At 34.6% G+C, this 72,089-nt stretch overlaps 1 protein-coding gene and 2 pseudogenes across 1 annotated transcript; 2 read left to right on the plus strand and 1 right to left on the minus strand.

Annotated features, from left to right (window-relative positions):
• Positions 1-421: 421 nt before the first annotated feature.
• On the minus strand, positions 422-19,457 carry LOC125174512 (eukaryotic initiation factor 4A-I-like; annotated as a pseudogene).
• Positions 19,458-32,731: 13,274 nt separating this feature from the next.
• Positions 32,732-33,080, plus strand: LOC125174513 (60S ribosomal protein L34-like; annotated as a pseudogene).
• Positions 33,081-43,950: 10,870 nt separating this feature from the next.
• On the plus strand, positions 43,951-44,605 carry LOC125175288 (ubiquitin-conjugating enzyme E2 variant 1). Its single transcript, XM_047875717.1, has one exon. The coding sequence runs from the start codon at positions 43,959-43,961 to the stop codon at positions 44,400-44,402; it is 444 nt and encodes a 147-aa protein (XP_047731673.1). The 5' UTR covers positions 43,951-43,958; the 3' UTR covers positions 44,403-44,605.
• The last annotated feature ends 27,484 nt before the right edge of the window (positions 44,606-72,089 follow it).

Genomic DNA, 72,089 nt, shown 5'->3' on the forward strand with positions numbered 1-72,089 from the left:
AAATTGTAATCTTCATATCTCATTCTGGGCAAATGAAAACTGCTATGGGTTTCTTTTTAAACTAGATTTTGCAAACACACACCCATGAAAATGGAAAAAAAACCCACGAGGTTATTCTGAGATTACTTGTAATGTCTACAATAGATATACTTCAACCATAGCTCTGTTTTATGATGCCAAACATGCTGTTCTCTTTCAATTTATAAAAAAAAGTATAAATTTGCTTTTTATATTGAAAAGTATAGCCTATATAATAAAATAAAATCAACAGAAGTCTATTTTTGGCCTCAAAAAGTGACATTTATTAAAAAAAAATGACAAGATGTCCATCCCTTGGCTCCCTTCCCTCCCCTCCCCTCTCCTGCTCCTCTTCAGTGCCCCTCCCCCCTTATCCTGCCCAAGGACTGAACTCCAGGTACAGCTAGGTAGCAGGAAGCACCTCAGATGATGGTTTCAGCGACATTGGGGGGTATACATCAATGGAGGTGTTGTAGAGTTCTCATTGTCTTGAGAAATTCTCTTGTTTTCTTCTGTCACCATGTTAATAGCCACACCCTTACAGCCAAATGGTCCATCACAATTGATTCTGTAGGTACGGTTTTCCCTTTTGGTGGGAAGGTCGTAATTGAGGACTAAAGAAACCTGCTGCACATCAATGCCTCTGGCCAACAGGTCAGTGGTAATAAATACTCTGCTAGAGCCAGAGCTGAACTCTCTCATGATAACATCTCATTCCTTTTGGTCCATATCTCCATGTTGGAGGACATGGTAAAGTCTCAAGTGTGAGTCTTCTCAGTGAGCCAATCAACCTTCCTTCAGGTGTTGATGGATATGACTGCCTGTATGATGGTCGGGGTTTCACACAAGTCACACAGTGCATCTGATTCCATTCCTCTTGTTCCATCTTGACGTAAAACTGGTGGATATCTTCCAGGATCAACTCCTCTTTCTTGACCAGAATCCAAATGGGTTCCCTCATGAACTTCTTGGTCACCTCAAGCACATTGGAAGGCATTGTAGCCGACAGCAAAACCACCATTCCAAAAGTGTTGAGCTTTTGGAATATGTCATCGATCTGGTCCTCAAATCCATGGCTTAACATTTTATCAGCTTCCTCCAGTACAAACATCTTGATGTATTTGGGATACAGGTATATCCAGTTAAGCATATCAAACACATGACCTGGGGTATGATGATATGGGGAACTTCCATCTGCAACTTTTGCACCTCAGCACACACATTGGTCCCCTCAATGCAAGCATGGCAGGAGGCACCCACGTAATTTCCTAATTCCATGACTATCTCTGTATCTGCTGATCCAACTCTCTGCTGGGTGCCAGGACCAAGGCCTGTGTAGCCTTTAGTTCCAATTCAATCTGTCACAGAATTGATATGGCAAAAGTGACTGTTTTCCCAGTCTCAGATTGGGCTTCAGTGATCACATTAACCATTGATACAAGAAAGAAGGGCTCACTGCTGGATGGCAGAAGGCTTCTCAAAGCCATAGGCATATGACACGGGAAAGGGAATCAGAGAGGTTCATGTCATCAAAGCTATCAACTGTCTCATTCCAGTTACTCTCAATGAGGCCTTTGGGGTTCTATCACATTGGGGCCATTGTCTCTGGATTGAGAATCCTGACTTGCAGGCGTGAACCTTAGAAACTCAAATCAACATCATTCTTAATTCTCTTTTTATTGAATTTAAGGAAAATAAAAACAGAAGAAATGTTCCTTAGAGGGCAGAGTATTGTTAAACATACTCTTACTTGGAATGCTATCCCAATAATTAATTACACTGTCTCATACCAGCTGAAGGTTGATATATGTATTGCCATTAAATACCAATTTTCACCTCAGTAACATTTTTCTCACATTCTCCATCAATTGTTTATTTTAAAGTGCTTTGCTAATATTGTAGATGACAAGATTGTAGGCAAATCTTATTTCACTGATTGTGAAGATTCAACTCTCCTTATTGTAGGGACATGTGTTTTTCTTCATCAATGAATTATTTTTTTTTTACTAACTTTTCCCAGATGCCCATGTAACATGTAATCATTGACTTGTAAGAACTTTTTAAAAACTGTCATGTTGTAGTAGACATTTTGAATAGGTTTTTTTTTACATAATACATAAACATGGCAAAATTTTAGCATTACAAATGTATATGTAACACATTGTACCAGTTCCTCTCAATAAAGGCAAATGTGTTTATAAAATAATGGTGCCTATTTTCAGAAATGACAAGTTGTTTATGTATGTATATATCTACCTATTTATTGGGTATCTCTCTAGACATAACTATTGATAGAAGTTGAGTAAAATGGTATCTAAAATAACTGTCTTCATATAAATTAATTTTTTCACTTTACAATAAATTTTGAGCATTTTAAATATATGCTGATATGGACAAATCATATCAATATTAATGACAACAAAATATTCCATTCTTGATATGCTATATTTCTATAAATTATTTAATTATCTTACTGGCATTTGAACAATACTATTCAAGAATTTGCTACCAAAAATATGTCTTCAATATATCTAAATCAGTGTTTTAAAATGTGTTTTGGTTAACAAATTAAACTACAACCTAGATGAAAATAATAAGGTTTGTCCTATGATGTGTATGTGTGTGTGTGTGTGTGTGTGTGTGTGTGTGTGTGTGTGTGTGTTTATGGGGAAAGAGGATAAGAAAAAAAGAAGATAAAATTAAATAGGTATTAATGTCCTTGCAGAGAGTAAAACTGATCTTATTAAACTTCAACTTTTATTAGAAAATTTAAATTTAATGTTACCTGTCAAATATGTACATAAAAGTAATCAGAAAATTTGAGAGTAAAATACGTAGTTTTAAATACGTAAACAAAATGAAGCAAACTAAAATCACCAAAGTGGAAAATGGAGTGTATAAAATAAGTGAATAATGACAAGTAAGACCACATAAAACCAAATATGGAATATATTCAAACTCATCAAAAATCGGTATGCATATGAATGGTTTAAGCCTACTGCTTAAAAGATACTATCTTTCTTCTTAAATCTTACTGTCTCCTCTCTAATGCCATATATTTTTGCACAATAGGATTTTAAAACAAAATGATACAAAAAGTTTAAAAATAAACAGAATGGAAAGATCCACTAAGTGTATATACCAAACTTAAAGTGGATATCATATTTTTCATACTGGAAAAACTAATCAAGATTTTGAGATGTATAGCATTGAAAAAAAATTTATATATATACATACACACACACACACACACACACACATATATAATTTTCCACACAAATTGCCAACCCATTTCTGTATCCTTTTGATATGAACACATTAATATTTGATCAGTTTCTTGTGTGCATTTTTCATTTTCTCTATTTTCCCTGTTCTCAGACTTGGAAATAGCTATTTCTTCAAGTCTCACCTCTTCATTATATTGGAGAATGGTTTTTAGAATCAAAGTCTGGTTGTTACATATACACATTACTCTTGGGAGGTCACTGCTTCTAGATTATTTCAGTAGCAAAAACCTAGAGAATATATATACTTTACAAGTTACATTCGTATTTCTAACTCAAATTTAACAAAAAGGTTTTTACCTATTTTATTTAGTACTTTTATGCTATAAAACTATTTTATTTAATGCTTTTATGCTGTAAAAACTGTTTCCAAATAAATTCAATATATTTACATTTTTTTAAAACATATATTAGGGAATAATTATAAATTCATTTATAATACATTTGGTATAGTTTGAAAGAATGTACTTTTTAAAAAAGTGTTTATTTTTGAGAGACAGAGAAAGAGAGAGAAAGTAATTGATCAGGGGAGGGACAGAGAGAAAGGGAGACACAGAATCTGAAGGAGGCTCCAGGCTCTGAGCTGTCAGCGCAGCGCCTGAAGCAGGGCTCGAACTAGTGAACTGTGAGATCATGACCTGAGCCACAAATTCAGACACTCAACTGACTGAGCCAACCAGGGGCCCCAAGAATGTACTTTAATGTAGCTTACAATTACATTGTCAACATTACTAACAATAAACCTATTGTTCATTTTTGATTGAAAATGTACCAAAAGTGTATTTATAGTTCTTTCTGTTTATACATGTATGTGTGTGTGTGTATAAATCTATATAAAGAACTGTGTTAAAATTACTTGAAATATTATTTAGGTCTTATGTCTGTGGGGTTTTTTTGGTGTTTTTTTCCAATTTTATTGAGTTATAATTATAAATAACGTTGTATAAGACATGGATGTGTTACCTATTTAATATAGAGTTGGACTTATTTTCTAATGTTTGTGCCTAATTTTGCATTTATTTTTCCTACTTTTTAAGGTATTTCCCTACAGGTGGATGAATTTCATTTTTGGAAGTGTAAAAGAAATACGGTTCAAAGTCAAAATCATATAAATGTATTTGCTTCTCCCTGTCAATTCCCTTTTTCTAAGTTTTATGTAAAATTGAGTAGTTCATATTTCATTCTTGCTCTCTTTAGAAATTAAAAAAAATATATGTGTTAATCTTATTTACCTTCTTTCTTACAGAGAAGAGCAAGAGCATACTATATTGGCTTTTTCTCCTCCCCTCCACCCCCAGTTGCTCACTCTGATTTCATCACATTCTTCCTTATTCTTTCTCACAAAATGATAGATCTCTTCACAGATGAGTCGACTACAATTTAGATTCTAATGACAGGATCTTTCTCTTATTTCCAATCTCAAAAATACAAAATTAACAGAATAATTAGACCTTGCATTAGTTTACCTACTGTTGAAATACACACACACACACACACACACACACACACACACACGTACGTATATAAAAAGATTCACACATGTATACTATGGGTCTCAATCATTATATACATACTTATATGGAAAAATTCTAAAGGATTTTATGGGTTCCAAATCCATTTTCAGTATTTCGTTCCTTAAAAAATAATGATAGGGGCGCCTGGGTGGCGCAGTCGGTTAAGTGTCCAACTTCAGCCAGGTCACGATCTCGCGGTCCGTGAGTTCGAGCCCTGCGTCAGGCTCTGGGCTGATGGCTCAGAGCCTGGAGCCTGTTTCCGATTCTGTGTCTCCCTCTCTTTCTGTCCCTCCCCCGTTCATACTCTGTCTCTCTCTGTCCCAAAAATAAATAAAAACGTTGAAAAAAAAATTAAAAAAAATAATGATAAAAAGCATGTCTATGTCAATAACATTTTTTCTGGTCTATTCTTGTTTGGTGTCTCACTGTCTGACAAGAGAGAATGTAATTCTTACAGCATTCTCATTTCTTGTTTTTTTTTTTTTATACCTTGACACAAAGCATTTGCTTTTAGTTTTTGTTTTTTTTTCCCTGTGCTCAAAGGGAATGGATGAAGATTCTTTTTCCTTATATAGTCCGCTCTATTTTTTTTTTCCATAGTGATCAGTGTTCTTCTGTTTCTACGGTGTTCTCTGAATATACTAAAGAAATAAGATGGGGTAAAAGAATAATCTTCTAACTTGTGAGTTGTAACTAAAACTAAATCTTCATTTTCCTGTCACATAGTGTTGTACATGATAAGATATTACAAGAACTAATTCTAAAGATGCTTACAAGAATGTGCTCGAGTGCCAGCTCTTGTTCTTACTGGCTGTATTGTCTCAACCATTTTGTTTTACTTCTCTAATCTTTGGCTTTATTGTCTATAAGAGAGAGAGAACATAATATAATGGTTATTGTATTATATTTACATAATTATTTGTGTATTACTTTAACTTATATTTATATAATAGTATGAGTAGTAGATTATTGTTAGAATTAAATGAGATTGGGGGCCTAGGTGGCTCAGTCAGATCAGTAGCCAGCTGGCTCATGTCATGACCTTGTAATTCTCGAGTTTGAGCCCCCACATTGGACTTCAGCACAGAGCCTGCTGGGGATTCTCACTCTCTCCCTCACTCCCTGCTCCTCTCCCCTTGTGTGTGTTCTCTCTCTCTCTCAAAATGAATTAATGAATTTAAAAAAAAAAATTTTTAGAAAGAATTAAATGAGAGAATATATATCACATAGGAAATAGTCTGACCTATAAGAAATGGTCAATGTTAGAACTTATTTGTATAGTTGTTATAATAGTTATAATTAAAGCACTCTGTAAAATCTTCTGTCATTAAAAGCCAGAAAGCTACAGGGCAACTTCATGCTATAATTTAGATAAACATGATTAACATGACAATGTTTATGACATAAGATTTACTGAGATATATTAAGATGCAAATTTTCATACAGTGTTCATTGCAAAAATAAAAGAATACTAAAGGAATATAAAGTATTGCTAAACAACATTGACAATAAAAGTAATTGTGGTATTCTTCATATGTGTACTTTAACACATGTATATATTTTATTTAAACAGGTATTACTATTATAATAAAATAGTAAATAAGTAAATAAAACACAGAAAATCATACCATGTTTTTAAATAATGGGCTTAGGAAATAATTCATCCATTTTCTCCAAAACACAGATGTTTTTAAAAACATAAACTATTACTTATTAAGAGCATGAAAGTGATCTGCAGATGTTACATAACAACTTCACGCAAACCACGATACTTTGAAGGTGCATCTAAAGTCTTCTCAAATGAAATATCAAGGTTACCTGTTTAAGCCATCTAAGCCATCCCCTCTCTTTGCTGACTGCACAATATTTATCTTGACAGATGTCAGCTTTATAATGCTTGTGAGAAGTTTGTGGCTTTCATTACCTGGATTTACAATAGTGTGCAACAGAGGCTTAAATTGCACATGAGCCATGACAGCTGGCAAAAACATGCCAGAGGACAGCTTTGTCAAACCTAGAAAGCTCAAGAGAAGCTTAGTGGAGTGAATGAAAAACATAAAAGTTGGAGAGCCTAGAGACAAAAGAAGAAGAAGAAGAAGAAGAGAAGGATGGCTAAGCCTCCAGATGATTGCATCGGCATTCATTACATGTGCCTATGGACAGACGAGTAGCGTTCGCTGAAATCATTCAGAATACGTGCAGAGGGTGTATTAGTTACATGTGTGTTCAGTGGATTTATGTCTATATTTTATCCTCCTACAGGTTTATAAATTGATTTGATTTGCTTCAATTTGTTTGCTTATCAGCCAATAATAAAAGAAAAACTTCTGTCTCTTAAATAATTCCCATGAAAAAAAAATAGGTGAATAGAAACTTTCAGTTAGTCTTTGCCTCTTAGAAATTTAAGGAAAGGTGAAGATCATCATTTACCTTATTTATATCATTTATAGGAAACTGCAGTTCTTAGAAATAACGAATATTCCATGAAGTAGAGAGGCAAAAGTAAATTATGGAGCAGAGTTTATATCTCTAATTTGAAAACAATCAGAGTATTTTACTGTTGTTGTCACTGAAATATTCTCATTAAAAATAAAGTGGCAGTAAAAGTAAATCTAACCATATTCACTTTGGGGACAAAAGCAACAGTATACTTAAAATAGATATGGCCTTATTCTCTTTAAATTAAATTGAAAACAATCTAAAATATTATGACATGATACTAATCATGATAAACAAAACTGTAATATTTCTTTTAAGAACACTCATGAACAGATATAGGACAAAGATTTCATTTAGTTTTTGGTTCCTTTGAGAGTCATTAGAAGCAACTAATAATGATATCATTCCATTTTTCTTTTCCAACACACACACACACACACACACACACACACACACACAAAGATACATACTTTTTGAGGTTTAATAATATATCAAATGCTTCATATTTATTCACAAGAGTCAGTAGCATAATATAAAGCAATAGGATTAATTTTTAAAATATATATTGGCATTCTACCTGTGTAATTGAAAAATGGACTAGCGGGGCACCTGGGTGGCTCAGTTGCTTAAGTGTCCAACTCCAGCTCAGGTCATGATCTCACAGTTTGTGAGTTCAAGCCCTGCGTCGGGCTCTGTACTGGCAGCTCAGAGCCTGGAGCCTGTTTCGGATTCTGTTCTCTCTTTCTCTCTGGCCCTCCCCCTCTCTGCTCTGTCTCTCTCTCAAAAATAAACAAACATTAAAAAAAATGAGTAAACTATCTCAATAATTAAAAAAGAAAAATGTAGTAGACACAGATATAAAAGTGGTATTATACACTGTCTCAGTTGTAGAGAATTTTATACCCTAATTTGTGATAGAAATCATATGCAAATAAAATAACTGGAATTATAACAATATATAAGAACTACTAGCAAAGGAGGTGAGACATGAACATATGTATTTAGTTAAGGAAAATGAATACAGCCTTTGTATTAGTCAGGATTATCCAGCAAAACAGAACCAATAGGATGTGTGTATATAGAGAAAGAGAGAAGAGAGGGTGAAGGAGAGGAAGAAATGTTAAGGAATTGGCTAACAGTGCAGAGCCCAGTGGGGGGCTTGAGCCCACGAACCTTGAGATCATGACCTGAGCTGAAACCAAGAGTCAGACGCTTACACGACTGGGCCACTCAGGCGCCCTGGTGGGTTGATTTTTTAACTTTTTTGTGAAAGATGTTGCAAGTAAAAGAAATATGGTATACTGCTTTCAGATTGGGTCACTACTCACTATTTCTTACCATCAATGGATATACTCAGTATCCTATTTTGTAAAGTTGAGCTATTTCTCAAGACATAACTAACCAAGTACACAGCACTAATTTTCACACATGCACTTAATGTTGTGACCTTTAGAACATTAATGACAAATAACATAGACATTATTCTAAAAGTTTTACTTCTTTTTAAGTAATGACTTTATACCATAAATCCTAATTACATTATTAGGATGACCCAATAAAAATATACTATTCTTTTTTCCCGTTGATAAAAATACACTATTCTTTTTTCATGTGGAAAATTGTCACTAATTATGAAGGAAGTTTTCCAAGGATGTTTATATGTATTAAAAAATATTGCTCAAAAACTATGAAAACCCATCCAGTTAATCAAAACAATTTGTTGAAAAACTCACTTTAAAAATTTAGGGAAATTCAATAAATAAATTAATGGATAAAGAAGATGTGGGGCATGTGTGTATATACATATATATTTATAAATCTGAATATGAATATAAATATCTATAATGGAATATTACTTAGCCATAAAAGTAATGAGATCTTGTTATTTGCAACAACATGGATGGACATAGAGGGTATTATGCTAAGTGAAATAAGTCACACCAAGATAAATACAATTTCACTTATATGTGGAATCTTAAAAAATAAAATAAACAAAAACAGGAACAGACCCATAAATACAAAGAAAAACTGATGGTTTCCAGAGGGGAAAGTGGGAGGGATGGGCAGAATGGATGATGGGGAGTGGAAGATACAAGCTTTCAGTTAGGGAATGAATAAATCATGGGGATAAATGGTATAGCATAGAGACTATTGCCAATGGTATTGTGATAGCATCATATGGTGACAGATCGTAGCTACACTTGTGAGCCTAACATATACAGACTTGTCAAATCACTATGTTGTACATTTGACACAAACATAACATTGTGTGTTAGCTATACTGAAACTAAAAAATAACTCAGAAAAAGAAGAATGGGGATTTCCATATGTGATTAAAATGGCGAAACTGAATAAAATTAGCAATTAATGTCTCCTAATAGATAACTATAATAACTTTTCAAATACTGCATGATAGGCAAAGTGATGCTGTTATCATGAAAAGAAGGAAAAACTGCCAGATGGCTCTATAACCTCAGTTTTATGCCTGGAGATACTTTCTGGAGTACAGCAAGTCCAAATAGAGCAGAAAATTACACTGAGCTGGAACCACAGAGATCAATGTTATGTTATTGAGGATGCTGGCTTTATGGGCCAAAAACTGAAGAAGATATTGTACAATGAAGGGCCTTCAGGAATATGCACAGGAGTTGCTTGACTTTCTAGATAAATATTAAGCTGAGAAGTTATGAGAGGGGATTTTGCAAGGCTAACCACTCCACAACCAAAGTAAAAAAATAAAAAAGTAAACAAAACAAAACATAGTCCTAAAAGAAATAATCCCAGACTTATCTTGGCACAATCTAGGAAGAAGCTCAAATAAATCAAGCTCATTTGCAAATTCTACCAGAATAAAATGTCACCTTGTTTTAAGACAACAAAATCTACACATTAATAGCATAACACAGCAATATTCAGTACAAAATAGCAAATTAGTGAATTTAAAAAGAGGAGAAAAACCAATCAAAAGACACAAACTCAGAAATGATGAACATGTTGGATTTTGCAGACATAGACTTAAAAGTACTTTTTACAACTATGCTTAAGGATTCAAAGGCAAGGGGAATTGAAGGAGAAAATAGAGGACCTGAAAACAATCGAACAATCAATCCAATGTGTAAGAAAGAGAACTGAATGTAAATTACTGGGCTTGAAACATAAATTCTCTTGAAATCTATTCCTGGAGATTACAACATCCTATCTATCAATAATTGTTAGAAAAAGAAAAAAAATGACATATTTGACAAATTTGAATTTGAACAAATTCTAACCAAATTAATTATTTTTAAACACCTCAAAACAGAATGCATCTGCCATTGAAAGATTCACCACATATAGTGTCTATGGTGGTAATGATCAATATATAGATCAATAAAAAAGAAAAGAGAGTGAAAAAATAATCACAGATTTACAGGGTGTGTTTATTTTTTTTACACAGTGCCAAGTTAGTTAAACGGAAAAAACATGGGGGATGGAAAAATGGAAAAAATGGAAAAAATGGAAAAAAAGATAGTCTTTCTAATAAATGGTGCTTAACATTGAAGACTTCTATGGACAAAACAAAACAAAAAAAACCAAACAAAACCGCTTCCTACAAAAAAAATGGGCAATTGAATAGATCATTTACAAAAGAAGATTGATGAATGGCCCATAGGCATATGGAAATGTGCTCAACATTAGTCACTCAGAAAATTCAAATTCAAACCATAATAACACCACCAAATTACTAGACTGTTAAAATCAAAATGCTTGATGATGCCTTGTGTTGGCAAGGATGTGGAGCAAATAGAACTCTCAGAGATTTCTGATCAAAATGCTCAATGATACACCCATCACAAACTTGTCAGTAAACAAATTGTGACAACCCAATTTCAGAGAATACTACTCAGCAGTAAAAACAGATTTGAACATTGGAAAATGGATGAATTTCAAAAATCATGCTATGTCAAAAAAGTCAAACACAAACACGTAAGCATTATATCATTTATAAGAAATTACAGAAAAGGCAAAACTATAGGGACAAAGAAGAGATCAGTGTTTCCTAGCAGTGAGGAAGGAAAGCCAGAGGAGGCATGAAATGCAAAGGAGCCCAAGAATATATTTTAGTTTTTGGAATTGCTCTGTATCATGATTGATGAGATAATGAATATATACAACTGCCAAAATTCATCAAAAAGTACACCTAAAGGGTGAAATTTATTGTAGTTTAATTTTTATACTGACATTTTTTTCAGCTAAAACAAAGTTCATGCAATTCAGTAGTGAGATTATACCTCTTCTTTTGTAGTATTGAAGCCCATGCTTGTCCGTGCATATTTTTTTCTTATTCCTTATCGCTTGCATGTACAGGGGCTACTGATGTGCTTCTACTCTGAATAGCAATTGAACCTTCTTATCAGAGGTCCTGCCCTTGGGGTGCCTGGAGGGCTCAGTGGGTTAAGTGTCCAACTCTTGGTTTTGGCTTAGGTCATGATCTCACAGTTTGTAGGATCAAGCCCCATACTGGGCTCTATGCCAAGTGTGAAACTTGGCAAGATTTCTAAGATTCTCTCTCTTCCTTTCCCTTTCCCCCTCTCCCATTTATACTCCCTCTTCTCAAAATAAATAAACATTTTAAAAAAGAGAGAACAAAAACAAACATACAAAAGGACTTGCCCTTAAAGCTGCCTGATCACATTTTACCTGTTTTACCAGATGAGTAAGCCAGCATTCCCCTCAGCCTTTTGTAACCCAGTGACTGACAAATATATGTGGGATATAAATATAAACACTTCAGCTCCTCTCTATCTTGTTAGAGCCACTACGAATTGCTACTTACGCTATTTCAAGAGGTCTCTGCAGGATGAACTAAAATTTTCCTACAAAGTACTTTGTCTTTATTGAACTTTGCCCCTATCAAACAATTTCTTTACTCTCCTTCTGATTTTTACTAGAACCCTCTTAATAAATTACTTATACGAAAATGTTTATCCTTGGATCTCCACTGAAATAATCCAACCTAAGAGAAAGAAGATATATTTTGGTGCCACTCATGAGTCTTCCAGTTAAGAGAAGAACATTCACTTAGACTCAGATAAGGTTTAAAATAAAAAGGGACCACGTTGGAGGAAGCACCTCTGGACTGTCCAGTCTCTCAAGATCTCTTATAAGTCTTTTTTCTTTATAGCAACCTAAATTTTCTCCTATTGCGTAGAGTTAGCCCTGCGTAGAGGGAGAATGGCAAGGAGAAGCATGAAATACAAACATGTGTTAGAAGAAAACCAAATTTCACATGAAATATATAAAATATTCTGTTAGTTTTTAGGTTGGTGTCTAAGAGTTAATTTGATCTTCAGAGAGAGCACTCTATTTTCCCTGCATGGTTCAATGACATAAGCTCTACTGACTACAACAGACAAAGACTGCTGGGTATGTGGACACTAATAAAAGAAAAAATGCAGTCTGTGCTCAACACTCTAAACTTCCAAGCTATATACAAAGTTTGAAGATTCTCAGCACCTGGGCATTCTTCCTTAGCAAAAGATTTGCAGTATTCAAGGAAAAAAGAAAAAAGGTAACTCAAACCATTGAGGTATTGATGAACGTATCTAGTAGAACAAGAGACCTAACTGCCCTTGGATTTACACTGAAGATTGTTCAGTCCTTATTAGGAATACTAACAGGTTTGTGTTGAGTCTCCTAATATCTGAATAAGCAAAATGCATGTTCCTGTTTACTTCTTCCAAGTCCTTTCTCTCAGATTCAGTTTATATTCTCAGTGACCTGCTTATTCCCAAGTCTTTTACCTGAAGGATGAGATTTTTCTGTCATTGAACAAATATAAAACTATTAAAACTTAAAACACACATTTAATCGGATGATATCACCAAGTACAAATTTAATTGTACCGCTTAAGACAAACCATTTTTATTCTATATATCTTGAATATTTATATAGACTTGTTTTTTGCTAAGGATGATAGTAATACTTATATGTAACTCATCTGTTTTTCTTTAAATAGTAAGCTAAAAATATACTCAATATCTAATTTTAAATACCATAATAAATTAAAACCTATCAATTGTTTTCTCTTTCTTCTATTTTTTTAAATGTTTCTTTATTTTTGAGAGAGACAGAGACAGAATGTGAGAGGGTTATGGGCAGAGAGAGAGGGAGACACAGAATTGGAAGCAGGCTCTAGGCTCTGAGCGGTCAGCACAGAGCCCGAAGTGGGGCTGGAATCCACGAGCTGTGAGATCATGACCTGAGCTGAAGTCAGACGCTCAACCAACTGAGCCACCCAGGCTCTCTGTTTTGTTTTTTTCTTCTAGAAGATAAAAATATTCTACTTATAGCTTAGAAAAGAAAAATGTGGCATTCTAAATCCAACTCTAGGGGCAGAAAATTACTCAGGAAAGGTTTTAATATCTAGTCTCAAAAATGGAATTGAACCAAAAATTATACAAAATAAAGGACTAATGTGTAGAAAGAATGTGTTTATGTGGAAAAAAATATATAAAACTATAGAGATTCTAAAAGTTGACAAAGGATTCTGCAATTATAAACTCCGATAGTGATTAGACACAAAATCTCTTATCTGATTTTATTTTTTTTTCAATGTTTTTTATTTATTTTTGGGACAGAGAGAGACAGAGCATGAACGGGGGAGGGGCAGAGAGAGAGGGAGACACAGAATCGGAAACAGGCTCCAGGCTCTGAGCCATCAGCCCAGAGCCCGAGGCGGGGCTCGAACTCACGGACCGCGAGATCGTGACCTGGCTGAAGTCGGACGCTTAACTGACTGCGCCACCCAGGCGCCCCTAAAATCTGATTTTTAAAAAGGCATAGAGGGGCGCCTGGGTGGCTCCGTCGGTTAAGTGTCCAACTTCAGCTCAGGTCATGATCTCACGATCTGTGAGTTCGAGCCCTGCATCGGGCTCTGTGCTGACAGCTCAGAGCCTGGAGCCTGCTTCGGATTCTGTGTCTCCCTCTCTCTCTGCCCCTCCCCTGTTCATGCTCTGTCTCTCTCTGTCTCAAAAGTAAATAAACATAAAAAAAAAATTAAAAAAAATAAAATTAAAAAAAATTTAAAAAGGCATAGAGATGATTTTCCAGGTTTATGTAATAAACCTGTATATGCACAGGTTTGCATGCACACACACACACACACACACACACACACACACACACACGAAAATGGTCACACAATATTCTTTTTTCTCTCTCTGTGTTCTCTCTAGAGTAGTATCAGTGTCTTCATTTTTCCTTTAGGTACAAATAATTCTAAGCACCTGAACAGGCTGAACATTTGAGGTATATTTGAAAAAAAAATCCTTTTGAAGAAAAAAATGTTTGCAAAGACATACCAATAATCAGCACGCATCTATAGTGTCCCTCACTAAATATCTTAATGCATTGTCTATTTTGATAAATAGAAATATTTGTGTTTTTTCAATCTGAAATATCATATGTCATAGTTATCAAACATACTTGATTTAAAATTTCATGTGCTAGGGAGGCTTGGGACAGAGGGAGAGAGTATTATTAGACTTTGAGTAGAGTTACTTAGTATCCATAGTTGTCATGATGCAGTAAAAGTCATTATTAAGCTATTAGCTAGGCTGTGAGAGAGAATTACAAATAATGTGGGAAGAAAATTGTTTTGAAGAGAAAATGAATTAATGGTTGGGTCAACAAGATTAAGAATCAGAGAAAGGTTTGGATATCATAGCTTCATAAAGCTCCCATGTGATAGCGTCCCCTCCCTAAGGGGCGGGGGGGAAAGGCAACCTGACTATACCGTATGTGACAACATCCCTCACAACCTTGTAACATGAGACCACTTAATCAGACTACATGTGTGTGTATGTGTGTGTGTAGTTACCATATATGGGAGACAAAAAAGTAAAAAAATATATATATAAAAACTATGCCATGTGGCGTTCCAAGCTCAGTTCGGGTACAAACCCAACTGAGTAGTGCTGGCACAAATAAAGTTGCTTTCTAAAAAAAACAAAAACAAAACAAAACAAAACAAAAAAACAAACTTGGTGTCAATTCTCTGTGTAAGAATCCTGCTACACCAAAGTAGTGAGTCAATAAAGCCAATATTTTAGATTCATAATTTTCTTTTTTTTAATTTTTTTTTTTTTAATTTTTTTTTTCAACGTTTATTTATTTTTGGGACAGAGAGAGACAGAGCATGAACGGGGGAGGGGCAGAGAGAGAGGGAGACACAGAATCGGAAACAGGCTCCAGGCTCTGAGCCATCAGCCCAGAGCCCGACGCGGGGCTCGAACTCACGGACCGCGAGATCGTGACCTGGCTGAAGTCGGACGCTTAACCGACTGCGCCACCCAGGCGCCCCTAGATTCATAATTTTCAAGAATTGTGAGCAAGTATATCACAAGTCTGTAATGAAATAACATAATTTTTAAAACAGTTTTAAGTCATTTATTTTATCTAAGTCCATTATCTTGATATTTGAGATACTTTGCAATATTTTACATTTTGTATTCAAGGCTTTTGGAAGTCTCATTTCTGTAACTTTACTAAAGCCAAATTTACTCATGAGACTAAATATAGAGGAAAAGGAAACCCCGGGCGGTGCCTTGTTTTAATGATCAAACATTCTGGATAATTGAAATGTTTAATTTGAAAGAGAAAGTTGATGGGTAGAAACATTCATGCAGCAGTCACAAATACGTGAATGAATACATGCCAAAGAGTAAAATAAATTCAGCAATTACTGTGCACAGCATTTTGAATACTATGATGTTTAATAAAAGGTAAAAGAAATGTAGAAAACCTATACATTTTTAAAATACACATTCATAATGAAAATACTAATTTTTAAAACGGGGCGCCTGGGTGGCGCAGTCGGTTAAGCGTCCGACTTCAGCCAGGTCACGATCTCCCGGTCCGTGAGTTTGAGCCCCGCGTCGGGCTCTGGGCTGATGGCTCAGAGCCTGGAGCCTGTTTCCGATTCTGTGTCTCCCTCTCTCTCTGCCCCTCCCCCATTCATGCTCTGTCTCTCTCTGTCCCAAAAATAAATAAAAAACGTTGAAAAAAAAATTAAAAAAAAAAACCTAATTTGGCTCTTTCTGAGTTCCATTTTTATGTATTGTCTGTATAAATGGCCTACACACAACTTACTTGCAAAATAGGTTATTAATTTATTATCAGAATGTAATTGATTCATTATTTGCATAAAGCATGCGAGTTGTGCTTATAATCTATACTAACGCAGCTAATGTTAAATAGCTGGTTGTACAATAGCCATACTGCTATTAAAATGTGTTGATATATAAAGAAAATACCCATTAAACTTTCTAACATTTGTGTAAATTAAGTCTACTATATGAGCTATACAAAGGCACAAATTACCATCTAAGTTGTTTTACCAATCAGATTTCTGAGGTAGCATTGCAAAGCAGCTCTGTTACTTGGAAAATTAAATGTAAATGTTCTCCTTCATGAGAACATTCATCTCCTTCATGATCTCCTTTTATGATCGAACAAACAGGGCAGCAGATAGGTCTAAAGATTGGGTCTAAAATATATTTTCTAGAAGTAATAAAAAGTGCAAGTCTCATAATGACACGAACACTTATGCCATCTAGTACATTTTGTGCTTTTGTGCTATGTACTTAACAGTGTTATTTTTATGAAATACAAAGATTTTCTCTATCGTCAGATATATAGTATCATGAAATGCTTTAAAAGATCACATAGAATAATGATTGTTCCTGCGTTTTGCCAAATACTTGGAGAAAAACTTTTAAAGTGCAGTTAATCATGCAACTGTTATTAAGCAGGTGGCAATTTGGTATCATGCAGATAACCATCTGGCTGACTACGATTTCAAACTTTTCACAGGTCTCCATAGCATGTAAATGTGTCAAAGATTCTTAGCAGTTTTGAAAAAATGGCTTTGCTGTCATATTTTAAATACAGTGATACACAAGTTAGAGTGTATGACTCTGTGATAGCTTTATAAAATATTTAATAAATATTTACCAGGTTTCATGGAGACTTTTCTCTTGTTATTTTGCACAAATGATTTCTTAGAAAATGGACAGTTTGTTTTCTGTAATTGTATTCTATGTGTGTTTAATTTCTCTTCACTTCTTGCTTTCGACTTATTCCACATGCATCGGTGGCCACCTTAATGTTAAAATACTTATACAGTTTCAAGGACTGACTACTATCCCCTAAATAATTTATACTTAACATATCATAAAATATTTATCCTTCTATTTCTGGAAAAGACCTTTTATTTCTATCACTTAATGTCTAATTATAAAATAATATATATTCATTATATATTTTATATAATTTATATAATACATGTAACATACATTTTATGAATAGAATATGTATATATGTATACATATAACATTTTTTATATATAATATTTCACATAATATACATTACATGTATAATAATATATTGTACATATGCCATATATGTGTGTATGTGTGTGTGTATAATTTATATGTATGTAAAATCACCACCAAAAATTTGAGAATATAAAAGACAATCAGAGAATATAAGTTAGCAGTAACACTAATGAGAAATAACCACAATTAAGTTTCTGGAAATATACACACAAATAAGGTATTATTTCCACATATATACATGTGTGCACACACAAAAATACATGCATGTCAATTTTGAGCCAATTTAAGCTCATAAAATATATATTGTTTCAGAATGTGTTTTTCAAGTTTTTAACTTCCAGTTAGTTAACATACAGTATAATTTTAGTTTCAGCAGAATGTACTTTTTTACTTAAAATTTTGAGATTATTTTGCAGTAAGAATTCTTTGGAAATATGTTTTATCCACCTTTAAAGGGAAATATACAAGTTACTATTTGTAGGTGGCTATTGAACATTTAGAAATATTTTTTGAGTACTTTTCATATTCTTTACAAGGATATGGAGGCCGAATTTATAATGTCAAAGTAAAATGGACTTTTCACACAATACACGTTTCAATTTAGAAAACGCTTTCCCCCCTTTACTGATTATCTGCATATTTTAAGTATGTGCCATTCTCCTCCAATAAAGTATATATTCTTCCACATGAGAAATGAGTTATGTCTCATTCATCTTTTCATTCCTTTGTGAAGTCTATATTAATTGATGGTTTTATTAAATTAAAAAAAAAAACACCCTGATCTAGTTGTTGAATTTTTGTATATAGAGAGAATCAGATACATCCTATTTTGTTTCCTTATTTCAAGTATCATCCATGAGTACCTGTTTTTGGTTTTTATTATTTCAAGTGTAATCAATGAGTACCTGTTTGTATTTATTGTGAAGCTAACAAAATTGTTTCTGTTCATACTATTTTGCTAATCTTATTGCATCTGTTTTTAAACAGTGAATAGTTGCTATTTTTAACTATTATTATTTTTAAACAGTGGATATTTACTATGTTTGGTAAGAATCAAGGACACTATTATACTAAAACTGAGATAACATTAGGGGTCAAGGAAGATGGCAGAATCAGAGGATCCTGAGGTCACTTTGTCCCACAGACATACTGAGGCTACAGGTATATATAATGTAACTCACTCTGAAAATGATCTAAAGACTAGCTGAACAGCACTTCCACAGCTAAAGATAAAGAGAAAGCCACATTGAGAAGGGGAAGTGGGGAGGAGACATGGTTGGAACCCAACCCCTCTGTGCAGTGACCCACATGCAGGAGAAATATCACAGGAATGGAGGTTCTCCCTGGGGAGCAAGGAAATCAAACCCTACATCAGGCACACCCTACCTTGGGGATCTGCACTTGGAAGACAAGCCCCATAATGTCTTTGAAAATCAATGGGACTTAACTCAAGGAAAGCAAAGATTTACAGGAAACCCAGATTCTGCTCTTAATGGGCCAGCACACTGTATCACTTGATCTGAGACCCAGCACAGAGGCCGAAATTTCAAAGGACCTGGGTTATAAGTGAAGGAGATTTATTGACTAATTTTAAGATGTACTGGAGGGACAGGCAGCTTTCTCCAGGAATGGAAGTCTTGTTGGGCACCATTTTCTTGCCCTCCTTCAGCTAACTGGCACTTTCCATTTACCTTGGGAGTGCTGCTTGCCCACTCCAGTGTTTCTGTGAAAATCCACCCCAATGAGCAAACACACCTTTGCAAAGCGAATACCTCCTGCCACACCCAGTGGCCAGCAACAGTCAGGACCAGTATCCCCTCCATAGTGACTACCACCCCACTACACTGGCAGATAGCCCTGGCCAGAACCAGTGCCACTACAAAACACATTCTGCCTCAGGGAGGGGGTTACAATGCTGCCAACATGCACCCCTGTCAACAGTTGCAGCCAAGGCTCTCCATTAGCTGTACTAGGAGATAATCCACCCACCGGCCACAGGCGGGCCTCTAGCCAGCACACCAAGTCACAATCCATCAATACACCCAGTCAGGCTGGGGGCCGGCCCCGCCCACCAGCAAGCCTACTGCAGGTGCAGCTGGGCCTCCTTGACAGCTGTGCTTGGAGGCCTTCCCTGCCAACCAGTATACACAGTAGTCATAACCATTCACTGCAGCCCACTAGGCTGGGGCCAGCCCCACATGTCGGCATACTTCACACGTGTGCAGCAGTCACAGCCCAGTCACAGCAGGAGGGTATGCAAGCCTACACAGAAGGCACTCCTGGAGCACCTGATTCTGTACTACTGGGCCCCACAGGATGCCTTATATCTAAGTGCACTATCTTGAAGACCAGGAGACATAGCTGAGCTACCTAATACACAGAAACAAACACGGAGAGATAAAACAAGGAGACAGAGAAATATGTTTCAAACAAAAGAATAAAAAATCTCAGGAAAAGAAGTAAACAAAATAGAAATAGCCAAACTACCTGATAAAGGGTTCAAAGTAAGTGTCATAAAAATGTTCACCGAACTTGAAAGAAGAGTGGATAAACTCAGTGTGATCTTCAACAAAGAGAACAAAAATATTAAAAAGAACTAATCAGAGTTGAAAAAATATAATAGCTAACATGAAAATAGACTAGAGGGACTCAACACTAGATTAGAGGATGTAGAAAAGTGGATCAGCAATCTGGAAGACATGGTAATAGAAAGCCACCCAACTGAACAGAAAAGTAAAAAAGAATTTAAAAATGAAGATACATTAAGGGACCTGTAGGACAACATCAGCATACTAACATTCACATTTAAGACATCCTAGAAGGAAAAAAAAGACAAAGCAGCAGAAAACTTGTTTGAATAGCTGAAAAGTTCCCCAGCCTGGGGATGGGAACAAACATTTAAGAGCAGCACAGTGAGCTCAAAATGAGATATACCCAAGGAGGTCCACGTCAGAAACACAATAATTAAAATATCAAAGTTTAAGATAAAAAATGAGTTTTAAAAGCAGCAAGCAAAAAAGCAATGTGTTATATATAATGGAAACTTCATGAGGCTATCAGATGATTTTTCAGCAGAAACTTTACAGGCCAGTAGTGGGGGTGGGGGGCAAAATACAGTCTAAGTGCTGAAAGGAAACAAAACAAAACAAACCCACTAAACCAAAAATATACAACCTGGCAAAGTTACCATTCAGAGTTGAAAGAGAGATAAAAAGTTTCCCAAAGGTTAAAGACATCCATCACCCCTAAACCAGCCCTATAAAATGTTAAAGGGACTTCTTTAAGTGTAAAAACAACAACAACAACAACAACAACAACAACAACAACAACAACAAAAAACGGCCATAACTGGAAGAAAATTACGAAAGGAAAATATTTCACTGATAAAAGCAAGCATATAGTCAAGAAGTAGATCAAACACTTATAAAACTAGAATATGCCTTAAAAGAAAATAAGTAGTAAAGTCAATGATGTCGACAATAATTAAAGAATATAAAAATAAAAAGATGTAAAATAGGACTCATATACACAAAAATGTGGGAGGGGGATTAAAAATGCAGTGCTTTTAGAATGTGTTTAAACTTAAGTAAGCATCAACTGAATATAGACTGCTATATACAAGATGCTATGTATAAAACTTATGGTAAGCACAAACCAAAAACCTCTAATAGGTGCACAAAAAATAAAGAACAGAAAATCCAAGCATAACACTCAAGAAAGTCATCAAAACACAAGAGAAAAAAAAAAAGAGGAAAAAAAGAAAAGGGAAAGAACTACAAAACTAGAAACAATTTTGCAAAGTGGCAATAATTACACACCTCTCAATAATTACTATAAATAAAATCAACTGAATCTAATGAAAAGACATAGGACGGGGCACCTGGGTGGCTCAGTTGGTTAAGCATCCGACTTCGGCTCAGGTCACGATCTCGCGGTTTGTGAGTTGGACCCCGTGTTGGGCTCTGTGCTGACAGTTCAGAGCCTGGAGCCTGCTTCAGATTCTGTGTTTCCCTGTCTCTCTGCCCCTCCCCTGTTCACGCTCTGTCTCTCTCTCTCAATAATAAATAAACAGAAAAGAAAGAAAGAAAGAAAGAAAGAAAGAAAGAAAGAAAGAAAGAAAGAAAGAAAGGCAGGCAAGACAAGACATAGGACAACTAAATGGATAAAAAAACAAGATCCATCTGTATACTGCCTACAAGAGACTGATTTTAATGTTTTTGTTTTGTTTTGTTTTGTTTTTTAGAAAGAGAGAGACAGAGCATGAGTGGGGTAGAGGCAGAGATAAAGGGAGACACAGAATCAGAAGCAGGCTCCAGGCTCTCAGCTGTCAGCATAGAGCCCAATGCAGGGCTCGAACTCACAGATCGTGAGATCATGACCTGGGCCAAAGTTTGATGCTTCACTGACTGAGCCACCCAGGTGCCCCAGAGATTCACTTTAGACCTAAAGACATATGCTGGCTGAAAGTGAAGAGATGGGAAAAGTTATTCCATCCACATGAAATTGAAAATAAGCTGTGGTAGTAATATCGCATGTATGTATATATGTATGTATGTATATGTATATGCATATATATATATATATACACACACACACACATATATATTCAGACTTTAAAACAAATACTGCAATGAGAGACAAAAGGGGCATTAGATAATGATAAAGGGATCCATCTAATAAGAAGATATAACAATTATAAATTATGCTCCTAACATAGAGCACCTACATATATAAAGCAAATATTAACAGATATAAAGGGAGAAATGGTGACACAATAATAGTAGAGGACTTTAACATCCCACCTATATCAATGGGTAGATGAACCTAGAGAAAATCCATATGGAAGCAGTAGCTTTGAATGACACAGATGGATTTAACAGTTATTATATACAGAATATTTCATTCAAAAACAACAGGATATTCTTTTCAAGTATGCATAAAGCATTCTCTGGGACAGATTCTAACAGCCATAAAACAAACACACTTGACAAAATTGAGCCTTCTGATCAATGAACATTGAGTAGCTCTCCATTAATTATTTTTAAAATTTGTTCGTCAGAATTTTGTGGCTTTCCTCATATAGATCGTTGTACGTATTTTGTTAGAATTATACTTAAGGTATTTCATTTGGGGGGTTATGTAAATGGTATTGCATTTTTAATTTCATATGCCACTTGCCCATTGCTGACATATAGAAAAGCAATTACGTATGTTAACATTATGTCCAACAATCTTGTTATAATCACTTACCGGTTCCAGGAATATTTTTTGAGGAGTATTTCATATTTTCTACAAAATGATGAAGTCATCTGTGAACAAAGTTTTATTTTTCCAATCTGTACACTCTTTCTTTCCTTTAGTTATCTTTTTACATTAGCTAGAATTTCCAGTACAATGTTCAGTAGGATTAGTGAGAGAGGATATCTTGCCTGGTTCCTTACTGGGAATGCTTTGAGTTTCTCACCATTAAGTGTGATGTTATAGTTTGTTTTTATAAATAGTCCTTATCAAATTAAAGAAGTTCTCTTTTATTCCTTCTTTGTTGAGATATTTTATCATGGATAAGTGTTGGATTTTGTCAATTGCTTTTTCTGTATCTATTGATAGGATCATGTGATTTTTTTTTTACCCTGTTAATTGACTTTTGAATGTTGAATCAGTCTTGTATACATAGAATAAATCCCAGCTTAGTATACTTTTAAATATATATTTACTATAAATTTTCATATTGATTATTTAGAATATAAATGGAAGAAAAAAAGCTATTATTTGTGCATTTACTATGACACGGGCACTATGCTATTAAACATGGTACACCCATATATTAATTTAATAAATTCTTATTAGCCTGGTGTCAGTATTCTCAATTTTGAATAGGATAATAATAAAACTTAAAGAAGTTTATTATTTGAAAATGTTAAACTATGAAATATAATGTGATGATATTTAAAACAAAGTTTCATCTTATTACACAATATTTTCTAGTCTGTGTTAAATTAACAACATTGATTAAATTAGTCTGGTATCATATTTGTGCTTAACAGGCATGTATTTTTTATTTAAACATGTTAAATCACATAAATATATGTTCATGTATATGAGGTTTCATATAAACTGAATACACACATAAAAAATAAAGATAATTTTAAACACAATTTTTAGATACTATTTCAATAGACCATGTTCAAGCAAGCATTTGCTCCTGCTGCTATTGGTTTTGTTGTTGTTGTTGTGTTACTATTATTAAGAATGCAATAAAAGTAAATCCTGATTCCATTTGTGGTTTAAACTAATGATCTTTAAAGTATCTCCTCCCATTCTTATTTTCTCTTGTTTAGCAAAGACATGTAAATAATGCCACATCTCTTTGCTAGAAAAGATGCCTTACTGTCCACCCCCACCACCCCAAAAAATAAAAGATTTGTACTGCAAAATGCATCTTTTCTGTTTAGAAATTAGGATATTTATTTTAGGGAAAAGTAATTGCTTCTTCATACTGTATACTGTAATAGAATTTTCAGTCCAAAAGCAATTTAAGTCAGCAACATATTGAACTATAATTAAAGATTTATGATTCCATTAAAAGGTAATGTTATAGTTAATCCCTAATAATAAAATACTTCATAAAAGTTCAGTGTTATACACAATGCAGTGCAGAATACGAACATCAAGTTCTCCCAAATATTTACTGGGCTTGTGATTTCATTGAAAATGCTAACACTTGAATTTCAATAATACATTATATTGGCTTTAGATTTAATTGTAGAAGTATGGTTATCTTCCTTTAAATATATGTGCAGAATGTATTTTGTGGGATATATTTATTTAGATAACTGGATACCCTTTAAAATATTGTGATGCTTTACTTCTTTTCAATATACTTTTATTATTAAAAGAAGGATGAGATTCTGGTCAAGATGACCCAGTATATTCAGGTTGCAATGTCCTTTCTTAGCTTTAAATAAAAATAAAACATTATAAGTATAGATAATGGAAAAGGCATAGCCAGGTGGAAAAAAATGGAAACGGACAAAATGCATACAAGTATTGAAACCATGGGTCCTTGACCCATAAATATACAGTGATGGCCAAGGACTTGTCTCTGGCACGTTAAAGGGACATGTGTACCATGTGATATGAAAACAAGAGTCAGGCTCCCTACTTGACCATATGCATTATTTTTCAAGGTCTGCATCTCAGCGAATGAGGCTGGCCATACCACGGAAGGACCACGTTTTCAGTAGGACTGTCACATTTAGCAAATACAAATACTAAATAAAATGGGCACAGTTCTACAAAAAATAGTATCCAGTTTACTTCAAATTCAAATTGAATCGGGCAGCCTGTATTTTACCTGGCAACAGTACTCCTGAACCTGTAGCTACAAGAAACATGAACAGCTTCAGAACTGAGAAAAGATCATGGAAACTCTGCGTTTAAGTTGGTCTCCCCAGTACCCCACACAGTCAAAAGCCCAATATTTTATTAATTTCATACGACTACAAAATTTCATCATAAGCCTCAAGCCCCAAGGACTCATGGGCCAGGGAATAGACCCTAGCAAACTGTTGGTTAGGAGACACTGAAAGAAAATCAAAACAAAGAAAAATATGAATATATTCAAAAAGAAAACTCCTTTTCCAAAGGATAGAACCTATCAAATTCCAAGAAAAGAAAAAAAAATCGTGGTAATAAGACAGATTAACAACTAGTACATAAGTTAAATGCAGATTATAAATATAACTTGATAAGGTGGTCTAATGAAGACATTACATTCAGCATGTTTTTGATGCTCAACAGTTATATGAAAAAAATTTAAAGGAAATAGTATTAGTGAAAACTAAGAATTTAGGACTATGAAAAAATATTTAATTTTGGAAATACTAAACAACATTTATATTGCTCTTAAAATGGAAACAGATAGTACAAACTAGATGAGACATCAAGGAAGAAAATCTTAGCAACTTGTCAGATACTACTGAAGAATTTGCCACTAATGCACCAAAATGTTAAGATGTTCACACGGGAGTAATGTTAAGAATGATCAGAATGTTAAGAATGTTAATGTAATAAGAATGTGACATGTAGAGACTCTGAAATAGACATATAAGTTTCAGAAGGAAAAAAATGGAAGAAACGTCAGAGTGGCAATATTTGAAGATAGTATTAACATAATTTTTTGATAACTGAAGAAAAAATAAGCTTTCTTTCTGTATTAACATGTAGGCCTTAAAAGGGTATGTAAAATATACCTGTGACTATGTCAATCATAGGAAAAACTTTTGGAACAAAAAAAGAATCAAGTTTAGTTTCTAAGACATAAAAGGAAAATCACATTATTTGCGAAAGAAAGAAACTTAACCTGTAATGTAATTAAAATAGATTGCTTTTAACCAGCTGTAAGGAATATCTGAAGAAATGCTGAAGAAAAATAAGTAACAACCTAGCTAATCTGTAATTCAAAACGGGATAACATTAAGACTTTAGTTTGCAATACATGCAATGACCAAGTTAGCTACCTAACAACCATCACTAAATATAATACAAAACAAAACTAAATATAGGGTCTTCGTTAGCAGGGGTAAAGGAAGATAGAAATCCTGAAAATTTTAAAAAATCTTGGGGCACCTGGGTGGCGCAGTCGGTTAAGTGTCCGACTTCAGCCAGGTCACGATCTCGCGGTCCGTGAGTTCGAGCCCCGCGTTGGGCTCTGGGCTGATGGCTCAGAGCCTGGAGCCTGTTTCTGATTCTGTGTCTCCCTCTCTCTTTGCCCCTCCCCCGTTCATGCTCTGTCTCTCTCTGTCCCAAAAATAAATAAAAAATAAACGTTGAAAAAAAAATTTTTTAAATCTTATAGGGAACTCAATAGTAGCACTATAACTTAAAAATTTCAAGGGGCATGTGTCTTTCTCATTGTCTTCTCAGAAATCTCTCAAAAAGTATAAATAATATGAAATGCAATCTGTATTTGCAATAATAATGGAAAATTTATGTATCCCTGCACTACATTATGTGAGGTAAGTCTGTTTAATGGAGGCAAATGGAATGGTTTGGAAAGATGTCAAGAGAAGATTCCCATCGTTGACAATGTTGCACTACTATAACTGAGGGAAATTCTTCCAAATCAAGTGATGCAGCTTAAGATTCAAAGATAAAATTAGAATGGGGATGTATATTATGACTCAAGGCAAAAGTTTCCTCCTTCCGACCTCATTTGGCATAAAGAAGAAGCTGGAAGGTAGGTATGTTCTGAGCAATTTTACAGAGAAGTTATTTGCAGAAAGTAGGTTTTTCAGTAAGATAGGCTGGTAAAGGAGAACCGTGCTGCACTGAGTTGACTCTAGGTAGCTGATCATTGTTGTTTGGCAGATATACAGACTTAGAGACTGTACTCAAGTAGGTGTTCTTATTACACAAGAAATGCTTTCCTATACTCTAACATGATACTGGTCCTCTGGATAAAAATCCAGTTCAGAAAGTAATTACACCATTCAAATCTAAGTAAAATGTAAATTATCAAGTATGGACCTACAAAATGTAAGGAGAAAAGAGAGAGAGAGTGAGAGACCAGATAGATGGTTACACCCATCAGATTTTTTGTTTGTTTGTTTAACCAGAGGAGCTCCACCCCTCTGCTTTATTTACAAGAGATATACTCCAGCACCCCAAGTGGATGCCTGAAACGACAGATAGTACCAAACCCTAGATATACATTTTTACTTTACATACAGACCTAAGATAAAGTTTAATTTATAAATAAGCCACGGTAAGAAATTAATAATAACTAATAATAGAACAATTATAACAATATACTGTAATAAAATTGATGTCTGATTTTTTTTTTCAAAATATCTTATTGTACTGTACTCACCCTTCATCTTGTGGTGATGTGAAATGATAAAATGTCTACATGATGAGATAAAGTGAGTGGGTGATGTAGGCGTAGTGATGTGGCGTGAGCCTACTACTCACCTTCTGACAACACATCAGGAGTTATTATCTGCCTCCAGACTATGGTGACTGCATTAAGGATTACCGCACAGAGAAATGTAAACACTGGCCAAAAATGTTGCGTAGTTTTTAAAAAATATAAAATAAACCAGTATGTCATTTTACTTTTGTGACTTTAGAGTATACAAAATTTCAGGAACAACATATCAAACTATAGAAATAAACTATGTACTGGTGGGCCTCTGAAAAGGATCCTAAGAGCAAAATAAACTATCTTAGAGTAAAAAGAAAAATTTCTTTGAGGTAGAACAAAGGATGGAATACAGGACATGAAAGAGAGAAGTCAAAATAATCCACAAAATAAAAAAAAAAAAATTAAGAGAGGTGAAACAATGAAGTTTAAGAAAACTTTAATGAAAAAGTATTAAAATTGCCAATTTAAAGGATATACTGGATCTTAGAAAAAAACAATGATCAGTTTAGAAGTATTTTAATAAAGCTAATTGATTTCAAATCAAAGATCCAGTTGGCAGTAAAGTACAATATCATTTTACCTATAAATACAAAACAATAGTCTGACCTAAGATTTTTCAATATCAACAGTAAATTCTGAAAGGGACTCTAGCAATGTCTGTAAATTCCTCAAAAAAAGAAAAAAAGAAAGGAAAATATGAACCATTAATTCTATGGGCATACAAATTATTAAATACTAAAGAAACGAATAAATATTGCCAAGAATTCATTAGTCTTTCACATGATCCTTGAAGAAATATTAAAAGATGAACTACAGGTGCACCTGGGTGGCTCAGTCTGTTAAGCATCCACCTGTTGATTTCAGCTCAGGTCATGACCTTACAGTTCATGAGTTTAAGCCCTGCATCAGGCTCTGCCCGGACAGGGTGAGTTCTGCTTGGGATTCTGTGTCTCTCTCTCTCTGCCCCCTCCCTCCCTCACTCTCTGTCTCTCTCTCAAAATAAATAAAATTAAACTTAAAAAGAAAGATAAACAATAAATAGTGAAATGACTACAAAGACATTTGCAGTGGTATCAAATAAATACTGTTAGGTGTATTTGAAGATACACCTAAGATAGGCAGAATACCAATAAACTCCCCCTTGAGTTTAATACTCTCCCCCTTGAGTGTAGACAAACCTGAAACTTGCTTCTACTCAGTAAAATATGGCACATTTTAGGAATATTACTCGGGCTCCTATTCAGTTACATGGCAAAAGTGAAGGAACCGTGCAGGTGAAATTAAGCTCTATAATCAGTTGACTTGAGGTTAACCAAAGAAGTCTACCTTGCCTGAGCCTGATCAAATCAGATGAACATCTAAAAGAAGGCTTTAGAGGTAAGAGACAGAAGTCAGAGACTCTCTCTTTCCTGAGGCAAACTTTATCTAGCTGACGGAAAATGAATCTTGCCAATAATACATTAAGTTAGAAGAGGATGCCAGGTTCTTTGGTTAACACTGAAACAATTCTCTCCTCCTTAATTGTGTGTGTTTGTGATTTATAATTATTTCATAAAAGTATGATATGGTCAGATTAAATCAAACCAATATAGAGAACTGATTTAAATTGAGTGCTGAAAACAGTTTTCTATCATATTTATCTTCTACTACAGATTCCTGTACATCAATTCATATTCTTTGTCATTTTAACTTTTTTTGTTGTTTTTGTTTGTTTTGATCAGGCTATTCAATCTATGAGTTATATATATATATATATATATATACATATATATATATATATATTTTTTTTTTTTTGCAAAAGTTCTAACAGTTTGGGACTTGAGTAATCATATGAAATAGTACCTAGTTACAAAAGAATTTCCTAATTCTTTTTCATGATTCAGATTTTCATGAAATTTTGAAATTCAGATTTTCATGAAATTTCATGAAATTCAGATTTTCATGATTTGCATCATTTTATAACAATGTTTTATATCAAAAATACTGAGGCATGGGGTGCCTGGGTGGTTCAATTGGTTGAGGGTCTGACTCTTGATTTTGGCTCAGGTTGTGATCTCACCATGGTAAGATTGAGGCACATTTAACATGGAGCCTACTTAAGATTCTCTCTCTCTCTCTCTCTCTCTCTCTCTCTCTCTCTCTCTCTCTTCCCCCCCCCAACCTCTGCCTTTATCCCCTACTCACACTCTAAAATAAAATTTAAAAAAAAAAGAAAAAGAAAACAAACACTGAAGCATGAAGAATTGAATTGATATATTGAATAGGAAAATGTAATGGATACTTCTAGATCTACATGCTCAAGTTTCAGATGTTTTTGAATGTTGCATGTAGAGAACACACGATGTCCTTTTTCCTAAAAGGTTCAAAGACAATAAAGACCTAATGGAAGGAAATGGGCTCTATGTTGACACACTGCTGATACCATGTCAATGTCTTCATACAGTATCTCATTAAGATTTCAAATGTTTCTATAGCTATAGTCATTATTTGTTATCCTTCAGAGGAATATGGGATTTTAAATTGTGTCAGAGCAGCTGTTCAGAGAAGCCACTTGAGTAGTGAGGGTTATTACTGACAGTCTCAGCATGATGATTGCATTACCGTGTGCTGGAATATGATTCTGAAAAATGAGAAATACTCTATTTAGGCAAAGAGAAATGACTTGCTGTTTGTTTCTGAATAACTCAGTCTACTGTATGGTAGGTTGAATAGATGCACAAATCTTATAATGATTACTGATATCTTGGTAAAAGTCTCATTGAAGTAAACTGTAGGGTACCTGAGGTTTCATACGCATTTATCAAACAACCGATAGAAACGCTGCTTTTTAAAAAATGAAAAGATGAGGTTTAGGGCACAAAATCCTCACACCTGGTTGTTACCAATGGTATTTTGTTACCACTATTAATCATATCTTACTTGTTTATTTTTAGGATGAGAACATTTCCAGCACCACTTACCCTACCTTTTAGCTGTGTTCCAGGACTTGTGTGAAAATTTTATTTCGGTCAGTCAAGTTTTATTTTAAATATAGCAGCAAAATATAGAACATAAACCCTGACCGCTATGATTGTCAAAATAAATTTCGTTTTTTAATGAAAATAAACACTGCTTGATGTAATAATATTATACATTCTAGTTATATATATTTATAAGGGTATTATAAAACTATCTTTTTTCACACACAACTTCCATCAAAATAGTCAAGCAATTAACTGCTAATGTTTTATTATATGTACTATTGTAGTCTAATTTTACAATCATTCAACTGTTTACCTATTCCTTCCATTTAGTAAATTCTAAGTTTTGCCATATTCAAAACACACAAAAAAATCAAGGTTTATCTATATAGTTTTTACATATAAAACGCTTATATGTAAATAATTTTTATACATAAAAGGTTTATATACTTTTTTTAATCCTTATCAAAATACATCTATATCTTTTCTAAGGTAAGAATTAATGTATAATAGCATTTTAGGGTGACAATTTAGAATGACACTAAGGGTGAATACTTTCATATGTTTCTCTCAATGTATATGTTCACATTTGTATTTATTCTTATATATTTACACATAATTATAATATTAATATTAGATATAAAATACATAATGATATATTTATTTTTTTTTCAATGTTTATTTATTTTTGGGACAGAGAGAGACAGAGCTTGAACGGGGGAGGGGCAGAGAGAAGGGAGACACAGAATCGGAAACAGGCTCCAGGCTCTGAGCCATCAGCCCAGAGCCTGACGCGGGGCTCGAACTCCCGGACCGCGAGATCGTGACCTGGCTGAAGTCGGACGCTTAACCGACTGCGCCACCCAGGCGCCCCCATAATGATATATTTAAATACATACAATATTTATCCTTTCAATAAGGATGTCTATAAATTCTTGATCCCTATTCAGGATAGAGTTGAGAGAACAGACCCACTGTAGTTATTTCAAGCAGAAAAGAGCCTAATACAGGAACAAGTCGATTATGGTATTGTTAGAAGGGCTGAAAAGGTGGAACCCAGGGAATGGTTTATAGATTTTGAAGCCAAGCCACTGCACTTGTCCCTCAGAGGTTAAATGTCTAGGTCCTACTGCTGACCTCTAGGTATCCCAGAGCCTCAAAGCAACCAAAGGGTGGAAGATACAATCTGGCTACTGCCAACTCAGATCAGCTAAATGTTACACAGGAGCCACCCCAGCTTCAAGAAGAAAGCTTCTGCCTCTCTTCCATTTCCCAAGGCTCTTCTGAGTGCATCTCACTGGAATGAACTGGAGCACATCCAGAAACTCGGTGACAAGAGAGTCTTTACCAGCATTTACCAGCAGAGCACAGAAGAGATCAGTAGTCAATGAGAAGTAGAAAAATACGAGGAAATAATAATAAAAGAAGTGGTTACTTCTTAACTGTATGAATGTAGAAAAACAACTAACAGTGGGATTAATTTGTACTTTTTCTTAAGGGGTAAGAATTTACCAGGTGAGGCATTTGGAAAGATCGTTACAAGCAGAAGAGGATGAATGTTCAGATCTATAGAGGTATAAAGAAGCAAGATAACATATAGTTAGTTTAGTGTCTTTGGAGGGTAAGCTTCATGTCAGGAGCGAGGAAAAGAGCAACCATAGTAACTCATGTTGGAAAATCCTCAGGAAGGTTAAGAAGGATCTAACAAATTGCAAAGGAGCATTAACTTTGTTTCCACGGTGAGTGAGGCCATTAGAGAGAGTGGCATGATTAGTTTTGTTCTTTACCAAGGGTGGACAGAGGGGCAGAAACTGGGATATAAAGAAAGAAAAAGAAATCTATTTCTACTATATATATATAAACACTCCCCTAATGTTTGCAGAGGATGACAATTTCTACATAGACACATATAAGAGTTTTGTATACTAATTGATTCACTTGATTATTTTTGTTTGTTTAGAAACGATCTTTTTAGATCTACTGAGAATTTAGAGGCAAACCAGATTCCTGCTCCAGAGAGTTAAGCCTGAAAATTGGCCACGCCTGAAATAAGCCACCATATCAGATGATGTGGACTTCATGGTTTTCATGGGTCTTTTAAAATTATGGAGCATTTATAAGTATTAATTTTCTGTGAAAAAGATAATGTGCATTAAAAGAATACTATAAGCCTTTTTTTCTCTTCCAGGCACAGTGTCCATAGGCCTTCAGAATGTTCCAGCATTTGACATACACTCGTAGCCTGTCCTATAATACAGCCTCTAACAAAATTAGGCTGGCCCAACCCCTGGTTAATAGAGTCATTTACCTTTATACTAAGAAGGTTGGGAAAGCGCCAAAACGCACGTGTGCGGTGTGTGCCCAGACCGACTTTGAGGAGTTCATGCTGTGGGATCTAAAGTTCTTATGTTTTTTCGTTTTGTCTAAAACAAACAAACAAAAAAACCCATCAGTAGGGCCTGTAGTATGCTAAGTGAACTGATGGGATCAAGCGTGCTTGCCTTATTGAGGAGAAAATCACCGTAAAAGTGTTGAAGGCACAGAGTCAGAAAGCTAAAGAAAAAAAAAAAATGAAGCTTTTTGAGAAATAAACAAATAAATAAATAAAGGACTATGATCCTCAAAACCGTTAAAGTGATCATTCAACTAAAGAACTTATAATGCCATAAAACTAAATAATATGAAATGATTGTCTTCTACCTCAAATTCTTTCGTAACCCAAGGTTAAGGTAGTAAAATGGTGTTGGAAACAAAAAAAAGCAAAACAAAACTCAGTTTGCGACTCTTTCTCCCACTGTTTTTCTACCAATCCCTTCCCCTTCCCCTCCTTCCTCTCCTCCTCCTCTCTCTGCCCTTTTCCATGTTCCAAAGGCCTACATACTCCTTTTCCCAGCTGTTGGCAAGAGGCTTGTCTGATGAATCCCCTTTAGGGAACTGCTCCAATCCAATAGTGGATGCTGCCCCATCCCATCCAAGGTCTAATAACTGGGCTCCAGAGATTTCTGGACGGTTAGCTGGGGTATATTTCACAACTGCATTTCAATTCAGATTAGTTTTTTCTCTCTCTCCAATTTCAAGACATTCCCTGATAAGTTTCTTACATACATACCTCCTTCTTGGAGTCTCTGTTCCAGGAAGTTGAATCAATGACTTGAAAACATACAAACATGCACATGTATACAGATACACCCACTTCTTACACACATACACACACAGCCCTAAGTTTTGTTGTTTGCTTTTATCCTATGAGTATTTTTATTTATGCTGAGTGTATGTTTGGAAATGAACAGTATTCCCTACCCTAGACCCTTTCTCTTATAAGACATGTTTTCGTGATTATTCAATCATGAACCTTCTAATTAGTAATTAGTCCAATTAGAAAATTAGTCCAATTGGAAAATAGTGAGCACACAATAAATACTGATGTTAAATGATAGATTGAATGAACAAATCCTGATTTAAATCAACCCATACTTTCTGTTACCTGTCTTGTCTCCCCCCCCCACCCCGCCTCCAAAATAATAATAATTTAAGATTTGGAACAGACTGTGCTATCCAATATGGTACCTACATGTAGCTACGTATATTTAAATTTATACTAATTAAAATGAAATGAAATTTAAAACATTAGTTTTTTTAGCCTCACTAGCCAAAATTTAAGTGTACAAAAGCCACATGTGGCTAGTAACTACCACACTGGGTGCTCAGATTATGGACCATCCCTCCATTATAGAAAATCTATTGGAAGGCACTTGTTTAGAGATCAAATGCCAAGGGAATGCTACCCTATGGAGATAATTTTTCTTTAATGGAGTTTTGCAATATTTGAGTGACTAAAGATGTTAGCATCTCAAGGAAAGATGCTCAGCAGAATTATGGTTGGTGACAGTGTTAAAAATATGCTGACTACCGGAGCACCTGGGTGGCTTCATTGGCTAAGCATCCGACTCTTGGTTTTGGCCTAGGTCATGATCTTGTGGTTCCTGAATTCAAGCCCTGCATCAGGCTCTGTGCTGACAGTGTGGAGCCTGCTTGGGACTCTCTCTCTTCCTCCCTCTCTCTGCTGCTCCCCTGTTCATGCTCTCTCTCTGTGTCTCTCTCTCAAAACAAATAAACTTAAAAAAATTTAAAAAAATATATATATATACACATACATACATATACGTGTGCTGCATACCTAAAATTGTAGTAATCATTTAAAAAGAAATGCTACCATTGGAGAATCTTGAAAAGAAAAAAACAAAATAATCAAACATTTGTAAAAGACATCTCAATTTTGTGGTAAGTAGTCTGTTTTCAAAAATGTATTCTTTAAAATTAAATAAGTACACAAAATCAAAAAATCACTCAATGCTCCCATGATACTTCCATTAAATTCCAAATACTAGGTAGAATAGCACTGATCTTATGTGTTTAATCCTCCCACTGTGTAGCTCTGGGCCCATTGTAAGGAATGCTGCTGAACTGGTGCAATGATCCAATTACACATGTGGCCAACAGAACTCTAATATTTTGTGTTTTAGAAGATATACGTCTGGATACACTGGATGGAGGCAAATTATTTGTGAAACAAAGTGGTATATTATGTAGGTATATACGTGTACATACACACATTTATTGTACACAGAGATATTAGACATACAATATGTGTGTGTGTAACTATATATGTAAATATCACGTATACCATAAAACCTTGGATTGCAAGTAACTTGTTCTGTGAATGTTCCACAAGATGAGCAAACATTTCTGATGAATTTTAACTTGACAAACAAGCAATGTCTTGCAATGAAAGTAGTACTGTGACACCGAATGTCACATGGTTACAGGTCACGATGGTTCTTCTCTCTCTCTCTCTGTCTCTCTCTCTCCTCGCTCTCTTTGTGAGATTGTGGGTAATTGTCGCCTGTGCTTGGATGCTCAGTCTCAGGTCATGGTGTTTGGCAGAAATCAGTGATTTTTCAGAATGTTGGAAGGTGCCCATAACTGGCATTAGTGTTTTTTGTCACTTCAAAGCACTTATGTACAGTCCTTTGCTTTCCCATACAAGAGTAGGCTTAGGAATGCCTTGCTTCATTCTATTTCAGGCTGCCTGGAGATAGAGACCCAGTTACCTTAAATAAAAGAGTTTATTAATACTGTACTGTAGTCAACATCCATGTTACACAATGGAGACCACGCAGAAAAAGGTTGAAAAGAAAGGCTGTAAGAGGAAGGTGATGACTACAGTGGAAGTTAAGATGGAAATTGTGGAGAAGTACAAATGAGGTATGCGAGTAGCCAAAATTGCAAGATTTTATAAGAAGCCTACAGAGGAGTTGAAAAAGGCGGAGGAATCCTGCCCTTCAAATGATATTAGGGAGATGTGTAAAATGTGGGAAATAGTGCAACATTTTGTAGAAAAGTACCACCCAAATAAGGCTTTAGCAGTATGAGTGATGAATCTGTTTAAAGACATTGCCCCATTTCCATGAAATCCTCAAAAAGAGGCAGAAGCAAGTGTCATTGGATAGGTTCCTTATTAAAGTTTCAGGAAAAGAAAAAGATTCTATTGAACCAATAGATATCAGTGATTCTGTTAGTGATAGTGAAAGTCATCCAACACAATAACCCTCCTCTCTCTTGTCTCCCTCACACCTGCCACAAAGGTTTTCTTTTTTTTTTTTAACTTAAAAAATTTTTTAACGTTTATTTATTTTTTGAGAGACAGAGCATGAATGGGGGAGGGGCAGAGAGAGAGGGAGACACAGACTCGGAAGCAGGCTCCAGGCTCTGAGCCATCAGCCCAGAGCCCGAGGCGGGGCTTGAACTCACGGACCGATTGATCGTGACCTGAGCTGAAGTTGGACACTTAACCGACTGAGCCACCCAGGCGCCCCACCACAAAGGTTTTAAGTGCATGTTCATTTGTTTTTCCTTATATTTTGCATTTTCTTTTTTATTTTGTATTATATTACAGTCCTGTAATCATTTTTATATGAATATTTTTGGGTTGTGGAATCAATCATCTGAATTTCCATTATCTCTTATGGGGAAATTTTCTTTGATATGCAAGTGCTTTGGATTACAAGCATATTCGTGGAACAAATTCTGCTCTCAAACCAAGGTTTTACTGTATATAGTACATATATAAATCATGGCCCACAAGAAAAACCAGACTGTACATTAGCAGAGAATTTGTGAATCAAAATATCCAAGTATGTGTCTGTATATGGAAGTAAAAGTTCTCACAGCACACAACACATTCACCAAAGAAACAGCCACTCAACAGTCCTCTCTCAAACATGCATCACTATTTTACACAATGGCACATTTCTGTCACTTAACTTTGCACCCCCACAATCTCCAACATGACAATAGGTTGGTTTTCCATCTAGCTCTTAAACACTTCCTTTGTTTTGAATTTGTTCATGTAATATAATAGAAACAATTTCAAAATGAGACTGCAGATATTTGAAATTTCATGAAAATGCTAAGCAGTGACCAGTTTGAGAACATCTGCAAAGTCCTTTGTAAATGGGAATCTGTCAAAGAGATCAGTTTGTACAAAAATAAACAGGCATGTGGAATTCAGTAGCTAATTATCTGTTGATTAACTAATTGGTTCAGTTAAAAAATACTAACCCAGTTTCCATTACTTCCCAGATATTCAAGTTTCTGAGAGTAAAACTGGAACAAAACAAGTATTCTATCCTCACTGGATCTGATATCCAGTGGGAAGAGGAAGATTCTCTGTCCCTCAGCACAGAGACATCTGTGTTCAAGGCAGATGTTTGGGAGGATGGAATTAGGAAATTGACATAATATGCATACATAATGTCATAGTATGCCTATAGCAAAAATAATCTGTTCCATGATCATGCTACAAAAATCAAATATGAAGTGAAGAATGGCTTCTAGTGCTCCCAAATATTTGCCAAGAAAATTTGGAAAATAAAATAGAACAGAGTAAAACAAGAGGTACAATTCACTTCTGAAGTGCACAAATTATAATGTTGACTTTAACTCTATTAAATAAGGTTATAAATAGGTTTTTAAAATTTAATATTTTCAAAATAGCATATAAAATCAGTGTATCATTGAAATTATAACCTGCACTTGTTAACCTAAAATAGAAGTTCATTTATTTCCATTTTAAATTCCTGTCTCCAATTCAATTTCATTTTGAAGATAAAAATCTCAAATATTTTCCCTCTTCAGAATTGTTATGTCTTCATTTGTTTTTTAAAGTTGATACTCTTGTAGTTGGTCTACTCTTGTAACGATTGTATCCAAAATGTAAAGTAATTCTGTTATTGCAGTATTGTGCACATGTAAGTATCACTATAAAAATTTCATCTCTTGTAGAGCCAAAATATATGTTATAGGCAAATTTCTTCATTACTATTCTTTTTGACCCTACATCCTAATGGGCTTTAAAACATATCATGTGGCGCATTCTTTTATGTCTACTCTGCTCGGTTTAGACCTTAAAGACATGTCTATACCAAACATTGTTTGAACTTCTTAGTTCTCCTTCCCATCGATTAGTCCTTATTTTCTGAAATAACCAACTATTTTAATCTCATGTGATATCTTTTTTATTCTCTCCCAGTTTCCATTTGCAAAGTGTAAATTGATAGAGGTATGTAAGATGAATGATAAAAGCTAGATACTACATGAACGATGTATAGCTGGTGTATTCATAATCTAATATATATATATGTGAATATATATGCACATATGTATATTTATAAGCTTATATTTGTATGTATAGTTATACCTTGTTTTATTACACTTTGTTTTGCTTCACATACATGGTGTTTTTTTTCATGTTGAAGAATGTGGCAATCATTTGACAACCCGGTCTATCAGCACCACTTTTCTAACATTTGCTCACTGTGTCTCTGTCACATTTTGGTAATTATCACAATATTTCAATTTTTCATTGTATTTTTATGGTGATCTGTTGTCAGTGACCTTTGATATTATTATTGCAGTTATTTGGGGGGGTACCACAAATAGTACCCATATAAGACAGCAAACTTAACAAATGTGTGTTCTGACTGCAGATATGGAGGAAATAGCCAAGAGAGCTAGAATTAGATTTTAAAGATGTGGCTGAATTGCTGCAATCTAATGATAGAAATTTAACAGATGAGAGATTGCTTTTTATGGATGAGCAAAGAAAATGGTTTCTTGAGAATCTATCCTTGGTGAAGATGATATAAAGATTGTTGAAATGACAACAAAGTATTTACAATATTACATAAACTCAAGTGGTTAAACCAGTGGTGGGGTTTGAGAGCATTGACACCAATTTTCAAAGAAGTTCTATGGGCAAAATGTTATCAAACAGCATTACACGCTGCAGAGTAATCATTCATGAAAGGAAGGGTCAATTGATGTGGCAAACTTTATTGTCTCATTTTTTTTAACGTTTATTCATTTTGAGAGAAAGAGTGGGAGAGGAACAGAGAGAGAGAGAGAGAAGGGGAGAGAGAGAGAGAGAGGGAGAGAGAGAGAGAGAGAGAGAGAGGGAGAGAGAGAATCCCAAGTAGGCTGCACGCTCTCAGCGCAGAGCCTGAATCAGGGTTCGATCTCACAAACTGTGAAATCATGACCTGAGCTGAAATCAAGAGTTGGACATATAACCAACTGAGCCACCCAGGTGCCCCTTTATTGTCTCATTTAATAAATTGCCACAGCCACCACAACCTTCAGCAACTACCACTCCAGTTAATCAGCAAGCTTCAACATCAAGACAACATCTTCCACCAGCAAAAATGTGATTTGTGGAAATCTCAGATGATGGTTAGCATTCTTTAGCAATAAAGTTTTTTTTTTTCGCCCCAGACTCTGAGATCAAGACTCGGATGCATAAGCAAATGACCCATCCAGGTACCTCAACATAAAGTATTTTTACTTAAGGTATGTACATTGCTTTTTAAATATAATTCTATTGTATACTGACTAGACTATATCATAGCATAAAAATAATTTTTATAAGCACTGAGAAACCAAAAATAAATTATTTGACTCACTTTATTGTAATATTTACCTAATTATGATCCGGAAGCAAACCCACAATAACTCTGAGGTATGCCTGTATATGTATACATATCTATTGTGTGTGTGTGTGTGTGTGTGTGTGTGTAAAGAGAGAGAATATATAAATGTGATCTTTTTTCATCTCTTTAACCTCAACTTGAAGCCAGTTATCAGTAATCTTTTTTTGCTTGATTCTAAGAGTGGATTTGAAAAAAAAAATTAGGCTTGTATATTTTCTCCTCTACTGAGCATAATTTAACATATTTTAACATAGTATAAGAGCACAAAATAAAGTAAGCAAATGTAAGAGGGAAAATGAAAAGAAAAAAGTACAAATTAAGGTCATTCATTTTTGTTGAAAGAAATGTAGATGTTATATTCATCTCCTACATTAATATGATCTTCTATCTTGATTTCATGAAGAATGAGACTGATGTAGGATGAGGAATATAAGACAGTTCATTCAAGCTAGTTATGGGCTTCTTGGTTCTAAATTTTTTTTAATGTTTATTTATTTTTGACAGAGAGAGCGCACGCGCGCGCGTGCGCATGAGCGGGGGGAGGGGCAGAGAGAGGGCGACACAGAATCTGAAGCAGGCTCCACGCTCTGAGCTGTCAGCGAGAGCCCAATGCAGGACTCACGAACCATGAGGTCATGACCTGAGCCGAAGTCCGACACTCAGCGACTGAGCCACCCAGGCGCCCCAGGCTTCTTGGTCTTCTACCATGTGTTTAGCACTTCTCTTTTGGGTGGGAAAAGAATCCTCTATATTTTCCTCACCATAAAAATAGATGTAATTGTGATATTTATGACATGATGCAACAAGGATCAGAATATGTATATCCTCTGAGATTATTATATATTTATATATCAGTATTAATCAATGTTATATACATGTAATTCAGCAACAGTCAGGGCAGCATAACATATTTACAATTTTGAAACAAAACATTACAAATTGACTTTGGGACTAGAAACAATTAGGCAGGTTGGAAAAGCATAAGTGAAGACCTAATGCAGGAAAATAATTGAGACCTAGGAAAAGCTAGAGAACAAGGACAAGGATGGTAAGAAACATTTGGGCATTGTTATGCTAAAAACTAAGGGAATCTACTTGTATTTGAATTCTCCAGAAAAACAGGACCTATAGAAGACAGAGAGATGACAGATAGATACAGATATATAATGAGGGGCTGGCTCACACAATTATGAAGGTTAAGTCCCATGAACTGCCATCTGCAAGCTGAAGGCCCAGGAAAGTCAATGGTATTGGTCTGGTCAAATCCCAAATGTCTGAGAACTAGGAAAGCCAATAATCACAGGCTGAGACCAAAAGCCTGAGAAGCAGGGGTGCCAATAATTGAGAGCAGGGGAAGATGGATGCCCCAGCTCAAGCAAAGAGGCCAAAGTCACCCTTTCTCTGCCCTTTTGTAATATTTGGGCCCTCAACAGATAGATAATGGCTAATCACAAGCTAAGGATGATCTTTACATAGTCTAATGATTCAAATGTGAATCTCTTCTGGAAACACCCTCACAGACACACTCAGAACGTGATGTTTTACAAGGTATCTGGGCATTCCTTAGCTCAGTCAAGTTGAACACAGAAAATTAACCATCAGACCACTAAATGTTTTTTTTTCTGAGTAAAGTAACATGCTCAGCTTTATCAACCCTATGAAGTTGATAAGAGATAGAAGCTGGAAAATGGTCACCTTTAGTCTGGAAAGCCGACCTATAGCCAGCATAGTTCTGATAAGGATCATATCTGTTCTGGTTGCTCCAATCTTAAAGGGTCTCATGACTGTCTGTACATCTCACTGACAGTTAATATTGAACTGAATGATAAGCACCAGAGAACTCTTGTAAAATTTTACACACAGAAATTCGAAGAAAACATTTATGATCTAATACTCTCTACATGTCCTTCCCCCCAGAGCACTAAGTCTATAACCACCAGCTTCATACAGCAAAAGGTGCAGCTCTTTCTGCTTATGGGCCCTGTCCCCTTGCTACTCAAACAAACTTACTAAGTTGCATTATACAAAGTCTCAAGAGTTCTTTCCTTACTACTGTGCTTCAGACCCTGCAAAAGAATCAGCTGGAATACATGTTTGTTTCCTTATATTTCCAATTTAACAGTCTAACAAATTTAATTTTTATTTTTTGTGTTTTTTGATATTACTTCACTGTAGAATCCTTTTTTAAAATTTTTATTTTTATTTTTATTTATATCCAAGTTAGTTAGCATATAGTGCAACAATGATTTCAGGAGTAGATTCCTTAATGCCCCTTACCCATTTATCCCATCCCCCCTCCTATAACCCCTCCGGTACCCTCTGTTTGTTCTCCATATTTAAGAGTCTCTTATGTTTTTGTCGCTCCCCCCCCTCGATGTTATATTATTTTTGCTTCCCTTTCCTTATGTTTATCTGTTTTGCATCTTAAAGTCCTCATATAAGTCAAGTCATATGATATTTGTCTTTCTCTGACTAATTTCACTTAGCATAATACCCTCTAGTTCCATCCACATAGTTGTGAGTGGTTAACAAATTTATTTAAATGAACAGCTTACTTTTTAATCTCTGGAGTAATGAGAGTACCAATAGTTTCAATAATATTTAGTCTTACAGTAAAATTCCTTCTCAGATTTCATCATGATTTTACCAAGCTTTAATCAGAATCTTGGGTCTGGTGTTTAACCAACCAATAACATGCATACAATGGTAGCTGAAATACCAGAAATTGTGATTGAACTTACTAAATTCATAGCTGTAGACATAGAACAAAATGGCGATTTCTTCAATAAATATTGTGTTCGTATGATAGTTTAGGCACCACATTAAATGCTGGGGAAACAAATAAGGAAAGAGTGTATGCCTACAAAGCATCACAGTCTAATGGCTGAAAGAGTTCAGAGTAAGTAACATAATAAAACAATAGAAGGGGATCAATGCAGGGGCTACAGGGTCCATGAAAGGGGCACAAATTCCAGATTATTGGCTTGGTAAAGGTTCTCTACAGGAAGAAATTTTTGAAATTAATTTATTCAGCTAACTAGAATTGATATAGGTAAAGAAGGAAGAAAATAAAATTGAGACAATATGATAAGAATGTTTAAAAGGGAAAAATGTGGTATATGGTGGAAAAGCAGGTAATTCCATATTCATGCTATAAATTGAAAGAGAAAATTATTTCTCTGTTGAGTAGGAAAAACAGTCCAACTGGATAAGACAAGCAATAGAATATACTATTTCCTTAAGATTGTGAGCCCTTAAGATAGGGCTAAGGATATGAAAACAAATGCTATAATTAGAAGAATAACTAGAAACTACATAGTCAAATTATTTTTTATAATTTCACAGGAATAGGTTTTTTTGCTTTATATCCAAACTATGTAAATGTTTTTATAAATTATTGTATAAACTTATTATAAACACTTTTAAATGATTTTAACATTGCATGCTCTATAAAAAGTTCATAATGGTAGGTGTTCAGAACATTATTTGGGTTTGTTATATATAATTCATTTGTCTCTTATGTAGTTCAAAACCCTAACATGGTTCATTTAACATGATTAAAGTTGAAATATATTATACTTCTATAATATAGAACTATTATGTTTATGGCCACTTTTAAATAAAATCAGTATTAAAAATTGTCAAAATAATCATGAGTAGAAACTTGGATGGTCTTTTATACTGGAAAAAGATGAAAAAGTAATAATGCGTAGCAAACATTTTCTAGCATGTACATAAATAGAAATTTCATCTAACCAGAGGGATTCCCCTTAGGAATTGTGATAATTCTATTTAATGTTCTGGAAACAAGTTTTGAATGATGTTCTCTATGCTTTTGGATGCAAAAAAAAAAATATTTTCCCCACAATCTCACTATTTTGACGCTTCACCACCAATTCCCAAACTTCATTTTCTCGTCACTATAGTAGTTAAACAGTGATTCTTCAAACTTCTGATTGATAGGGGTGGGCCGTGTGATACAGTTCTGAATAATAAAATGTAATAATCTTTCTGAGGATTTTTTTTCCTAGTTAAAAAAAAAGAAGAGACAAGTGTGGATTGTCTTAATCTTTTTTTTTTTCTTTTTCCTGCCTTCAACCTGAGTGTGGTACAGCAACATACACAAGGGCATAGGTATGGAAAGTGTATAGTTAATGCTATTAGAAACTGCCAAACTATTTCTAAAAGAAATAGTATCATTTCATATCCCCACTAGCAATGGGTAAGAATTATAGTTGCTTACCTTCTTACAAACACTTAGCATTTTCAGTATTTTCAAAAATTTTGTTTTAGTTATTCTGCTGGATATTTGGTAGTAACTCATAGTGGTTTTAATTTTTAATTCCCTAGTGACTAGTAAGTTAGAATATCTTGGAGCGACAGCGACGCAAGATGGCAGCCACCACGGGCTCAGGAGTAAAAGTCCCTCGCAATTTTCGACTGTTGGAAGAACTGGAAGAAGGCCAGAAAGGAGTAGGAGATGGCACAGTTAGCTGGGGTCTAGAAGATGACGAAGACATGACACTTACAAGATGGACAGGGATGATAATTGGGCCTCCAAGAACAATTTATGAAAACCGAATATACAGCCTTAAAATAGAATGTGGACCTAAATACCCAGAAGCACCCCCCTTTGTAAGATTTGTAACAAAAATTAATATGAATGGAGTTAATAGTTCTAATGGAGTGGTGGAACCAAGAGCCATATCAGTGCTAGCAAAATGGCAGAATTCATATAGCATCAAAGTCGTCCTGCAAGAGCTCCGGCGTCTAATGATGTCTAAAGAAAACATGAAACTCCCTCAGCCGCCCGAAGGACAGTGTTACAGCAATTAATCAAAAGAAAAACCACAGGCCCTCCCCTACCCCCTCCCATTCGATTTAAGCAGTCTTCATTTTCCACAGTAGTAATTTTTCTAGATACGTCTTGTAGACCTCAAAGTACTGGAAAGGAAGCTCCCATTCAAAGGCAATTTATCTTAAGATACTGTAAACGATACTAATTTTTTTGTCCATTTAAAATATATAAGTTGTGCTATAACAAAAAAAAAAGTTAGAATATCTTTTTATCTGCTTATTGGCCTTTCACAGGCTTTTAATTCTTTTACTCATTTTTTGAGTCATTTGAATTATTACTGAGTTATCAGTGTTATTTATACATTTTTGATATAATATTCTTGTTCAAGTCTTGATGACTATACATATTCATTTCTTCTGAAGAGATACCTAGAATTGGAATTTCTGGGTCACAGGGTAAATGTAGATTTAGATTTATAAGAAACTGATGACTAGTTTCTAAAGAGGTAGTCAAGATAATTCCTTATGAGTTTCACATATTTCTGTATTTCTCTCCAGCAAAGACACTGAGAGCCTTTGTTCCAGACTATTTTTTGTGTCCATACACACACACACACACACACACACACACACACACACACATATATATATATACATACACATGCACACACATATATAAAGGGAGAGAAAACAGACTAAAAGGATAGAGCTTGCTCTCTCTCCAGATTCATTAAGGATCCAATGTGAAAACATGTCTTCCTTAAAGGCAGAGGTCAGACGGGTTTAGTGCACATTATAAAACAATTAAATTTCTGAAGTTTGTGATTCCTTAGTTAGGATGTGACCACTGGACCCATCTATGTGGAAACTCTCTATTATTTTTGTGGGACCTGGTGGTCAGGGGAAACATACAAACATGAAGCCTATGCTGCTTACTGTGCCATGAGCAATAAGTTATTTAAGTTTATTTTATTTATTTTGAAAGAGAGGGAGAGAGCATGTGCACATGCATGCATGCAAGCAGGAAGGGTGCAGAGAGAGAGGGAGGGAGGGAGGGAGAGAGAGAGAGAGAGAAAGAGAATATCCCAAGCAGTCTCCATGCTGTCAGTACAGAGCCTGATGTGGGGCTCAATCTCATTAACCATGAGATCATGACCTAAGCCAAAATCAAAAGTCAGATGCTTAACTGACAGAGCCACCCAGGTGCCCCAAAAGTCATTTATGTATCATGCAGAAATCTTGTGTTTTCTGATAGCTACAGAAAACAGCAAAGGATTAAAATATTACCTGCCAAGTTATGATAAATCTCAGACAATTCACAATTATTGATAAGTGACAATTTATACTCTCCTTAGCAATGTTTAATGGTATTGAATATTCCATATTCCTCCCCAAGTTTTATATTGTTTAATGTATTTTTAAAATATTTATGCTTCATAAAGAATTTTAATTGAGGGGTGCCTGGATGGCACAGTGGGTTAAGCATCTGGATCTTGATTTTGGCTCAGGTCATGATCTCAAGGTTTGTGAGATCGAGCCCTGAATGGTGCTCTATGCTGAAAGTGTGGAGATTGCTTGGGATTCTTTCTCCCTCTCTCTCTGCCCCACCTTTCAAAAATAAATAAATAAACATTTAAATAAAAACAAATTTTAAATTGATTTAAAAAAATTTTTTTTTACGTTTTTTTTATTTATTTTTGGGACAGAGAGAGACAGAGCATGAATGGGGGAGGGGCAGAGAGAGAGGGAGACACAGAATTGGAAACAGGTTCCAGGCTCTGAGCCATCAGCCCAGAGCCTGACGCGGGGCTCGAACTCACGGACCGCGAGATTGTGACCTGGCTGAAGTCGGACGCTTAACCGACTGCGCCACTCAGGCGCCCCTAAATTGATTTTTTATTAAGGTGTTAAAATTTTTATTTCCTATTTTAGTTTCCATTGTTTAAGATTAGCCATTTTATTATTATTCTTTTTTACCTGGTATTACTGTTAAAGGCATTTGCCTTTGAGACTTATTTATTATTTCCAAGAACTAAATTATTAGGTGGCATACAATTTTATATGAGACTTTCTTTCTAAGAGTTTAAGATCTTTACAACTTTTATCAAACTGGGAAATTTTTAAACAATTTCTTAAATATGTTTTTTTTAGCTTATACAACTTCAAAACAAATAGAATATATATTTGACTGGTTTATATTGACTCACAATTCACTGAAATACTATTCATTGTTTGTTTTATTTCTTTTGCCAGCTTTTTTTCTCTTTGGGTTTCTACATAGTTATTGCTTGATCACCATGTCATCAAGTTCTCTAATTTTTCTTCAAATGATCTTATCAGTTGTTATTCTTATTCAGTAACATTTAGATATCCCATAATATACTTTTATTCTTTAGAATATTCTTTGCTTCCTTTTTAGATCTTCTATTTCTTTCCACATACTGTTTGTGTTTTGTCTTTAAATATTTGAGCAAGTTGATAAGCTTATAATAGAGGTTTCAAAATCACGCTTTCAATCCACCATATTTATTATTTCTGTCTGCAATGACTGATTTTTCTCTCAAATGACAGCCACATTTTCTAATTTCTTCATTTTGTGTTATTATTACTATTATTATTTTTTTTGTAGACTAATAGTATGAATGTTACATTTTGTATGGAACAGAATTTTGTTTTGTTTAATGATGGCTGATGTTTGTTTTGTCAGGCATTTTGGTTATTTATTAATCAATTTTATCATGTTAAGACTTGTCTTTAAGCTTTGTAAGGATGTGTCTAAATTATTCTAGGATTTTATTCTATAACTATATTAGCGTTACTACTAAGAAATGCCCTAGCTCACTATTGAATTCCCAAGTGTTCAATGAGGACATTTCAACTCTGTGTGAGTTTTGGGAAATGTTCATCTTATAGCATTCCTGACATTTGCTGTCTGGCCTCATGTAACATTTCACCCAATGCATGAATGCATTAGTATTTAAGCAATAGATTCAAAGATATATGCTATGGACAGTATTGGTGCCATTCATATGTTGAAGCCTTATTCCCAATGGGATGGTATTTGGAACGTGGACCTTTGGGAGGTAATTAGGTCATGATAAGAAAGTCCTTGTGAATGAGATTAGTGTCCTTATAAGAAGAGACATGAGAGAGACAATCTCACTCTTCAACTTATGGGCATACAGCAAGAAGGCATCTTTCTGCAAATCAGGAAGATTACCCTTATGAGGAACTAAATAGTCTGGTCTCTTAATCTTGAACTCTCTAGCCTCCAATGCTGAAAGAAATAAATTGTTTCAGCCACTCAATCTATGGTATTTTTACTATAGCAGCCCAAACAAATAAAGACAATACTTTTATGCAGATATCTGGAGCTCATTTTCTGTAAAATTCCTTTTTCCATAGTACTCATATGCCTGTTTACAATTTTCATCCAGAAGACTTCCTGAATTCAACTCAGCAAGACTGTTTTACTTTTCGTGGATTTCCTAAATACAATGCCACCTGGGAAATTACCTCAGAAATCAGTCAGGGAAATCATAGGACTTTCATCATAGGTTTTCCTTCTCTCAGAATCAGAGTCTTTTGCTGCCCGTGGTCCAATGACTGAAAGCACTTGTTTTGTTTTATATTTTGCCCAATTTTCTAGTAGCTTATGAAAAAGGACCAACTCTAGTACTGGTTATTTTAATAGGATTAAAACAAGTCTCTGACACTTGTATTTACATTAAAAATGAAAATTACAGTTAGAGGGGTTGACCAATATAGCAATACAAGAGGCTCCTGAACTCACCTTCAAGCATAGGGTATATTAAATGTATAGCTATACACGAAGAAATTACCACTGAACAAAATCCAGAAAGCAGTTGAGCACCCCCTACACACTGGACAAGTGAGAATACACTCACATCAAAATGGGTAGGAAAGGCTGAGACACTTCCACCATAAACAGCATCTCTGGCACATTGACATACAATTGGGAGAGAACCCCTAACTTCTAGCTTCTCCCTGATCAGAAAACAGTCTAGCTCCCACATGTAGTGCCCCCATCTTTAACATTCCCATTTAAGGGGATGTGCCCCCGAAAACACACAACTCTGAAAGCCAGTGAGGCTTGCATCCATGAGACCCACATGACAATAGCAAACAAAGAGCTGTTGCAATCAAGCATGTGAGCACTTATAGCTATACCCCCAGGGCTCAGTATATAGGAAACAGACAAAGTCCTCAGTTTTTCTCTGAAAGAAGTCCATTTACATACTTTCAAAGCTATGGCTCGAGAGCCAGTTTTCTAATTTAGAACACATTTAGGGACTAGCTATAATCCTCCAAAGAGACCGGGAAAAATGGTAGATGTCGCCACCTTCTCCATCTACCTCATGCCAAGACACCAATAACTCCCTGGAAGAGCTTGTATACATGTCTGGTGCTCCAGCTCTTATGCCTTCTTCCTGAGAACTCCAAATTACCTGGCTCTAATAACCAATGGAGCTTGTATTCATGAGTTGCACAGGACTGTAGCAAACAAAGAAGCAGTTTTTAATAAGCACAAGAACACCCAGAGAAAAAGTGAGGACCAGATGGCTTTGCTACTAAAGATTTAAGGAAAAACTAATCTAAGTTTTTTGCACACTAAAGGCAATTAAAAAAAGGAGGGGATATTTCCAAATTTATTTTATGAAGTCAGCATTATCTTTTTGATACCAAAGCCAGGCAAGAACACTACAATAAAAGAAAACAGATTTAACCTGAGAGGGAATAATATGACTGGACCTAAATATAAGCATCAAGGGCTCACCAAAATTTATACTGAGTCTGGAGAAAGATGGTGGAGTAGGAGGACTTTGATCTCTCTCCAGCACACTTTTACAGATAGGTACCATCCACATGTAAATCGATGAATTGGAGAGTGATTTCAAGATTGGCAGAACAAACTCCACAACTAAATATAGAGAAGAAGCTGCATCTAAAAGTTTAGAAAAGTCAGAAGGATGGAAAGAGGCTGTCCACAGGAGAGGGCAGAGAAATGGGCCCTTACACCAGGGAGTTCATACAGGGAAGACTAATCTCGATTAATATTTGGCTTTAAAAACTAGAGGGGCTTTTAGAAGTGGCGCCTGGGTGGCGCAGTCGGTTAAGCGTCCGACTTCAGCCAGGTCACGATCTTGCGGTCTGGGAGTTCGAGCCCCGCGTCAGGCTCTGGGCTGATGGCTCAGAGCCTGGAGCCTGTTTCCGATTCTATGTCTCCCTCTCTCTCTGCCCCTCCCCCATTCATGCTCTGTCTCTCTCTGTCCCCAAAATAAATAAACGTTGGAAAAAAAAATTTTAAAATAAAAACTAGAGGGGCTGAATTCTGTGAGTTTTTAAAATCAGTAGGATTTGGAGCATAGAGCTTGAAAATTCAGCTGACTTAGGACTGGAAAATCCAGGTGGGCAAGTGATAACTAGGTCACCACCTCTAAAGAGACAGTAGCCTCTGCTAAACCCATCTATATGCTGTCCACAAGGGACTCATTTTAGATCTAAAGATACCTACAAAGTGGAAGTGAGGAGATGGAGAAACATTTATCATGTAAATGGATGTCAAAAGAAAACTGGAATAGCAATATTTATAACAAAATAAACGTTAAGATAAAGACTGTAACAAGAGACAAAGAAGGATTATATGCTAAAGGGAACAATCCAATACAAAGATATGACAATTGTAAATATTTATGCACCCAATGTAGAAGCACTCAAATACATAAAACAATTTATAACAAACATATAGGAAATAATCAGTAATGATACAATAATAGTAGGGGACTTTAAAATTCCATTTACATCAATAGACAGATCATCCAAACAGAAAATCAACAAAGAACAATAACTTGGAATGACACACTGGAATAAAAGGATTTAATAGATATATTCAGAACATTCCATCCTAAAACAGAATATATATTCTTTTTAAGCACATGGAATATTCTCCAGAAAAGATCACGTATTAACCCATAAGACAAATCTCAACAAATTTAAAAGGAGTGAAGTCATATCAGACATCTTTTCTGACTATAACACTATGAAATTAGAAGTCTATGATAAGAAGAATTCTAGAAAGACCACAAACACATGGAGGTTAAATAACATGCTACTAAACAATGAATGGGCCAACTACAAAATAAAAGAAGAAATAAAAGTACATGAAAACAAATGAAAATGAAAACACAATGGTCCAAAACCTTTGGGATACAGCAAAAGAGTTGTAAAAGTTTATAACAATACAGGTCTACTCAAGAAACAAGAAAAGTCTCAAATAAACAACCTAACCTTACATGTAAAGGAGCTAGAAACAAAAACAACAACAATAACAACAAATGAAGCCTAAAGGCAGTGTAAGGAAGTAAATAATAAAGATTAAGGCAGAAATAAATCACATAAAAACTGAAAAAAAAATTATAACAAATCAATGAAATCAAGAGTTGGTTGTTTGAAAAAATCATGAAAATTGATAAAAATCTAGCCAGCATTATCACAAAGAGATACTTATTTTATCCAAATAAATAAAATTACAAATGAGAGTGAAGAAATAACCACAGAAATACAAGTAATTATAAGAGAATATTACATAAAACTATATGTCAACAAATTAGATAATCTGGAGGAAATGGATAAATTCCTATAAATGCATAAACTACCAAAACTTATCAGGAAGAAATATAAAATTTGAACAGATTGTTAACCAGAAAATAAATTGAATCAGTAATCAAAACATTCCCAGCAAACAAAAATCCAGGGCCAGATGGCTTCACAGGTAAATTCTACCAAACATTTAAGGGATACTTAGTACCTATTCTTTTCAAACTATTTCAAAAATTAGAAAAGGAAGTAATACTTCCAAATTCATTCTATGAGGCTAGCATTATTATGATGCCAAAACCAGATAAAGACACCATTAAAAAAAAGATCTACAGGCCAATATCCCTGATGATCATAGATGCAAAAATCCTCCACAACATACTAGTAAACCAAATCCAACAAAACACTAAAAAAATCATTAACCATGATCAAGTGGGATTTATTTCTGGGTTGCAAGAGTGGTTTAATATTCAACAAATCAATCAATGGGATATATCACATCTCTAAGAGAAAGGATAAGAAACATGATCATTTCAGTAGATGCAGAAAAGGCATTTAACAGAGTACAACATCCATTCATGATAAAAAACCCTCAAAAAAGTAGATTTAGAGGGGACATACTTCAACATAACAAAGGCCATATATGAAACACTCACAACTATCATCATCTTCAATGAGGAAAAAACTGAAAGCATCTCCCCTGAAGTTAGGAACAAGACAAGGATGTCCACTCTCACCACTTCTGTTAATCATAGTACTGGAAGTCCTAGCCATAGAAATCAGACAAAAAGAAATAAAAGTCATCCAAATTGGTAAGGAAGAAATAAAATGTTCACTGTTTGCAGATGACATGACGTTATATATAGAAAACCCAAATCACTCTACCAAAAAACTGCTAGAACTGACAAACAAATTCAGTAAAGTCTCAGGACACACAAAATCAATACACAGAAATCTTTTGCATTTCTACGTACCAATAATAAAGCAGAAGAAAGATAAATTAAGAAAACAATCCCATTTACAATTTTATCCAAAATAAGATATTAGGAATAACTTAACCAAAGAGGTAAAAGACCTGTACTCTAAAACAATAAAACACTGATGCAAGAAATTGAAGATGACACAAAGAAATGGAAAGAAATTCTATGTTCATGTATTAGAAGAATATTTTTAAAAATATCTATACTACCCAAAGCAATCTACATATTTAATGCAATCCTTATCAAAATACCAACAGCGTTTTTCACAGAACTAGAACAAACTATTTTAAAATTTGTTTGGAACTACAAAAGACTACTAATAGCCAAAGCTGTCTTAAAAAGGAAAATCAAATCCAGAGGCATCAAAATTCCAGACTTGAAGTTATACAAGGTTTACTAATCAAAACCGTATGATACTGGTACAAAGTAGACACATAGATCAATAGAATGGAATAGAAATTAATGTTCCACAAAGCAGGAAAGATGATCAAATGGGAAAAGAACAGTTTCTTTAACAAATGGTGTTGGGAAAACTAAAGAACAACAGGTAAGAGAAAGAAACCGGACCACTTTGTTACACCATACATAAAAATAAATTCTAAATGGATTAAAGATCTAAATGTGAGACTGAAACCATAAAACTGTAAAAGGGGACACGGGCAATAACCTCTTTAACATTGGCCAAAGCAACTACTTTCTAGATAACGTCTCCTGAGACAAGGAAAGAAAAAGCAAAAATAAACTATTGGGAATATATCATATTCAAAAGCTTCTGCACAACAATTGAAATAGTCATCAAAACTAAAAGGCAACCTACAGAGTGGGAGAATACTTTTGTAAATGACATATTTGATAAGGGGTTAGTATACAAAGTATATAAAAGAACTTCTACAATTGAACACCCCAAAAACAACCCAATTCAAAAATGGACAGAGGACATGAGCAGACCTTTCTTCAAAGAAGACATACAGAGGGACAACAGACATATAAAAAGATGCTCATCATCACTTATCATGGAAATGCAAATCAAAATTACAATGAGTTACCACCTCACATCTGTCAGAATGACTAAAATCAACAATACAAGAAATAACAGGTGTTCATGAAGTTGTGGAGGAAAAGGAACCCTCCTGCACTGTTGGTGGGAATGCAAACTGGTGCAGCTATGTGGAAAACAATATGAAGTTCCTCAAAAAGCTAAAAGTATAACTACCCTACATTGCAACCATCACACTACTGCTTATTTACCTAAAGAATACACAAACACTAATTCAAAGGGATGGGTGAACTCCTATGTTTATAGCAGCATTATTTGCAATGGCCCAGATATGGTAGCAAGCCAAGTGTCCATCAATTGATGAATGGGTATGGACACACACACACACACACACAAAACCATACAATGGAATATTATTCAACCATAAAAAACACAAAATCTTGCCATTTGCAATACATGGATGGACTTAGAGTAACATGTGGAATTTAAGAAACAAAACAAATAAGCAAAGGGAAAGAGAGAGAGAGAGAAACCAAGAAATAGACTCTTAGTTACAGAGAATGAATGGATGGCTACCAGAGGGTGGGTGGGGGAATGGTTTGAATAGGTAATGGAGATTAAGGAGTACATTTGTTGTGATGATCACTGGGTGATGTTTAGAATTGTTGAATCATTATATTGTATACCTGAAATCAATATAACACTATGTTAACTAATTGGAATTAAGAGAAAGAGTAAAAATAAAAAGTATGCATTGTAAAAAGAAAAACAAACAAACAAAAAGAAACAAAGAAAGACAAAGAAAGAATGAAAGAAAAAATGATAAGCCGATATTTCTGGTGAACATGCAGAAGTCTTCAACAAAATATTAGCAAAATAAAGTCAATAGCATTAAAAGAGTCATACAACATGATCAAGTGGGATTTACTTTTGGAATACAAGGATAGTTCAACATCTGTGAGTCAATAAATGTGATGCACATTATCTAAACAAAGTATAAATATCATATAGTTATTCAGTATAGGCAGAAAATATTTGACAAAATTCACCATCTTTCCATTATAAAGAACTCTCAACTGGATAAACATAAAATGTACCTCAACATATTAAAGGCCATAAATTACAAACCCACAGCTAACAATCTATTTAATAATGAAAAGCTGAAAACTTTTCTTCTAAGATTGCAATAAAGCAAAGATCCCACTCTTACCACTATTCTTCAACATAGTACTGGAAGTCATAGCAAGAACAATAAATGAAAATAAAAGACATAAAAATTAGAAAGGAAGAAGTTATCTCTAATAGCAGATGACATAATATTACATATAGAAAACTCTGAAAATTTTAGCCAAAAACTGTTATAAATTATAAATGATTTGAATATATTTGCAGGATACAAACTCAATATAAAAATCAGTTGCAATTTCTATACATGAACAATGCACTATCTGAAACATAATTAAGAATTCAATTTATAAGAACATAAAAAAGAATAAAGTACTTAAGAATAAATTTAACCAAGTAAAATTCTATACACTGAAAACTTTAAGACCTTGATGAAAGAATTTGAGAAAGACATACAAAAATAATAAGCTACTCCAGCATGGATTCCAATCTTCATGGATTGGAAGAATTAATACTGCTAAAATGTCTGTACTACTCAAAGCAATCTACAGATTTAATTCAATTTCTATCTGAATTCCAATGATTGTGGTTTTTTTTTTACTGAACTAGAACAAATAATCCTAAAAATTTTATAAAACCAGAAAAGATTCCCCAAAGCCAAAGTGATTTTAAGCAAGAATAAATCATCGTGCATCAACTTCCTGATTTCAAACTATATTTTAAATCTATAATAATAACAACAGTATGGTATTGGCAAAAGACACATTGATTATGGAACAGAATAGGGATCCCAGAAATAAATTCATGCATATATGATCAATTAATTTTCAACAAAATTTCCAAGAATACAAAACAGTGAAAGGTTATCTCTTCAATAAATTCTTTTGGGAAAACTGAACAGTTACATGAAAAAGAATGAAACTGGACCCCATCTCACACCATACACAAAAATCAATTCAAGATGGATTAAATATTTGAATGGAAGACTTGAAACTATAAAACTCTTAGAAGAAAATATACGGAGAGAAATTTGTGACATAGGTCTCGGCAATGAATTTTTGGATTTGACAACAAAAGCAAAGGCAAAGAGAAGCATAAACAAACAAGTGGGACTACATCAATCTAAAAAGTGTTTGTTCAACCCTAAAAATCGTTTAAATAACCCAATTAAAATATTGGCAGAGAATCTGAATAGACATTTTTCTGAAGAAGACACACAAGTGGTCAACAATTACATGAAAAGATGTTCGACATCACTACTCATCAGAGAAATGCAAATCATAACCAATAAGAAATCACCTAATACCTATTAGAATGCCTATTATTTTTAAAAAAATGAGATAAATGCCAGTAAAAACATGAGAAAAAAGAGTCCTTGTACACTGTTGGTTGGAATGTAAACCGGTTAGTCACTATGGAAAACAGTATGGTGACTCCTCAAGAAATTTAATATAGAACCACCATAGGGCCTAGCAACCCAACTTCTGAGTATATAATGAAAGGAAATTTTCTTCAATAATAAGGAAATCAAGTTGTTTGTGACAACATAGATGAATCTGGAGCACATTATACTAAGTGAATAAGTCAGACAGGGGAAGTCAAATACTACATGGTATCATGTGAATGTGGAATCAAAAGGAAGAAGGAAGGAAGGAAGGAAGGAAGCCAAGCATAGAAACAGAGAGTAGAGAAGTGTTTGCAAGGGACTGGCCTTAGCCCTTAAGTACTTAGCCCTTAAGTACTTAGTACAACCTGGCAAGTATACTTGATAACACCATACTGTAAAATTGAAATGTGGTCAAGTGTAGAATTTAAATACACAACGCACACACACACACACACACGCGTGCGCACACACACACAAGTTTGGTGAGGAATGTATTCACTTACTGCGGGAAGTCTTTCACAATGTATATGTGTATCAAGTCACCACGTTGTACACTTTACCCCACAATTTTGTCAGTTATATGCAATAGAGCTGAAAAAAATAAAATTCACAAAACTGCAACTACATATGCACACAAACTACGATCTAGACAGTTTAAAATATTAGCTCATCCTCCACAGCAAGATAAAGGTATAAATAACTCTAAAATCCTGTTATGACATTTCCTTATTTCTGTAATTAATTTATGATGTGTTTTGGGAAGAAATATATTTATGATACTATTTTTAATATTTTTGTGGCTATCTTTGGATATATAAATTATATTGTCTATCTCCTACCTCTTAAAATATAAATTAAAAATCAAACTCTTAAATAAACTTTTAATAATATTTGTCAGTGGAGTGTTCCTGAGTGTATTTAAAATGTTATTGCAAAAGTAGAAGAAAAAACATAACTCAATTGTCACCATTAATAAAATTAAATGATGTGCCTGCTTGATTTATTGACCATGTCAAATGATGATGGTGATGAAGAGAATGAAGGGAAAGAAAACACTAATTAAGCAAAATAAGGGTAGAACATGAGAATGTTTGAGAGCTAAATCTGTTTAATGTTCATCTAACAAAAAATGAGGCTGAGTGATAGGAAGTAAGAGTATAAAGAATGCCAGGAACAATATCATGAAACTGTGTCTAGTTATAAATACTGTCATATAAATCTATGACACATTACAGAGAGAAAAATAAATTTCCATTTGTATTTTTAACATTTTCAAATATTTGTTTTGAAATAGCTCACTACCAGCTAATAACCTCCATAAAAATATGGACTGTATCTTAAGCATTTTTGTATCTCTTGTACCCAGCATGAGTCCCAGAATGTAGCTTAAATCGTCATTGAATGAAAGAATAAATCAACAAATGAATAGATAAATGAATGTGTATTATTTTGTTAGTGGAATATTGAAATATGATTCATGTGGCTGTTATAGAACACAAATTGCCTTTGAGAATTTTATCCAACACACTCCCAACTCTCCGCATCCTCCCACCTCCACCAGTCTCAGAAAATCATTAACTATTTAATTGCTTAGGCTCTACTCTGGAAATGAAATGGAACCCTGAATGTATTCTAGTTACATAATTCTAACTTTCGTACTATTGTTTCAATGGAAAAAAAGCAATAAAAATCAAATGTTAATTATTCATTGTATATTACTTAAATCCTTCAAATCATTAAATTGCTTCGACACGGTAATAGGCAACACAGTCACATGAATTAGATCTGATTAGAACCTTAAACCTTCCATATGCGAGAGGCAATTTAAGTGACTTGTAGCTGTGACAGCTGAGACTGAGGAAAACAAAAATAAGGACACCGAATCCTCTCAAACATATGAGCCTGCTCAAAATATATTAAGTATATTTTCTTATTGCCTACTGGTATTTTTCTGTTGAAATTTGACATTTTTTTATAGCTACTCCAAGAAGTTTTCATTCACATTACCACTAGTCATGCTTCTATGGACCCTGGAAAAAGGTCACTTGAAAATGTCACACATTCAGACAAAAAAAATTACTCAAGCTACGTAGATGTTCCCTTACACAGAGTAAAAAGGCAAGTTGAAAGAAGCAAATGTGCAAACATGTTCCCTGCAGGACCAGAAATTAATAATGAAAATATTCTTCCCCATCAATATGTCACCTTGAAAAGCCTTGGAGATGTATTTGCAACAGATCCAGGTTTTCTACATTAACAACAACAACAACAACAAAACCAACTGATTTTGCAATCTAAAGCTAGCTTCCTTATTCAAAAATGGCATTTGACTTTTTTATGCACTGCTTTTTTGGTTTTTAAAAACTTACATTGTAAAAATACCTACCCTTAGAAATATGCTTTTTGCCTTTATGGAGATTTATGAGGACTTAGACACCTAGTATAGTTTTTCCATCACTTTCAGAATTCCTGTTACAGAAGAGGCATCTCAGTGATTTTTTTTTCTCCCAGAAGTATTCATAGTAAATTTGCTGTAACCGTCAGTTACACCAGTCTCTTCATAAAGCAGTCTGCACATGCAAGCATGCTGAGGTAAGACAGCTTATATTTCCAAAGACCCTATCACCAAGCTTAATGAAGTAAAAATGAAATCAAATGATGCCCTAACCATACACTGTATATCACCCTCAGTCCTCAGTTGCACACATTTTTGCATTTCTTTCATAAGGCAATTCTCATAGTGAACCAATTTTCCAGATACCTTGGTCTTGGCAGCTTTCTTTAATATAAACATCACTTAGAGTGCATTCTTACACTAAATCTTGACATCATGGATGCCATTAGAAACTGGGAACAAAATATTTCTGTATCCTGGGAGTCATAAACCTGAAAGGATATTTCAGGTAGGTAATTCATTTTTACCTTTCTCTTAAGTACTATATTTTCCCCATAATTAACCCTGAAAGGCTCAGGGCTCAGTGGCATATTTAAACATTAGTTCAGAGGTGCTTTGGTGGCTCAGAACATCAGATTATATAACAGTCCAAAGAAAGAAAAAAGGAAGTAACAGAATCAAAACTCCTGGGAACCTGACGGCTATGGGGCATCTATCAAAATCCTTTTTCTGTTTTATTTCTTTCCTGAGTCTCATAGCTACAGGTACTTTTATATCACAAATAACTTACACTATTTTTATATCTTGGTGTTTCAGGCAAGTTTCAGTCAGGACATAGATTTTTGTTCTTCACTAGATTTTATTTTTAAATTAAGATTTTGAAAATACCTCAGAATTTTAATGGAATTTCTTTACCTAACCATTTTTCAAATGAGACAAAAAAAAAATGGATTCCATGAATCTATTAATGGTTTCTTATTTTGTCAAACACTAAACATCCATCAAATCTATTCAGAAAACACTGCTTAAAATCAAAATTTAGAAAAAAATAGGTATCTTTGGTTGCCTGGGACAGTGAAAAACTCACATAAGGTATTAATTTCTTTTTCATACTAAAATTGTGTAGTATTTCTTTTGCCAAATGTATTTATTAACTTATTCCTCAAGAAAAGTATTTGTTTAGAATTGAGTTTAAATCACTTATGAATCCAGAATATTCCTTATAGTTATTTTTCTTACACTTTTCCAGGAAAAGGACATCACATAACTATTTTTAAACTTAAAAAAGTAATCCTTTAGAAGGTCTTTCTTGAACACAAAATTTTCTTTCATCACTTGAGCCTTGTATTCTACTCACCTCTATTACTTTTTTTTTCTTGAAAATGTGTGATAGCTCTTCATTACCCACAGATTAAAAATCAACCACGTAGCATGGCACAGGAAGCTTTCCACAATTTGATAGCTTCTCAGTCACCAGATTAACATCCTGTCGTGTTTTCCAAACCATATTCAGAATTCTCCCATCAGAAGACATCACATCTTTTGTGTCTGTGTGCACCATGCCATTAACTGAATGTGATCCTTTGCCCACAACAAATATATCAGTTGTGCTATCCTAACCATGTCTAGTAATAAGCTAGAACTACCAGAACACAATACTACAGAGTGGCAGCTTGAATAATAGAAATTCATTTTCTCATAATTCTAGAGGCTAAAAATTCAAGATCAAGGTGTTACTATGTTTGGTTTCTCTCAAAGACTCTTTGGTTTACAGATAGTCACCTTCTCATTCTCCTTACACGGCCTTTTTTTCTGATGTCTCTTTTGTGTGTCCCAATTTCCTCTTATGAAGACACTAGTTAGCTTGGATTGTGGTCATACGTATGACCCCATTTAAACCTAACTGCCCTATGTCCAAATAGGTTATATTATGAGATACTAGGGATTAGGAAGGACTTCAAGATGTGAATTTGGGGAGAGGCAACACAATTCAGCCCCAAATACAAGCCTTCTGTAATTAAACTTTTTTTTCAAGTTAGGAAACGAACTTTTCCATAAAACTATCATGTTCCAAAGAGATTAGTCACAAAACAATAACTAACCTATACATGTCCTCATAGTATTGGACTACACATACAGATAGTTATTGAATTCTAGATCAATGTACTCATCAGGAAGAAATCTGGTGTCACTAGACAGCTTATTCAATAAGCAGACGTCTGTAAAACTCTCAAGTTTTCTTCTTTCTCGCCCTTGGAAATAATCTTCAGTTCATTATTTATTTAAGAAGAAACACTTCTCTTATTAGCAGAATTTGAATGAAAATGGACATGCATAGCCATTGAGTTGAAGTTTCAGTTGAAGTTTTGTTTGAGAAGACAAAACACTAAAGTTCTCAATCAGCAAGGCTTTCCTGAAGCATTGTATAGCAGCAAAAAGGATGCAGAATCTATCAGATGACTCAGTAATGCTATGAAATTATTACAATTGACTTTTTAAGTTGTTGAATGCCAGTTATATGAAAGGGAAAAAGAGGGAAACTCAGAAATTCCTGAGTGACACATAACAAAGAAGTCCCCTCCACCCTCCATTCTGTCACCACTTTATTCTCTAGCCCCCTTCTTGCTGAAAACTTACCTTATTTTCTTCTCATTACTTCTTAGATCTTTTAGATCTCTTTAAGTCAACCTGGGTCTTCCCCTTAGCCTAGGTGCAAATACTGTTTAAACATATCCATTCCCAAGTGCATTTCTGTATACGTCCCTGAGAACAATACTAGCCATCACTATACTAAATTAAGCTTGTCACTTGTCCCATTTAGCAAGACTGACATTGCTTACATCCTAGGTCTTACATAGAGTGTTTCTTAAATTACGGTGGCGGCCTTTCACTACAGCTGCAACCATAATCCATTCAAAAGTGATCATACAACACTAATGTTCTTCATTTAACATTTTTCATATTCGTTTCAATATCTATGCAATGTGTGTGTTGTCTTGTTAAATATCAGTTATTTTACTGAGTGACATCTGTCATTTCAACGGACATAAAACTTTTCTATACTCCCAGATTTTACACAGCCATGATTGTCAGAAATTTCTCTTATTCAGTATCTGTGATATCTTCATTTTTATCAACATTCTAACTTAAGAAAAATCTTTCTGTAAATAATATTCTTTATGATCATAACCAATAATCAGTTTATGCTAATACTATTTCTCTTATCCTTTACTCTTCTCAGTTTTACTGTCTCTTCAACAAAGATATTTGGTGGGATAGGTTGCAATGATGCATGTAAATAGATGTGGTAAAAATAAAAGGTATATTTCTACTGATATATCATTATTAACCTATTTTCTGTTCTTTTTCCAGAGTAGTAGAAAATTTTCTCTTTAACAACAACATATTTTTACAAAGGCATATAAAGATATTCTTTCCTTAAGTTGTCTCCAAGATATCTGATGTAACTAATAGTCATTTAGCATTAATATGAAGAAAGGAGAACATGATTTTGAATAAGTATTTTCAATTAAAATTAATGTCATATGAATCTGACTCACACTCTGGAATTCAATGTAAATTTTTGGTCTGATTTCCTTTATTTGAAATTGAGGCAAAAAAGCCATTTTAGTTGACAGTAAAAGTATAATGTGCATAGCCAAGATAATTTAATGAAAATATTGAAATTTGTTAAGAATTAAAAGTGTATTCAAACTTCTATAGTAAGGAAATTGCCACTAGCAGGTCAGATATGAGTGTTATATTTGGGAATAAGGCTAAAATCATGTATTTATAAATCCATGTGCTTTAATGACATTTTAACAAATATATTGTTATTGTAGAGGTTTCCAGTGATTTTTAAACTTTAAAATAATTAAAAAATGATGGGGCGCCTGGGTGGCTTAGTTGGTTGAGTGTCCGGCTTCAACTCAGGTCATGATCTCGGGGTCTGTGAGTTCCAGCCCCGCGTGGGGCTCTGTGCTGACAGCTCAGAGCCTGGAGCCTGCTTCGGATTCTGTGTCCCCCTCTTTCTCTCCCCGCCTCCCCCACTCATGCTCTGTCTCTCTCTGTCTCAGAAATAAACATTTAAAAAATTTAAAATAATTAAAAAATGATCATTTTTATTCTTTTGTCTTATCAGCTACAAATAGTAGAAGTATATTCATTCCTACCAACTATGTATCACAGCAAAGACCATGTCAGGTTAACAATGAATGCTAACAAAACATCACTGAACTCCCACCACCAAAATGAAGTGAACAGCAAAAATGCTACATTTTTTTTAATGAGATACTTAGAAAATCTTTCACATTTCTTGCTTTTTTTTTTGTCAGCAATGAATCATACTTGGTAACCATTTTGAGAGTGTTTGAAAGAAGAAAAAAACTTCAGGAAAAAAAGACAGCTATATGTGAAAAATCTGTATTTTTTCACTTTCTAAAAAAAAAAAAAAGATAAGTTGTTCCAAATGTATCTTTTTAGATCGAGCATAGACTAGAAAACAGGGCTAATTAATCTCCTAGTAAACAAATCTTATCTTGAAAATGCCAAATATAGACACTATGAAGGAAGTAGTTTCAAAATCACTTAAATAAGAGATTTTACTTTTGTAAATACACTCAAATAGATACCTTTGTTGGATCATTATAATAATTGTTAGGAATAACTGAACAATTAATTGCTCAAAACCATAGTCAAGCTGAAAATAGAACAAAAACAATCTCTTTATCAATCCTATATTCACAGAATTTTTTTTCTTATGTTTCAGATTATAGAAGCCAAGAAATTCTCTGACTAAATGAAAATTAACATAAAATTTCCAATTTACAGCTAAAAACTGAAAAGTTTTAGAGCAAGGAGTGATGTAGGCGGAATCCTTCAGCCTACACCTTCCTCCTGAACACTTCAAGGATTATTTCAAGCATATGCATAGACAGAAATGAAATGCAAACAATCAATATGTCAGATATACTTAAATTATGTATGCTTTAGAAAAAAAAAAAAGATTTTGAGTTCAGTTTCCAAAGGGCCGGAAAGGATTAAAGAATAAAGGCCTAACTGTTCAAATCGTTCCTCCAATGATTTACATTTTATAGAACAATGATGCAAAAAGATATACAGAATTGTTATCGTTTACATTTTATAATTATAGGCACATTTTAAGTGAAAAGATAAAGAAATAGGTCAAATTCTAGCATTTCTTTTTGATTCTCTTAGATATTCCTCAGAGAGTGATTATCAGGGTGATACATATACATGTATCTTAAAATATTCTACTGATTATCTGTTAATTGCATCCGGATTCACCCATGATGCTGGTTTAGGGAACACTGTAATTCCTTATACCTATAATACAGTTGCTTATCTTCCTTTCTTTGTCCCATTACTGCTGAGCTATTGACACAATAGCCATTTTAACTGTGTCTGAAACATCTGTCATGATGCCATTATTTTTTACTCCAGCTTCCCCATCTATTTTCTTTATTTCTGTATTAAGTTCTCCAAAATCACTTGGGTAGAGAAAACATTTCTTGAAATAAAGGCACCACAATTTTATGTCTCTTTAAGTCATAATATTGTTATTTTTTCTTTACAGCTCTCTCAGCAGTTATCAGCATTGGTGCTCTGACTATTTTAATAAAAAATACAAATTTTTCCTATCCTGGAATTGTTCTGCTGCCGTATTTGCTAGGCATGGAAAATTCTCTAGGTTCCAAGGCTCTGGCCTAATATTTTCTAGGATAATATTTAAAATAGCACTTCTGGAGGAGTAAATGCTTGCCTTCTCCTTTATAAAATCAACAAATGTTTTATCCATCTTCCTGCTGTCTACTATAATTATCTGCAAATCCACTGGCATGCATAAAATATGACCCTCGCAGATTAAGATGAACTTGATAGTTATTAGGTTATATTTCAAACATAAAAACATATTTGACTAATTGATATTTCAAGAAGGATTATAGTACACTGACCAGCCTTCCTAATGTAAACACTTATGATACTGTAATAACATATTTCAAAAAGGAACTCTCATAAATGTAAAGATAAGCTGGAAAGCAAGTAGAGAATAAATATTCCAAAACCTAAGTGAATCTAGGAACCAGGGTAAGCTGAGTGCTAAAACTGGCTTTGCATTTGCCGTATCATGTAAATTTGAGCTTTGTTAACCATATCAGGGCGTGAAAGAAAAAGCATGGCAAAAGAGGGGGCTTCAAAGATACTAACATTTTATATCTGAATCTGAGTATTAGTTATACAAGATTTCAATATTTTTCTTATTTATCCCATACCTATTCCTCTTATAAGTTCTTTAGCATAAATGCTATGTTCCACAATTTAGTTCAAAATACTTGTAACATGGTATCAATTATAAGTTATCTGTAGTCTTTTTGTCAGTACACTGTATAGCTTTAATATAATTTAATTTAATATGCTGAGTGTCCGACTTCAATTCAGGTCATGATCTCACAGTTGATGAGTTCAAGCCTCGCAACAGGCTTGCTGCTGTCAGTGCAGAGCCTACTTCAGATCCTCTGTGAAGCATCAGGGTTTAACTCTGGGAGAGTAGGAAGGCTGTAGGAAAAGGAGACTCTGCTTTTAAAGGGCCTGCATACAGACTCACTTGTTCCAAAACCAGCACAGAGGCAGCAGTTTGAAAAGTGCCTGGGCCATACATAAAAGAGATTTATTGACTAATTTTAGGTTGTGCGCTGGAAGGGCAGAGCTCTGAAGGAAATTTATCAGAGAATGTATGCAAAGGTAAGCAGAATTTTTATTGCCATCCTTCTGCCTAGCTGGCTCAATGCTGGCAGGAACCAACGCTGACATTCTGTATTCACTCCCCTAGCACCACTAACCCTACCCATGTTCCCCATGGATCCACCTCACCCAACCTACTCACCCCACAGGGTGCCCCTCCAAAGAAGCTCCAGCCTATTCACATCCAGGAAACAGAACAGAGCAGAACAGAATATCCCCTACAATGTAGCTCTTGTCCTGCCACACTGGCAGGTGGCCTTGGCCATGACTGGTACTCCTGACAAAGTGGCTCCTTCCCCACCATATCAGGCTGGTGTCCTCTGAAGCAGCTCCTGCCCTGGTTGCAGGAGATTCAGCTCTGCCCACCAATGAGCTGACAGCATCTGAAGCTGGACCTCTCAGCCTGCCTCACTTGAGCCAGCATCAAACTCAGCAAATCCATAGCAGTCACAGTCCAGCCACAACAGGAGGGTGCACAGTCCAGCCACAAAAGAGGGCACCTCCAGAGTGCCTGATTCTGTTGAACAAGAGGTATTTGTGTTATAGGACCCCAGAGGAAGCCTTCCATATAAGACAATTCCTTCAAGACCAGATGTAGCCAATCTACCTAATACATAGAAACACAGAGTCAGACAAAACAAGGAAAGAACAAGTCCCAAATGAAAGAAAAGACAGACAGACAGACAGACAGACAGAAAGAAAGAAAGGAAGGAATCAGAAAAGTACTAAACAAGATGGAGACAAGAATCTACCTAATAAGGATTTAAAAATAATAGTCTTAAGATGCTCACTGAACTTGGAAGAAGAATGTTTGAACACAGGGAGAATTTCAACAAAGAGATGAAAAATACAAAAAAAAAGAAGTATTCAATAACTGAAATGAAAATACACTAGAGGGAATCAACATCAGACTAAAGGATGCAGAAAAACAGATCAGTGATCTAGAAGACAGGGTAACAGTAATCATCCAGACTGAGAAGCAGCAGCAAATCAGGATAGTTTAAGGGACTTCTGGCACAACATCAGAATGAAAATATTAACATCATATGGGTCAAAAAAGAAAAGCTAATGGGGCAGAAAAGTTATTTCAAGAAATAATAGCTGAAAACTTCACTAAGCTAGGGAAGGGAACAGACATTTTAGATTCAGGAGCACAAATAGCCCAAAAGATGAACCCAAAAAGATCCATACCAAGGCACACAATAATAATTAAGATGTCAAAGATTAATTATAAAGAGAGAATCTTAAAAGAAGCAAGAGAAAAGCAATCCGTTACGTATAAGAGAAACCCCATATGGCTATATAGCAGCTGATTTTTCAGCAAAAACTTTGCCAGAAAAGAATGGTATGATATATTTAACATGGTGGAAGAAAAAAATCTAAACCAAGAATATTCTGCACAGAACTATTATTCAAAACTGAAGAAGAGATAAAGAGTTTCTGAGACAAACAAAAGTTACAGTCATTTGTCACCACTAAACTAGCCTTAAAAGAAATGTTAAAATGACTTCTTTAGGTGGAAAGGAGAAGACATAACTAGAAGTAAAGAAATTTGAAAGGAAAAAAAATCACAGTGTCAAAGCAAACATACAATGAAGGTAGTGGATCAACTGCTTACAAAGATAGTATGGAGGTTAAAACACAAAGTAAAATAAACAATATCTACAATATTTAAGAAATACACAGAATAAAAATCTATAAAACATTACATAATTTACATAAAATGTGGAGAGGGTATGTAATGTTTCCAAAATATGTTTGAACTTAAGGATCCATCAATTTAAAATAGGTTGCTATAACATAGGATGTATACATGAATCTGATGGTAACCACAAACCAAGCCCCTATACAAGATACAACAAAATAGAGAGGAAAAAAACCTCCAATATAACACTATAGAAAATCATCAAATCACAAGAGAAGAGAGAAGAAAGGAACAGAGAACTACAAAACAGCCAGAAAACAATTAACAAGAAGGCAATAAGTATATTCCTATCAATACCGATCAATTACTCTAAATATAAATGAACTAAATGCTCCAATCAAAAGACATTGAGTGACTAAATGGATAACAAAAAATAAAATCCATCTATATGCTGCCTGTAGGAGATCCATGGCAGACCTAAAGGCACATATTTCTGAAAGTGAAGGGACAGGAAGATACATTCCATGCTAATGGAAGTGAATAAAAAGCTGGAATAGAATACTTACACCAGACAAAACAGATTTGAAATCAAAAACTGTTACAAGAGACAAAGAAGGGTAGCACACAATGATAAAGGGATAAATCCAGCAAGAGGATATAACCATTGTGAATATCTATACATCTAACACAGAGGCACCTAAATATATAAATCAAATATTAACAGATATAAAAGGAGAAATTGACAGTAACACAAAAATAGTAGGGGATTTTAACACCTAACTTATATCAGTGGACAGGTCTTTCTCACAGAAAATCAGTAAGGAAACAATGCCCTAAGATGATACATTAGATCAGATGGACTTAATAAATTTAAGAAGACTGAAATCATTCCAAGCATCTTTTCTGATCACAGAAATATGAAACTAGAAATCAATTACCAGAAAAAAAATACTTGAAAAACCACATAAAAGTGGAGAGTAAACTACATGCTATTAAACAATGAATAGGTCAACAGAGACATCACAGAGGAAATAAAAAAATACCTTGAGGCAAAATAAAATGGAAGCAACCTCCTCAAATCTATGAAACACACCAAAGTAGTTCTAGAGAGAATTTTATAGCAATACACACCTACCTTAAGAAAAAGGAAAAATTTTAAACAATTTTACATCTCAGGGTGCCTTGGTGTCTCAATCAGTTAAGCGTCTGACTTCAGCTCAGATCATGATCTCACAGTTCATGGGTTCAAGCCCTGTGTTGGGCTCTGTGCTAGCAGCTCGGAGCCTGGAGCCTATTTTGGATTCTGTGTCTCCCTCTCTCTGCACACCCCACCCCCCACTCATGCTTACTTGCTCTCTCTCTCTCTCAAAAATAAATAAAACATTAAAAAAATTAATTTTACATCAAAAGGAACTAGAAAAAGATAAACAAAACCCAAAGTTGGTCTAAGGAAGGACACAATAAAGACCCAAGTAGAAATAAATGCAATAGGCAATAAAAAGGGAGAAAAAAACTAAGAGCAATTTATTTGAAAAGATTTTAAAAAGACAAAACGTGGGGACCCTGGATGGCTTAGTCAGTTAAGTGTCCAACTTTGGCCCAGGTCATGATCTCATGGTTCGTGGGTTCAAGGCCCACGTTGGGCTCTGTGCTGACAGCTCAGAGCCTGGAGCCTGCTTCTGATTCTGTGTCTCCCCCTCTCACTGCCCCTCCTCCCGCTTATACTCTTTCTCTCTTTCTGTCAAAAATAAGTGAACATAAAAAAATTAAATAAAAGAAGATAAAACTTTAGCTAGACTCATCAAAAAAAAAAGAGAGAGAAAACTCATAGATAAAATCAGACATGAAAGAGATGTCACAACTAATACAGAAACAAAAAAGATTATGAGATCATTATATACAATTATACACCAACAAAGTAAACAACCTGGAAGAAATGGATCAATTCCCAGAAACATATAATCTTCTAAGACTGAATCAGGAAGAAACAAAAAATCTAAACAGACAATTACTAGTAATAAATTTAGTCAGTTATCAGAAATCTAACAAAGCAAAGTCCTAGACCAGATGGTTTCACAGGTAAACTGTATCAAACATTTAAGGAGTTAATGTGTTTCCTTCTTAAACTCACCAAAAATGGAAAAGGAATTAACACTTCCTAATTCATTCTATGAGGCCAGCATTATCCTCATACCAATATCAGGCAAAGACATTACAAAAAAAGAAAATTATACACCAATTTTCCTAATGAACATAGATGCAAATTTTTCAACAAAATTTTAATAGCAAATTCAACAATACGTCAACAGGATCATACAGCACAATCAAGTGGGATTTTATCCAGGATGCAAATCAAACAACATGATACACCACAATAACAAAGGGAAAGCTAAAAATCTTATAATTATCTCAATAGATGCACAAAAAGTACTTAATAAAATCCACTATCAATTTATAATTAGAAACTCAACAAAGCAGATATAGAGGGAACATACCTCAACATAATAAAGGCATATATGAAAGACCACAGCTGAAATCATAATCAATTGTGAAAAACTGATAGCTTTTCATCTAAGATCAATAACAAGACAAAACGTCCTCTCCCACCACTTTTGTTCAAACAGTACTGGCAATCCTTGCCACAGCAATCAGACAAGAAAAAGAAATAAAAGGCAAGCAAATTGGTAAGAAGTAAAATTGTCACTATTTGTAGATGACATGATACTTTATATACAAAATCCTAAAAAGTCTACTAAAAACACTATTAGAACTAATAAATTCAGTAGATCTGCAGGATACAAAATTAACATAGGAAATCTGTTGCATTTCTCCACACTAATAATGAACTATCAGAAAGAGAAATTAAGAAAACATATCTTGTTTACAATGATATCAATAAGAATAAAATACCTGGGAATACATTTAGCCAAGGAATTGTAAGAGCTGTACTCTGAATACCATAAGATATTGATGAAATAATTTAAAGTAACATAATTGGAAATATATACCATAGTCATGGATTAGAAGAATTAATATTGTTTAAATGTCCACCCAAAAAAATCTACAGATTTAATGATCCCTATGAAAATATCAATAACATTTTTCACAGAAATAGAAGAAACAATCCTCAAATTTGTATGGAAACACACGCAAAAACTAAAATAGCCTAAGCAACCTTGAGAAAGATAAACAAAGCTAGATATATTTGAAATCTCAGATTTCAAGATATACCACAAAACTATAGCAATCAAAACAATACTGGCACAGAAACAGATGCATAGATCAATGGAACAAAACAGCCCAGAAATAAACCCATGCTTATATGTTCAATTAACCTATACAAAAGGGGACAAGAATATGCAATGGGGAAAAGACAGTCTCTTTAATAACTGGTGCCAGGAAAATTGGACAACTACATGCAAAGGACTGAAACTGGACCACTTTCTTATACCATATGCAAAAATAAACTTAAAATGCATTAAAGACATAGTGTTACACCTGAAACTATAAAACTCCTAAAAGAAAACATAGACAGTATGAGGGCAATAAAAACAAAAATAAACAGGATGATACTGAACTAAAAATCTTTTTCATGGTGAAAACCATCAATAAAACAAAAAGGCAATCTAATAAATGGGAAAACTATTTGCAAATGATAGATCCTATATATAAAGGGTTAATAAGCAAATATATAAAGAACTCCTACAACTCAACACAAAAAAAATAAGCAAACAATCTAATCACAAATTTTGCAGAGGACTTGAATAGACATTTTTCCAAAGAAGACATACAGATGGCCAACAGACACAAGATGCTCAACATCGTTGATCATCAGAAAAAAATGCAAATCAAAACGAAAATGATTTTTGAGATCATGTTGATGTTCATGATGCAAATCATGTTGAGATCATCTCACATTTGTCAGAATGGCTAGTGTCAAAAAGCAAGAGATATCAAGTGTAGATGAGGATGTGGAGAAAGGGGAATGTTCAGGCTCTGTTGAGGGGGTATGTCAAATGGTGCAGTCACGATGGAAAATACTATGGAGGTTCTTCAAAAAATTAAAAATAGAACGACCATATGACCCAGCAGTTCTACTTCTGTGTATTTATCCAAAGAAAATGGAAGCACTAATTTGAAAAGATACACACCCCTATGTTCATGGCAGCATTATTTACAATAGCAACAATATGGAAACAACCTAAATGTCCATTGATAGATGAATGGATAAAGATCTGGTACGTATGTACACACACACACACACACACACACACACGTGTGTATGTGTAAACAATGGAATATTATTCAACCATCATAGAGAATGAAATCTTGTCATTTGTGACAACATGTTTGAACCTAGAGGGTGATGCGCTAAGTGAAATGAGTCAGAGATAGACAAAGACCATATTTCACTTATATGTTGAATCTAAAAAATAAACATGCAAAAAAACACCCAGAAACAGAGTCATAAATAGAACTGATATTTGCTAGAGGAGAGTGGGTGGGAGTTGGGCAAAATAGATGGTACAAATTTCATTATAAAATAAATAATTCATGGGGATGTAAAGTACAGCATATGAAATACAGTCAATGATCTCATAATAATGGTAACTAGACTTACTATGGTGATCGTAATGCATTTAAGTGTTGAATCATTATATACCTGAAGCTACTGTAGTATTGCCTATCTACTTCAATAAAAAATAAAGTTAAAAAAAAACTGGACTGAGGTATATATGTCAAGACATCCAGTAGAGCCTATTTTATTGTGAATGCATGAAGACCAAAAGTGTCCCCATAAGTGTCTTTGGAATCAGATATCAAGCTTGTGGCAGTTGTCGTGAAAGTATTTCCATTATGAAAAATTCTCATTGTTATGGATACACCATACTTGAACTTACCAAAACGTGCCTACTACTGAAGTTTTGATTTCAGAATTCTGTGCCATTCTCACTCTCAGTAGATAAATGACTCCAGTCTCTTCACTGCAAACCCAGCTATATATGCTCTTCTAAGAGAACATATTTAAATCTGAGTCTGATTTATCTTCTTTTGCCTCAATTCCAAGGTTTTTGTTTTTACCAATAATAAACTCTCTTCTGTCCCAACTATACATACCATAATCTTGATAATATTTGTCCTCTATATTTTATATAAAAACAAGTTTAATTTGGCTTATGACTCATTTGTAAACTCCATAACTTTAAATTTTCTGGTACATGTAACAAATATACTTTCTTCAGCCATAACATTTTATTAAAATTTTATAAGCAGAATATTTTGGAGTGAGAGTTTGCTTAATTTCTGTACTCACTGTAATATTTGGGGAAAGTAGGTATTTTCAGGATCAAGAAAAAAAAATAGTATATATGTGAGAGACAGTGTTGAATAAAGCAGGGGCCTCACTCTTACGAGAATGGCTTAAATCCTAAGTGGTTGCCCCAACCTTCTTTTTTAAAAATATAAGGAAACCAAAAATTAAAAAATACTTTAGAATAGCTGCATTTTCACCCCTCAACTCAATTTTATCAATATATTTAATGGCCAGTAGATTTGATATTATACTATGTGTTCGATTTCTCAGGAAAGCCCACTCCCATGTAGATGGCTAAGTCCCATGCAGAGATATTCTGATTCTTTCTGTCTAGGTCTATAGTTTTCTATTCTAAGTGCACACCAGAAATACCTCCAAAAGTGAACCTTGGACAGTAATGTTAAGAGCAGAGAGAGTGGGGAGGCTGTGCCCGGCTCCTGCTCTCACAGCTGCTGCAGGACAGTGAGATCCATAGAGACCGCGCTGGGCCCCACAGGATTCTG

The sequence above is a fragment of the Prionailurus viverrinus genome, chromosome C2 (assembly GCF_022837055.1).
Source record: "Prionailurus viverrinus isolate Anna chromosome C2, UM_Priviv_1.0, whole genome shotgun sequence".
In the NCBI taxonomy this organism is placed as follows: domain Eukaryota; kingdom Metazoa; phylum Chordata; class Mammalia; order Carnivora; family Felidae; genus Prionailurus; species Prionailurus viverrinus.

Coding starts and splice junctions, on each gene's coding strand:
- LOC125175288 (XM_047875717.1), top strand. CDS start 43,959: ATGGCAGCCACCACGGGCTCAGGAGTAAAAGTCCCTCGCAATTTTCGA.